Consider the following 72,089-nt stretch of genomic DNA (forward strand, 5'->3'; position numbering starts at 1 on the left):
TCTAGAAAGCGCTGGAGCCATTTAGAGGCACCCACGGAGGGTGACATTTCTGATTTTCCCTCCCATCACCTGTCACTTCTGCCAACAGACTCCTTCATCCTAGACGCTCTGGCAGGACATGCTGGGACACCAGGGAACAACTTTGGTTCAGAAGAGCCGTCCCAGGGGGCAGCTGAAAGCAACTGGGATGTTGAGAATCCATGACTGGAGGACTGTGGGAAAGAGAGAAGAGAACGTTACCAAAAGGAGGATAGGCTGGGAATGGTGTCTGATGAATAAACTGTCCTTCCCCTAAGGCAAGGTCACATCTAATGGTTGACAGAAGATGAACCTCGCTTGGGTTTGGTTTACCTTTTCCCTCTTGTGAGCTTCTTGGTCAGTAGGTGAATCTAGCTTACCTGTCACAGACACATCTGTGGCTTCTTCACTCTGGCACTGTGTGGATATCCCTTCTATCCTGTGGACTTGCCGTGTCTGTCCGCACCACCAGAAGGTCTAGAGATAAAGCATCAACCACCAGCAATGCCTTGTAAGGCCCCTGCACTGGGTGGTGCATCCTGCTGGAAGCCCACACCTCACTTGTGCTGTCCTAATTGGTTCCACACAACCTTCAGCACAATTTGCTATTTTTGAAAACCAAGGAAGGAGACCAGGGGTGTTAAGAATCTGTGTGCAGCGGGCAAACCCAGCTGTATTTTGGGTTTTTTGGCTGCTTAAAAAATATTTTTCATTGTTTTGAGTTTGATGAGAATGTGTTTTCCTATTAATTTTTAAACCAAAATTGGGTCCATATGTTTTCTGATTCACGTCTGCTTAACTCATCATGCTGCTTTAACAGAGCAAGTGATGCCCAAGAAACCTCGTTATGCACTTCCTTTTCCCCAAGTTAGAGCGAAAAGGTGAGGAGTCGAGAAAATGCATGTGATCCTTAAGTCTTGGGGTTCATCTGGAAATGTAACCGTGAGTTTAAACAGAAATCTTTGATTTTTCCCAGAAAGCAACTCTCTTTCCAGGGCAAAAGATGAGATTGTGGGGCACCTTCCCTTTTTTTTTTTTTTTTTTTTTTTTTGAGGCAGGGTGTCCCTTCCATCACTCAAGCTGGAGTTCAGTGGCATGAACACTGCAGACTCAACCTTCCATGCTCAAGCTATACTCCCACCTCAGCCTCTCAAGTAACTGGGACTACAGGTGCATGCCATAATGCTGAATTAATTTTTTGTATTTTTAGTAGACACGAAGTCTCACCATGTTGCCCACGTTGGTCTCAAACTTCTAGGTTCAAGAAATCCTCTCACCTCTGCCTCCCAAAGTGCTGGGATCACAGGTGTGAGTCACGGTGCCCGGCCAGGGTATCTTTGGGATTTAGGGAGGTTGTCATATGTCCTCCCACCCTGACCATCCCTAAATCAGAAGTCAAACCTGGAAGGCTTGAGGTAGCCTCTGTGTTTTCTGGGTGAGCTGGAGTAGAGAAAATGAGAATTCTGCTTTCTTGCAAAGCTTGGTTCTGTGCAAAGACCATGGCCTCGTAGAGCCCTTCGGTATCTGAGACAGCAATTGCTGGAAAGGTCCTGTCTGCCTTTTCCCCAGGCCTCTGTAATATCTTGGTGAGTCTTTCATTCTGCATCCTGAAAGGCAGTCTAGCACTAAACGCATGAGGGGTGGAGCCTTTGCTCCTGACTGAATGCCTCCAGCCTCACGGACATCTTGGGCTGGCAATTCATGGAAACAGGGTGCCACCTCCACATTCAGGCCAGCCAGCAGCCTGCTTGATGACGTCATAGGCTACAGAGCCTCAGCAATTTTCTTCCTTAATTATGGCCTCATTGCAACTTTGTTACAGGTAAACACACTGCTTAAAAATTTACCAACTCCAGAGTGAACTTTAGAAGTGGTTCCAAGTGTCCTTGAATAGCCTTCTTTGTTTCTTTTTGCTTTTAGTTTTAATCTTCTGAGAACCTCAACTTCCTTATCGGTAGAGATTGTATAATAATATTTAGCTCAGTATTGTTGGGAGGAACTGATTTTGTTAAACACTCGCCTTAAGCTGTAAAATGCTGTGGGCAGTTTTAGAATAATTATCTCAGGCCTCCTAACTCTCTCTGGAGGACTTACGCCTGGAAAAACGAACTAGCGCACCCTCCATCCTACCCTCCTCCCCACCCCAAACACGCACAGCAAGAAGCCAGGAGGAGAATATGAGCTTTTCCAGGATCCCGAAGTGACAGCAAGGTTTCCAAGTGGGATGAGTTAGTTCCAGGATTTCCCTCGGCACCCCTCCCTTCCCCCTCCATGGGCGTCAGTCTCTCCATTTGGTTCTTTGAATTTGGTAATTGTCCAAGCAGAGACGTTTAATTCTCAAGACTGTCTGCAACCCTCCCATTGGTGTGATATGCAAGTGCCTTGTTGATACTCGCCATGCAGCCTCTAAGACGGAAGAATTTGGTTCAAAAGGGCAAAGGACCTTATGGTTTTGGCATAACCTGCACAGGTTTCCAACTGTCAGCAGCCACAAAGCCAGATCAAGAATTCAAGGTGTGGAAAAGTCCCCGAGAAGAAGCAAACCAACTTCACATATGGTTGGTCTCTCTTTCCCTCTCTCTCTGTCTTTGCCAGGAAGAAGTGTAGGACCAATTTATGCACAAATTGGTCACATTTTCACACATAGCTCCAATTATCTAAAAGGGGTTTAACATTATATTTATATTGATAAGCTTAACAATGTTGAACTGCGACTCTCAGCTGATCTGTTACAATTCACATCCAAAGAGACCAGAAGGAATAATTGGAAACTCTCCAGCATCTCGAGAAAGAGAGGCAGCCTTGAAAAAGATGAAAACTGCTGCACAAGGTCTCGGTTTCACTGAAATTACCACATAAATTCCAAATGAAGGATGGCCAAGAATATTCCAGCCATGCCAAATTCTCTCCTAAAGACACGGAGAAGGTACCAGGTGAGAGAGAGTGAAGACGTTCCCCATCATCAATGTCGCCAAAGAAAAAAAATTAATATATTGTGACAATGATAGACTTAGCACCCAGGGAGACACTTGATAGAAAAAAATCAAGTTTGCTGCAATTTCTTAGCAAAATGATAGAGTTCTAGGTTGGAAATTGAGCAATAAACAGCACTAATACCTTACACTTCAAAGACACCTGTCATTCCAAGTACCGTAGCCACTGACAACAGGCTTAATTGCATTCAACTATTTTGTCCTCTCCCAAATGATCCTTGGCGATCTATGGTAATTCTTGTTCTCCCACTGTCAGCCACGTGCCTCAGCTGGGTGCTGACTTGAAGAACAGGATGGAGACAGAATTGAAGGCAGTCATTTGTGTCTGGATATACATCTCTAACAGCTGAAAAGAGTTGGCAATTTTGGGGTCATATGAATCGGTAATGTAGACTAACATGATTGATGGGAGGGCGAATTTGGTTAATCGCTTATAATTTGCCGAGGCCAATCCTCCACACACAAGTTGCATTGTTTGCTCTACAGTAGTGACTTGGGGACAATACATGAGTGGGCCTAGCAGGTGCATGCACACCTAACAGTAGCATCTCAGCATCTGACAAAGGTTGGCTGAGGGTCTGTTATGGGTATCACCCTCCAGCCACCGCCTTCATCAGCACACAGACTTGGCCCAGGTGGCTGAGCTGCTGCTCTTCAGGCCACTGGTGGCTTTGAGGGAATAAAGGTGGTGAAACTCTGCAAAGGATTACCAAGGAACTCAGGTACACAGACTCATAAAACAGAAGATGGCCCGAAGAGCTCATCCAGTGTTTTGGAAAAAAACAAATGCACATTGGTTATCTATATGTATCATATAGAAATCTAATAAAAAGAGAAAGCTTAAATCAACCTATGGCCCAGGATGGTTTTGAATGCCGCCCAACACAAATTCATAAACTTTCTTAAAGCATTATGAGATTTTTTTTTTTTTTTGCGACTTGTTTAAACTCATCAGCAATCGTTAGCATTAGTGTATTTTATGTGTGGACCAACGCAATTCTTCTTCTTCCAATGTGGCTGAGGGAAGCCAAAAGATTGAACAACACTGGTTTAGATTTTGCCTATATTTAGGTTTTCAACTTGCATTTCCCAAATGCTTAGAATGCGAAGACCCTATCCAAGTTGGTTTCTAGCAAGTAAGTTTACTCCACATCGACCATACCCTCTCCTGTTCACTCCTACTCCTTTTAATCACCAGAAGCAATCATTTGGCTGGGAAGCAAGAGAAGAAGTGCCTCATTTGGTAACATGGCTGTCAGGACTGGGGGGCTCCGGGGACCCTTAGACTTAGAGATGTGTATGCTGAGGAGCGGTAAAGGGGTGGCAGAAAATCCCTTCCTCCCCATGCCAGCTTTCAGGAAAGAGAGAGGCTGAGAGCCTCAGGAACACCAAAAGACATGATGCACCTGCTTCTAGACACCACAGCACAACCCGACCTCTCATTAGTGGTTGATGAACAGCACCAGAAATGTATGCTAGATGTGGACAGAGCTTTGGAAGCATCTGCTTGTGTCTCGGCAGACACACAGATGCTGCTGCTCTCTCACATAAGCCTTCCAATGACCCCATCTCAACTTTCACTGAACGATTATGTGATTTTCTGTTCAATGTCTGTCTTTCACAAACTACACTCTCCATAAAGACAGAGGCTACATCTGTCTTGTTCTTTGCTAGACCCCTGGACCCAGCCCAGTTTGTGAGGCATAGAAGACATGGGTTGAGCAATTTAATATATCTAGGGTAGCCCTTCGTATTTCATGAGAAAGCTTGCAATTCCAGAGAAGTAGATGATGTATCCAGAGGATGGACAAGCCATGGGTAGACTGGGCAGCCATTCACTCATGCAATCACCATTCACTCCATACCTACCCTGAGCTGTTCTAGATGCAGAGATATGCAGGTGAGTGAACAGACCAGGTGCCTGTGGTCATGGAGAGTCTAGATGGAGAACAGATGAAGAACCAAAACTCAAATGAATGCATGGATGAATGAATGAACTAAGGAATTTCTGAGAAGAGTTAATTTCTAAAAGCCAGGGTAAAGGGTGAAGTGATACAGAGATGGGAGCAATGTTGCAAAAGGCCGCTAGGAGAAGGTAATATTTGTGTGAAATTAACAGAAAGAAGCTTGCAGAAGACAGATCAATGATTTGTGGGTTCTGAGGCTTTTACGATTTGGTGAATCCTTTTAAGAAAGATATTTATGGGCCAGTCATGGTGGCTTACATTTGTAATTTCAGCACTATGAGAGGCTGGGTTGGGAGGCTCATTTGAGGCCAGGAGTTCAAGACCGGCCTGGGCAACATAGTGAAACTCTGACTCTACCAAAAATAAAATAGAAAAATTCACCAGTCATGGTAGCATGCCTGTAGTCCCAGTTACTTGGGAGGCTGAGGCAGGAGGATTGCTTGAGCCTGGGACTTTAAGACTGCAGTGAGCTGTTATCGCACCACTGCACTCCAGCCTGGGCGACAGAATGAGATCTTGTCTATAAAAAAAATAAACAAATTAAATAAACAAATTAAAGGAAAAATATTGATATGAAAGTAAATATTTACTGCGAATAAGAAGAGAGCACAAGAAATTCCTGGGTCTTGGAGATTCAGGAGCTCCTAAGAGTTCTGCATGTGTTCATCTGAAATGTCAGCATAGAAATGCTTTCTGATTGCCAGCCAGTCTCCACTCCCCACCTGAACCCTCTACATGTCCTGGCACTAACAGGGCCCAGCAAGTGAGCTTCCTTGTAGCTTAACTGGCATGAGCTTCTCTGAACCCCCACAGGACAGTCTGCAGGAAGAGCATTGGGGGCAGTGGAATCTGCATGTTCAGAGGCTCTGCCCACGTGGCCAGACCACCTGAGCAAAGTTACAGGCGAGGGAGGTGAGATGGTGAGGTGGTCAGGGGCCAGACCTCAGCTGCCACAGGGAAAGGGCTCATTGTGTACCTCAGTGATGAGGTCATGCAGCATTAAGGCTGCGGAGCCCAGCAGTATCCGTCCCCCACCCCTGCCCCCGCTCCCGGGGAGCTCAGGTAGTTGCAGGAGCACCTGTCGCCACCTGACTCACGCAGAGCCGGGAAGTGAATCAAACAATCCAATCTGTGCTGCCTCACTCAAAACATGATGCCACTCTCACACCGGCCTTTAATTCTATTCCTCCTCCTATTTTCCTTTCAAATGTATGTTTTGTGTGGAGTTATCCGTCACCCGGGCGCTGTCAGTGAGATGTGTCATTCCTCTGTGTGTGCGTTCTGATAAAATGGCCTTAATGCATATGCAAATCTGTCTTCTCAAGAAGGAAGTGTGTGGAAACACTCACATTTGGCTGGGAGTCTTATACTGTGAAAATACTGGAGAAGCATATGCGTTAATTTTACCTTAAATTGCAGACAGAAGCCACCCACCCTGTCCCTGACACACAGAACAAATAATTCAGATTTGAGGCATCGTATCTTCCATGCGATCAGCTTTAAGTTAGAAGGAGGACAGTGAGCTGGCAGTTCTTCCTTGTCCACACAGGGGTCCCAGAGGGCCAAGCAGGAGACCTCAACTTTCCCTTCCTTTCCTTTCCTTTCCTTCCTTTTTCCTTCTTTCCTTTCTTCCTTCCTCCCTTCCTTCCTTCCTTCCTTCCTTTCTTCCTTCTTTCCTTTCTTCTTTTCCTTCCTTCCTTTTTAATCTCTTCTGCTTCCTCCTCTTTCTCCTTGTCCTCCTACTCCTTTTTTCTTCCCCTTTCTCCTCCTTCTTCCCTCCTTCTCTTCTTCTTGTAACTTTTCTTAATTAAGGGTCATATTATAGAGAACCGTACTTCTCTCCACCTTTTTTTTTTTTCTATTAAGAAAAGGAACATAGGAGCATGACCAGAACAGGACCCAAAACAACTCTACAATCACATACCAGGTTATCTGACACAGTCGTGATTTAAAAGGTCAACTATGGTCATTTCAAGTACTACCAGTTTGGCTTTGGGCTTCTCTGCCTCCTTAAAGTGCTAATAGGATGACATCCTATGAGACATGGTCATCTGGGGATGTCAAGGTGGACTCCTGGAACAGGAGGATTTGGCAGCAAGGCCGGGGTTTAGCCCTTCCCCTGGCTGTCTTGTGTCTCCATCTCCCTCCAGCCCCATTACGTAATTATTTGGCCAGGCATCTGGCTGGCTTGGGCACAGGAAACAGAGACGATGTGAACTAGGATAGGAAGTGTGAGGAGGATCCCTGGAGGAGTTGGTCATTGTGTGTGCCATCCCACAGGACAAAGGGCTGGCTTGGTGGGACTTTGGTGTGTCAATCAATCCACGGCCAAGTTCACTGTGTGCCCAGCCCCAGTCACGGGGCAGAGCTGGGATGAGACTCCCTTCTTCCAGCATCTCACTGGCTGGCAGAGATAAGACTGAAATAATTCCAGGTCATGACCAAATACTGACCCATGTGAAGCTGAAGCACGACACAGTGGGAGAGAGGACTTGGGGAAAGCATAAATTGATGTGGGATGGAGAACTAAAGAGTCTTCTTGGGAAAGAGCGGACTTGAACCTAAACCTCTTAGAGTCTACATGTAGAAAAAAAAAAAAGAAAAGAGGCCTCCCCCATCTCAGAAGACCAATCTTCAAAACTTGCCCAGGACTTACCCTTTCTTAATAACAAAGTCACCCAATGCCCCTGGCATTTTTTATGTTTTAACCAATTAATCTTCATTACAACTGTATGAGATGAATATCCCATATTATCGATGGGAAAACCAAGGCTCAGAGAGGTTAAGTAACTTATACAAGGTCACACAGCTTCTCCAAGCTCAGCGCTCCAAGGGGAAATCAACTGGCTCTGGGGCTCCCATGGTGCTCGCTGGAAGACCTCAGCAAGGGTTTGAACCCAGTGAGTCTACCTCTTGAGTCCTTGCCTATAACTATTCAATGCTCTGCAAAGAGTGGAGTGGAGGAATGGATGGAGACCACGGCATATTCAAAGAACTACAGAAGGTTCCATCTGGCTGGAGTATGCGGAGATAGGGGAGTTTTTTGTAGAGATGAGGCAGGAGAGATAGGGGTGGAAGAATGAGGCCAAGGCACTTGAACTTGAGCCTGTGGCAATGGAGAACCAAGTGGGGGTTTCAGTTAAGCTGCCAATAGCCAGTTATATTAGGAGGGTTGTTCCATGTGTGAGATAAGAGGCAAGGAAAGGGTCAAATAAAAACCTTTAGATGAGTCCCAAGGTCTCATCTTAGGCAGAGGCTGGAGATGAGGGAACAGCAGGCATGAAATAATAAATAAATTAGGGCCGTGCTTTCAATGATATGATATTATCGTTATCGGTATCGTTTTTTGCATGCCGTTCACTCTTCAATGCTCCTTTTTATGTGATTTGTTTCATTTAGGTGTCTCGGTAAGACCAGGAGAGCAGCATTCTAATTTCAGCTTCACAGATCACAGGTGTGAAGCTATTTGGGAAAACTTTCCAGGACCAAGTCTTTTGGAACCTTGAAATCATACACAGGAAGGACAATTCAAATGCTTTCAATGTATTGATGCATTTAATCCTCCGAACAACCCTACCGAGTGAGCCTTATTCTCATTCGCATTTTATGGAGAAGGAAACAGCGGAGAGGTTAGGAAACTCACCTGAGATCACACACGTAGTGAGTGTCGAGTGTCCGAGGCAGAACTCTGTGGTTTCTGCCCCCTACACCAGAATAAAGGAGTCTAAGCTGAGCCGTGCCCCTCAGACCCCAGCCCTTGAAACAGCTGCTGAAGAGAAGCCCAGCAGGCCAAGCTTTTAAGGTACTCTTTTCAGAGCAATTATTTCTTCCAAATATTAGAAGATAAAGGTATCAGTGCAGGCTAGGGCATCACACTGATATGCTCACAATAGATATCATAGGTATTAAGTGCAGTTTATCCTGAGTGTAATTAGTGGGTGCTTTTCAAACGTGATGATAATTGCAGCCTATTGTTTCTACGGTAATTTACAGAAATAAGGAACTCTACCGCTGCTCATCTCCTGGAAGAAACAGAAAGAGTTCTTATTCAGGATTTAGCTGATGTCTGTGGCCAAATAATACAACAGTCACCAGTCACTGTTAGCCACGGTCCCTCACACCTGCAAAAGCAACCACTTACAATAACGTTCCCAGGATAATATAAAACTATTTTTTTTTTTTTTGGAGATGGAGTCTGGCTCTGCCGCCCAGGCTGGAGTGCAGTGGCCGGATCTCGGCTCACTGCAAGCTCCGCCTCCCTGGTTCACGTCATTCTTCTGCCTCAGCCTCCTGAGTCGTTGGGACTACAGGCTCCCGCCACCTCGCCCGGCTAATTTTTTTTGTATTTTTAGTAGATACGGGGTTTCACCGTGTTAGCCAGGATGGTCTCTATCTCCCGACCTTGTGATCTGCCCGCCTCAGCCTCCCAAAGTGCTGGGATTACAGGTGTGAGCCACCGCGCCCAGCCAAAACATATTTTCATCCACTGCATCCGGACATATGCCCAACAGAAAGAAGACATGCAAATCAGCTCTCTTTGGCTACAAGGTGTTTATTAATTTAAAAATCTCTGTGGAGAGACGTCTCTGCTCTCTGCTAAAATTTGATGGTACTTTTCTCTGTGGCATGGAATGGGGGATGTTCACGAGACCCCTCTGATCAAGTCTCAGTTGGTCTGAGGAGGGGACAGGCATGCCCACCCACCCCCTCTCTGACGGTGACCCAGGTTCACAAAGAGCAAAGGCCTCTTCCAGTGGAACGCTGTTTTGGGGTACCCGACATGGCCCTGATAACTGAAAATGTCTCCAGATGTTAGAACCATTTCGTTTGTCTTGCTCTACACGTTATCACACTATGTAAATATTTTATTTGCTCAGGAGTCACCTGGCACAGACTTGGGATGCACCTTCCATTTCTCAACCCCAAAACTAAGTGGGGCTGCATAGGGGATTTGTGCCCAAGGTGATATTTGTTTATTTTAAAACATTATGCAACTTACCTCTCATATAGCTTTTTACCGCCCATCATCCTCTTGAGTAATTACGTTTCTTAAGGCAAAACTGTCTTTTGACATCTATCAAAACAAAGAGGGAAGAGAAGGAGGCTGCTAATAGAAATCCTGTTGTCAAGGCCGATCTCCAGGGGACAGGGGAGACTCCCACTCCCAGAGACCCAAATGGTCTTGAAGGCTCAGGAACATCCCATCGATGGCCAAAGCCCAGTTCCGCAACACCCGAGGCAAAGGACGTTTCAAATAGGCAGCTTTTGACATCAGGTTTTAATGAAAAGACTGGGGCTTATGCAGTCCAGGTCCAATTAGGTGAGGCCTTTTGAAAATGTTTTACCCTTTTGGAAAGTCATAGACGTTTTAGCTGTTCTCACCTCTTAACTATCCTCCTCCCAAGGGACACTGGGACCACAACCAAGACTGGCCCTCGCAGGCCTCCGTCAGGACGTGCGTGCTGCGTGGCTGGAGGCAGCTGATGCCCTGGAAGGTCTAGCTGCCTGCTAGAATCCCTTTCCTTCCCCACAGGGCCCTGGAAGTGGAGCTTCCATAAATTTACACAAGTGCATCGACTGCTTCCCCACCCCCACCCTGGCAACACGGGCAAATTTCAAAAGACACTAAATTTGATAACTAACACTTATTACTCATTGCCTCTCCACAACATTCTTGGCAGGGGTTAGAAACTGACATTTGCAGCTGAAAATAATGCATTGTCAAGTAGGAAAACTGCAGGCTATAATTTTTAACACTTGTATCTGTTATTTTAAACATGAAACATTGCATCAGTTTGACATTAATTTATATAATGGGGACCAAAAGGGATAATGCAATCTTAGTGACCACCTCCATTTAATTAACTGCCAGGGAGAACCACTAACCAAAAATCTGGAATTACCATACACAAAAACAAAGGGCTGTTTGTACACCTTCCATCATGCATTATTGAAATGCACCGTATCATTAGGGAGAGTGATCAGGCTGCTAGTGTGAAACCAGCCACTGATAAATGCAGACACAAAACTTTTATGAAAGTTTGTAAATACAGTATTGTATGGAAATTCTGATGCATATTGGCTTTCTTGAGCACTGGAAAATGTTTTATTATGAAAAAAAGTGGATAAGATACTTATCTTTTAAATTGGAGTTTAATATTTTATTAGTGCCAGGCACATAATTCTCATCAAATGGCAGGAAACTCTTTTTTTGTATGGATATAAATGTCTAGAGTTTAATATTTCAAAGATAAGTACCTACCACTGCATCTATCACACAGTGGCTTAATAGAATTTACTTTTTCTTAAATATTTATACTCTATATGTGTTTGCTAGTCAAGTGATTATAGAGCTGTAAGGTGGAGAGCAAGGCTGGTGACGCAGTTAAGAAGACAAGCCACCTATGCAGTTTACCTTTTCAGTCCATCCATCATTAACCTGGATGAGGAGGAAAAGGAGAGAATAATCAAGTAATTCAGACTCACAGGCTTAAGAAAGAGAACCTTCCGCTTTTCAAAAACAAACAGCCAGAAAGTTTCTCTGATTCGACCTGAGCTTCTAGACAACTCCTCAGAAGAAATGAAGTTTAACAAATTAGAACAAAATGAGAGCGGGGGGAGTAGAGAGGTGTTTGACTTTAAAAGGGAAATTGCATTGTGCTGAAAATCTCCCTTCGAACCGCTGGCGCGGGCTGTTGCCCAAGCGTGGGGGGGAGTGGGCAGCAGCTTTGGAGTCCTTCAGCCCTGCAAACTCTTTCATCGGGCCTGAGAAATGCTTTCTGATCCATGCTGATACAATTACCTAGCCTTTATTGGCAATTTAGACCTGCTTTTAGGGACATTTTAGAGCAAATGATGTTTTCTTGATATTTTTAAAAAAGCAGTGCTATTTCCTATACCTTTGGGATAAGGTAGAAACCGAGTTAGAGGCTTATTAGAGGGCTGATTGCTACAATGCGGTTTTTGTTGTTGTTGTTGTTGTTGATGTTGAACTGAGCTACCGAAACTGAAGGTATGGGCCCCCAGTGGGCGACTCACCTCTCTCAATCAAAGGTATTTTTATTTTGGATATTTGGGTGAAATACGCAGCAGGATTTACTACTACTACACTTAGAAAGGTCTTAAAACCCTCCCATTAGTCGAAGCATATTAAAATAGCTTCAATAAATTTTTTAATATGCACACATGCCAAGGAGAGGAGGAAGCCTCCCTTGTTCCTTTGGCAGGGTGGAGGTCTAGTTGATGAGCTTGGGCTTTCTTTCCTGGAGGTGTTTAGGCCAGTATCCACCAAAGGAGCGGTTACATTGACGATAAATAAAACTGGCTGTCCTTAAGGACTTTCTAACAGGGATTGAAATAGAGTGGCATTGAAAGCTGCACAATGGAATTTAGCCAGGGTGCAAAAGCCACAGTGTCTCCTGCCCAGCCCCAGTGAGCTCTCCGGACCAGCAACACCCTGGCAGGCTTCAACTGGCGAGGCTTAATTCAGACACTGCTTGGTCAAATCACATTTCTCTATGTGATCCAGGCTGGAGTGCAGTGGCACAATCACGGTTCACTGCAGCCTCGACCTCCTGGGCTCAAGTGATCCTCCTGCCTCAGCCTCCTGAGTAGCTGGAACTACAGATTTCTCTATGGTCCAGATTTCTCTATGGCCCCGGTGTCAGCAGCCAGGAAAGAGGAGAGGAGAAGGCCGTGTGTGCCTATCTGCAAGGGAAGTCCTGCTTCAGGTTGCGTCTCCCACTGAGACTGGGGCCAGGTCTGCAGGGGACAGGGTTGAGCTCCTGGTCTCCCCATCACCTTGCTCGCTCAGGCCTGCATGGGGAACAACAGGAAAGTGCCTTTCCCGGGGAGGCTTTCTTATGATAAATAAAAGCTGATAATTTAAAATGCTCTTAAACAGGGCCATGTGAGCAAGAGAGAACTGGCGGTGATAAATAAAACCTGTTAATTAAAAACATATTCTTCTGAGACAACAATGTTCTCCTAATCCCTGCTGGCACAGGCTTGTGTCAAATGTGTGTTTTCCAGGCTGTGACGGGTTCACGTCAGCCAGGAGCAGGGCAGGACGACGGAGCCCAGCCCTGACATCTGCTCGCCTTGCTGGCTGTGTCCTGTGATCTGGCCCCTGCCTCCCTCTCAGACTCGGAGGCCTCAGTGGTCAGACTCTTCCCCTGGTCCTCTAAAGCCGTGGCCACCCTAGGCAAGCTCTGTCCCGCTTCCCGGCGTTTGCTGTTGCGGTTTCCTCGGCCCAAAATTCCCTCCCACCAATCCTTGCACGCTGGCTGACCCACTCACTTAGTCACTACTTTTAAAATTTTTATTTTATTTATTCTTTTAGAGAGAGGATTTCTCTATGTCATCCAGGCTGGAGTGCAGTGGCACGATCCCGGTTCACTGCAGCCTTGACCTCCTGGGCTCAAGTGATCCTCCTGCCTCAGCCTCCTGAGTAGCTGGAACTACAGTTGTGTGCCACCATGCCCGGCACATTTTTAAATTTTTTTGTAGATATGAGGTCTTGCTATATTGCCCAGCCTGGTCTCGAACTCCTGGGCTCAAGTGATCCTCCTACCTCAGTCTCCCAAAGCACTGGAATTACGGGCAGGAGCCACTATACCTGGCCTTAGTTGATACTTTGTAAGGTCACCTCCTCAAGTGTCAGAGAGATTCACCCTGACTGTGATGTCTAATGTGGGCACCTGCACCCCAACATCCCATCCAGATCACCCTGTTTTATTTCATTTCTGGCCCTTCTCACTCTTGAAAATGATCTTTATGTGCCTTTTTCTAGGTGATTTGTCACAGCTACTGAGCTCTGCTGTCTAGGACAGCAGGGACTTTGTCTAGTCTCTGGTGTATCCTCAGCTCTTAACCTTGTGAAGGGATACAGTAGGTGCTCAATCCATGCTTGTGGGGAGATTAGAAAGACTTCACAGGAAAGCAGGAGCAGCACCACCTGAGGCTTCTTCCCTCCAGAGGGGCAGCCCTGTGCTTTGGTGAGGACCCTGCAAGCCTGTTAATGGAGGTGGGTGCAGCTCAAAGCCACGGAGAGTTCAATGCATCAGCAGGGGCCACTGAGGAGGCGGCTTGAGGGAGAAACAGTCACGCTGAGGCCCAGGCTGGAGCCCCACACCCACATGGAACAAACAGTCATCCTGCCTCGTATTTCACCGCTATCTGACTGTCTTGACACCAGCAGGGTTCTAGGTTCTAGGCCAGAACTGCAGTAAAGGCTATCGGGTAGCAAACAGGTTCCAACAGTGAGCCTGGGCCACCTGGGGAAGTCGCAGCCTTCAGGGCCAGGCAGGACCAGAGCACAGGTATGACAGAGGTTCTGGAAAGCCAGGCACATTCAGAGCCATCTGTGTCACAACCAGGGCAGCCGAGGGAGCCTTTACCCCAGACCTCAGGGCCGAGACCTGGCACCAACAAGGAAAGAACAGATGTGGAAGCCTGCCACAACTATGGGCCACACAGGACCATGATCAAGGTCTGAAGGGCTGCACCCTGGCTCCAGTGTGAATAGCTAAGATCAGCATGGACCCTCGGGGAGGCCCTGGCTGGTGGAGACAGCTGGGAGTCCCAGGCAGCAAAGGGAACAGTAGAGCATGTGTGTAAGGACAAGACTCCAGGCAGTGAGGTGAACAGGGCCACAGAGGCCTGCACTGCCCAGGAAATGCCTTACCCGAGACCGGACTATGCGGGAAATGTGGCAGCTTTGTTCCCTGGCACACTCTGTCTTGCATATTCAGGAGGCCAGGTTGGACAGTGACATCAATCCCAAGGAGTGTCCTTGCCTAGAGAGAGCAAATCAACCCATGCAAGTCTTGGGACACCTGTGACGCATGCTCCAGGTACAGATGGTGGCGCAGTGGTGTCTTATCGAGTTGTCTCACCTGGAGGGTTCAGCACTGGGCCTGGCAGCAGATACACCGAGCACCGTTTGCTGAGTACGTTGGTTCCTTTCTTTCTGCCCATGCTCTGTACAGAGGTCCACGCAGAAGAGCCACTGGCTGCAAGCTCCTTCCACGGCCGCGCAGTCATCCTGGTTGTAACTGCCTGGGGCTACCCAAAGGGAATGAGCCCCAGCAGTGATTTTCTGTTGTCCTGTCCGTGGTCTTGGACTCCCACAGTGGCTCGTCACTCTCCAGGCAGACTAAGAAGGCACCTTAGAGTCATAAAACCCTTTGGGGAAATGGAATCTCAGGGCCCTTCCCTGTAGCCCCTCCGTCCACCTACACCTGCCCTGGGCCAGGGCACTCAGTCAGCTCATGCCCAGCAGGGAGCCTCCCCTGTCTGGGTGCAAATTCCCTTTCTTTCAGCAAAAGGGAACTGAGAAGAGAGATTCCTTCAGAGGCCTAGCAGCTGTAGGCAGACACAAAGGGGTTGCTTTAAATGTGGTTTATTTCCCAAGCAGCTGTGATGGTGAAGGGAGAGCACAAACTTCCTGTGTTCGGCACCAGGTAGGAGCGAAGGGAAGATGAGGTCCCCCAAGGAGGAAATGTCACTGCTTTTCAAAGAGGTTTTCACACATCCAGCTCCATGAAAGACATCCTTCTTCCTTCTCTTTTCCAGACCACATTTTTGGAAAAAAAAAAAAAAATCTACTTTGTGTATGTGTGGGGTGTGGGGTGTGAGAAATATATTCCTTTTTTGTGTCTAAATCTCACAGTCCACGTATGACTTTCCCCACTTGAGAATTCTCTGTCATCCGTGGAACTTCCTGCATGCTATAAAAATATAAATAAATAAATTTTAAAAAAGTATAAAGCCAGTGCCACGAGACCCTTGGGTTGGGCAACGCCTGTGAAGTTTGAACCGGTTAACGCACAAATACAAGGGAGCGATTATTACAAGGCCATCCCGCTTAGCATCGGGGAATCATTTGGGGAGAGAGATTCAATTTCATAAAAATGATTTTCAAGAGCTGTTTTGTGAGTAGTAGAATGTTGGGTATTTTTTTTTCCCTTTCACCAAAATGAATAAAAACTTTATGTTCAGTGCGGTACTTAGGTATTGGTTTTGTTAATTTCTTAAAACAAATTGGCTCCCCAGTAAATCCCAAACTTGGACAGCCACATTAAGCTAGCAGTAGGGAGGCAATCTGAACATGATTATCCTGCAAGAGAATTCCCAGAATTTCATCCAAACTGATTTGTTCTGTTATAAAAGGCATATAAAACCCAGTCTCGAAATTCCTGCAGGAAACTCAAGTGTTTAAATATCTGCGATTACTCTCTCATGATTAAAGAAAGATATGAAGGACGGGGCATTAGCACACAACAGAAAGTGCGAGGTGTGGAGCAGGCGATAAATCACCCAGGACTGTGACACTGGCGGACCTTGAGGCACGTCCACAAATCAGCTAGTGGCTGGAGACTCTTAACTGGCTGGCAGGGGTGAGGGCTGGGGAGGGACACAACACGCCCTGCTCCAGGCTGCTGGGGACGAAGGGAGGCCCTGGTGGCCCAGGTCCCTACCACCATAGAGCTCAGTATCTGCCATTGTCACCGTGCTTTCTGCAGAAGCAGGGTTTGAAGACTGTCATGCATAAACACGTGCCTACCTCGCCAGTGCGTCGTTCACTCACTCACACCACGTGTCTCAGCTCAGCCAGAGTCCTCGGACTCTGTGTGTGGTGCCGTATCAGGCCCCATGCACAACGCTCCTGAGAGGCCTTGGGTGCTGTCTTTTCTCTAAAGCTCCACCTTCTAAGTGGTGAACTTTAAAACTGTTCCCTTTGATAACATGGATGAGTAACACCTCTGAGCTGACCCTGTCATCCCATGCTACAGGTCAGGGAGCTGAGGCCCCGCCTGGCAAGGAGACCAGCTCATATTTACCAAGTGAGCTCCTAGCAGCCTTGGGAGGGCCATCCTTCTTATTGCTTGCCTTCATTGCATTTAAGAAAGCACCCATCTTCTTGAGAGTCCCAGCTGAACCAATGGGGATTGTCTTTTTAGCTGGAACTTTCCTCCTGCCTCACATGCTCCCTGCCCTGCTGTCTTGAGACTCTCGTTAAAAGGCGCCTTAGGGAATGAACCCAAATAACTGTCTGTCATACCCCCGAGAGTCTGTGGAGGGGTGGCATATCTGCCTGTAGCAGCATCACCTCTGTGGTTTCACAACGCTCATGGGCAGCCCCTGCCTCCATGACCCTAGTTTATGGGAACAGCTCCAGACCCTACTCCTAAAGCACCACCTCTTTCTTCCCCTCTGCCATCACGTCCTGCAATTACCATCTCCAATTTACTCTTCTGATACCTTTAGAACGAGTTCCCTCTATTAAGCCAGTGCTTGGGCTGATGACACGGGTGACACAAAGCTCTTCAGGGTAGGAGCTGTCTGTTCCCTGCCCCTCTCCTCCCGGGCACACCATGAGCACCTATAGAATGTATGTCGGAGTGAATGAGTCAATGGCCTTAAAGGTCATGCTGTTGATTTTCCACTTCACCTTGGAGACCGTATGTTGAATACGTTGGTTAATTCAATCCCCTTTCTCCTCCCTGGCCTTCTGAGAAGTCGAGCAGGGCTACATTTGAGGGCTGTTTTCCGTTGGAGTAGCAGCCTGTTTGCCTGGAAGGCAAGGAAGGGCTCCAGCTACCTGGCTGACCTCAGAGGGACCAGGGTGGTACTGGCAGCTGGCATCTGATACAGTTGGCTGGAGTCGGCATTTTTGGACGTGTTCCCTCTCATTCCGCCAGCTCCTTTGCTCCCTCCCTCTCTCTCCGCCTCTCTCTCCCCATCATCCAGCCTCCTGGAAGTTGAAACAATATTTTGAGGGGTCAAAGTGGAGGATAATGGGAGACCATGGAAACACACACAGCTCAGGATAGCATAAGCCCCAGAATGCCTGCGTAGGTCACAGATGACAAATGGCAGAGCCCTGTAGGTGTGCAATCCATTTATTGATTTCAAGCCCTCCCTCCTCTTGTTCTGTAGGCCTCCAGGGAGAGAAAGTCACAGATTCTTAGGGCTGAAATTGTGCAGGAAGGACATAGCTTTCCTATTGGCCAGACATCTAAGGCTGCTGGGCCAAAATATGGAGCCCATTACAGGGAAATCTGGTTCGTGTTTCCGATGGAGGCACAGAGCCCCGCTTGGACTGAAGGCCTGGGTCTCTGTGTTGCTGGCACGGGCTGACAGCAGCAGGAGTCCCTTCTTCCTGGCCACCCGGTATACCAGGGTGAGGGCCCTGGAACAATGAAAATAAAGGGAATAATCATATTTAGCAAGGATTGCAAATCTGCTCTATGCTGGGAACATTTTTTCAACCCATTTGCATTTACTGATGTATTTAATCCCCACAGTGCCCACGAAGAATGGAGTTCGTGTTTTTATTCCCAGCTGTGTGGCCTGCAACAGGTCGCTGAGCCCTGCTGAACCTCAGTCTTCATATGTGTAAAATAGAATGATTTCACATCCCCCTCATCCAGCCTAAGTGAAGAAACAACAACAACAACAACAACAACAAAAAACCTCTTCATAAGTACAAAACTTCTCAAGCCATTCATTCTTTCTAGAAATGTGCCCCCTAAAGATATGGAAAAATTAGGCCTGGCATCACAAAAGGAAGAAAATGAGCATTTGAGGCTTGAAATTACAAGGAGACAACTTTTTTTCTGTAAAGGGCCGATAAGAACGCTTTGTGAGTCATATTGTGTCTGTTGGGAAAACTCAACTCTACAGACTGAAAACAGCCACAGATAAACCGATACATAAGGGTGTGTGGTTCTGTCCACATAATACTTTATTTACAGAAACAGGCCAGGGAAGAGGCAGACTGAATTTGGCCAACAGGCCATTGCTTGTTACCCTTTCTTAAACCAACAAGGCACGTTTCCCATCCTGTTCACAGCACATCCACCATAAAAATGAGTTATGAGAAGTGGTTCCGAGACATAGAAATCAAATACTGTCATCTTCCCTCTGCCGGCTTTTCATTTTAGGGATGTATAAACAAAATGAGGTGACGCTAATCAGCCTGTTTGAACTACCAACAACTGGAGATGTCTAATTCACATAAGTGGATGAGCCTGGGGTTTTAATCTTAAACATAGAGAGTTCATGAATGCAAGTCCCTGGCATGGTTTACTGAATTATAATTGACAAAAGGAACAGTAAAAATAGATTAATGCTAACCTGAGTGATCAATTTCCCCCTGAAGTACCATGCGGGATTACTGTGCACATTTACTTCATTTCTAAGGCTTTCTTCTGACACTCTCAAATCCTCTACCGTAGGCGTTGGAATTCCTTGTACTACACTGGGGTGACGGTACCATGTTTCAAAGTTATTCAGAACCTGATTGGCCGTGTTCCTGCAATACATTTTCCTAACCTCAAGATAAAGATCCATGCATCTCTTTACCCTTTAAACAAAAAAGCTATTGTAATAGCATGTAGTCTGAGGCATGGTCTGAATACCAAAACCTGTACATGCACTGCTAAACTGTTTAAGTATGGAAGAAGTAGTGTCTAATAGCATCAGGAAATTGAAATTTAAAAATTTTTCTCACTCACTTATTTGATGAGAACTGGGTATGCTGACAGGTGAAGCAGAAAGCCATTTTTCAAGTTAAATGCCAAGTGGTTATATAGCATAATATTCAGTCAAAATTAACCACCTCACTGCTGCACTGACACCCAGCATATTTAATGCCAACTGTTCTTGCAAAGAAAACGGCAGACCTCTGGGAGTGCCTGCAGAAGGGGAAAGAAACTGTTACTAATACTTCAATTATGTAGGGGGTGCCCCAACTCTCTGAGTGGGAAAAATGGACTCACCAGCAGGGACACTGACTCTCACCGACGCCACAGAGGAAAATCGCTCAGTGTCTTCCAGGGCCCTCTGGGTCTGCTAAGCCAAACCCCAGAAATTTCTGAATTTACATGGGCCTCAGGCAGTCTCCCTACAGGCAAACACTTTTGGAAAAAGCAGGTGGATTCCTGCCTGCTGGCACAGGTGCTGGGGAGGCTGTTTTTCTAAGCTAGTTTCCTAGTGACTGCCAAGCAAGGTTCCCCGGCTTCCAGGGAGCAAATGATGCCTGTGCCAGAGGACAGCAGATCCAGGGGCCCAGAGTAGCAGGCAGAAGGCAGGCATCACTTGATAGGATTCAGATTCCGAAGACTGGCTTGAGAACTCCCATCTCGGAAGTACGTGGAAGGGCAAAGACAGCCTTTGTTGGAAATTCTAGCAACCCTTTTCCTGGACTGATTTTATTTGTGAAGATGCACTAATATTTCAGCTAACAGCCCAGGGAGTGTATAACTCGAAAATTCCAACCACAAACAAAAACGCGCTGTGGAGTCTACTCCCAGCTTTAAATCCCAGGCAACCAAGTAACCAGAGGGCCACTGCTTTTCCTCCTGCAAAGGTAGGGAAATTCATCTGTAAAGTGCAGTGCCCCACGGTGGCTCCTGGGTGCCCCAGGACCTGCCAAGAGCAAGGGGAAAACCAGGCTAGATCCAGATCCCTCCCCTCCCCTCCCCTTGCCTCTCCTCTCCTCTGCATAAAGGGAATTTATCAAATTCTTCCTACCAGAAATATAATCTTGAACCATTTCATTTCTTCAGGTTTTCATTTCCCCATGTGCTGTTTTATGGGCTGCTCAGAGCCACTCTGAGAGACAGGAAGATGGAGGTTATTGGGGTCCTCTGGTACCAAGTGCACAAGCAGATCCACTGAGGAAGGTGAGGAAGGGCTATGGGTTGCTGACATCATGGCATCTACTGCGGGATGAGCCAAGCCCAGTATCCCGGTCTCTTGGCTTCTAAACTGATGTGCCATCTTTTGAAAATAACCAACATTTTATCTTTTTTTTTTTTTTTTGAGACACAGTTTCACTCTGCCACCTAGGCTGGAGTGCAGTGGCACTATCTTGGCTCACTGCAACCTCTGCCTCCTGGGTGCAAGTGATTCTCCTGCCTCAGCCTCCAGAGTAGCTGGGATTATAGGCGCCTACCACCACACCTGGCTTTTATAAAAATTTTATATAAATTTATATATATATATATAATTTTATATATTTTATATTTTTATATATTATATATGTTACATATATATTTATATATTTTATACAAATATAAAAATTTTTATATTTTTAGTAGAGACGTGGTTTTGCCATGTTGGCCAGGCTGGTCTCGAACTCCTGACCTCAAGTGATCTACCCACCTCAGCCTCCCAAAGTGCTGGGATTACAGGCATGAGCCACCATGCCCAGTCTAAAATAATCTTTAAAAAATAAAAACAACTAAGAAAATTGTTTGTGTGAATTTTTGAGAACCTGGAGAATACCGAAAAATTAAAGTAAAATTAAAAACAAATAGTATCTCTAATCCCAACATCTACTAACAGGTATTAACTCATAGGTTTATTTCTCTCCATCCTTTTTTCTGTCTGTGAGAGAAAAAGAGAGAAAAAGAGAGATTGGGGAAGGGACATTCCTTTTCACTGAATTTAAAATTATGTGCATTGTATGTCATTAAAATTACTTGCAGACATCTCTAAAATCTATCATGTATCCTAATAGATAGAGCCAACCTATAGTGTTGGCCATTTAGATTGTTTTTAACTTTATTATTTTTGTTCCTATTTCTCTTGTAGCTTGGAGCATCTCTGTGCATAATTTGGTATCAGCCATTCTGACCATTTTTTTGTAGGCAGATTTCCAGATGGTAAATTACCAAGTCAGGGGGAAGGGGCAGTGGTCATTTTAAGACCCTCGAGGTCTTAAAATGTCTCTCCAGGTCAAATCTCAGCTCTCCTCCAAGAAACTCGGGCCAATTTCACTGGCCTCGTTCAGAATGACTCACACCTGGCACAGGACCCTTTTGAGCAAGACAGTGGTTCTCAACCTCAGCCTGGACACTCCTGATATTTGGGGCCAGAGAACTATTTGGTGTGGGAGTTGTCCTGGCCATTGCTGGGTGCTTAGCTGTATTTCTAGACTCTACCCACTAAATGCTGGTAGCACCCTCTCAACACCTAAAATGGTTCCAGAGATTGCCAGATGTCTCTAGAAGGAAAACCTCCCCTGGGTGAGAACCACCAGGCTAGACCCTGGTCTGGGTAACACTGGCAGATGGATGGGTTAGTAACCTAGTGATGGAAGGCAAGTCCCATTCCAAGAAAAAAGTCAGAGAATTCTTCCCAAATTAAGCCTTGCTGTTACACATAGAGCTACACGTTCATCAAAAAACCATCCCTCTATATAATTAGTGCTTCTTTGTTTCCATGGCATTGTACATGTACATCTACACTGCTTTATAATTCCTTATGTATCATTGATAATTTATTACTTATTTTTTGCTCTTGTGTTCGTCCTGTGAATCTCTCGGGGCAGTGTTTCTTATCCATTTCCTTGAGTTTGACACCTAACATAGAGTGGATTAAACTGAATGAATGAACGAATAAATCTGAGCTGAGTAAGAGCTTCTCTTACACATACATGTGTGCACACATATACACACAAAGGCATACACATGCACACGTGTGTGCACATTTATGCACCAACAGAAGCCTTGGAGGAAAGGAAGGGCTACCAACTACAAAGGCATCTGTTGCTTTTGACTAGATGGTGATAGCTAAGGGTAAAATTTCTCTGTGTAAGCACTACAAATTTCCCAAATCTGCATAGAATAACATTTGGGGAGTCAGGAGTAATGTATTTTCCAGTGAGGTAGGGCCCCTACTTTTAAATAAGGGTACTTAGGGTTGTCAAAGGAGAAGAGAACTTTCTCTATTGCTTTAAGAGACAATTTACTGCATCATTAACAGATGTCGCTTAATGGAAAGTCTTGTTATTTTTGGAGGAAGAAATGCATATTCCACACTAAATATAATAACAACATAAACCTTTAATAAATAATTGTAACAGTTTATAAATATTTAAGTAGTAAATCTGAAAGTCCTGAGGGACAGGAGGAGGCCGGGAGGGAAGTTCTGACTTGTAAAGCACTAAAAATAGGTCCCGACACATATATTGTTAATCAATCTTTCTTTCTTTCTTTCTTTCTTTCTTTCTTTCTTTCTTTCTTTCTTTCTTTCTTTCTTTCTTTCTTTCTTTCTTTCTTTCTTTTTCTTTCTTCTTCTTTCTTTCCTTCTTTCTTTCCTTCTTCTTTCTTTCTTTTCTTTCTTTCTTTCTTTCCTTGCCTGCCTGCCTGCTGCCTGCTTTCTTTCTTTCTTTCTTTCTTCTTTTCTTTCTTTCTTTCTTTCTTTCTTTCTTTCTTTCTTTCTTTCTTTCTTTCTTTCTTTCCTTCTTTCTTTCTTTTTTCTTTCTTTCCTTCTTTCTTTCCTTCTTCTTTCTTTCCTTCTTTCTTTCTTTCTTTCCTTCCTGCCTGCCTGCCTGCCTGCCTGCTTGCTTTCTTTCTTTCTTTCTTTCTTTCTTTCTTTCTTTCTTTCTTTCTTTCTTTCTTCTTTCTTTCTTTCTTTCCTTTTCTTTCCTTCTTTCTTTCTTTCTTTTTCTTTCTTTCTTTTTCTTCTTTCTTTCCTTTTCTTTCTTTCTTTTCTTCCTTCTTTCTTCCTTCTTTCTTTCTTTCTTTTCTTTCTTTCTTCTTCTTCTTTCTTTCTTTCTTTCTCTTTTCTTTCTCTTTCTCTTTCTCTCTCTCTCTCTCTCTCTCTCTCTCTCTCTTTCTTTCTTCTTTTCTTTCAGACAGGAGATTGTACATTGGGCCCTTTCAGCAAACATGATGATTACAGCAAAGTGGTCACCCTAGGTTTAATAAGTAAAGGAACTGTGGAGGGTAAGATTGATCAAAGGTCTCAACGAAAGGGAGAGAAGCCCCCAAACCTTTCATTTTCTGACCTTGACTTTGACTGCAGGCACCTGAGAGAGGCATACTGAACACTGGAAACTCGGAGATAATCCATGCCAGAGCACAGAAACCCCTTCAACTAGCAGGACACGCTAGGCAAGTCAAGCTCCTCGTTTCTGCGAACGACAGTGTACCAGGGCTGGTGTTGAGCACTTCAGTGGGATCGCTCCACTGACATTCACGAGGATTCAAGGACTATTATTATCCCTTCGATGCTGTTTGAGGCCACCAGTCACTGAGTGGTGGAGATAAGAGTTCGGCCCAGGTGCTTTGGGGAAAATGTCCTCTCTCCAAGAGAAAATCACAAGAGATGGTTTCTCGTTGTTCTTCTGGATTGTCATATCTAGAGATGCAACAGTCACCTCAAAAATACAAAAGGAAGAAGACTTAAGATGAAGCAGATGGTGAGGACAGGAGAGAAGAGAGACGGGAACAACCTGGGCCATTGGTGACTACTGAGCAGCTCATTGGGCTGTCTTCGGGAGACATCCTTCCTCCAAATGTGAGATTCCACGTTCTCTGGTTATTTAAGACAGCTGGAGTCAGGATTTTGTGTTACTTGCAGCCAGAAGCATCCTAATTGATCTAGGCACATACACAAGGGCCCAGTTAAGGGCTTGTATGTATAAGAAGGGTTTCAGAAACGACGAATGATTGGGCAGTGTTCTTCATAGGGTCAAACTCCTGACCCGGGACAGCTCCTTCCTGATTGACTTTCCAGCAGCCATTTTAAACGTTTACTGAAAATCCTTTCTTTTCCCCTGCAGAGTTTCCTCTCCTTCTTTTGTATTAAATGTATACCGGGAATTGACCAGTTCCCAGCACCTGGTGGTAGGTGTTGATTGGCAAGACACGAAGAGAAGCCCAGCCCCCTAGCTTTAGCCACAGTGATTGGTTCAAGAATGACTTTGGGTTCCATGTCAGGCCAATGAGATATGAAAAGAGGTTTTTCCTAGAGCTTCTGTAAAAGGATCTTTCTCACTCTTCTAAAACAGAAGCCCTCTCTCTCTCAATCTCAATCTTCCTGGGGAAGGAAACGTACTCCAGCTGATTTCCTGGCTGCCATCTTTCTCTCAAAGAGAGGAGGCGGCCATTGAATGAAGCTGACACCCGAGCAGCCAGAACAGAGAGGCAGTAAGAAAAGGACTGCAGTGACCCTAAAGTCCTCTCTACAAGTGGGTTTCCCACTACATGAACCAATACATCCCCTTTGTTGTTCTTACCAGTTAGAGCTACTGTCACTTGGAAACAAAGGCATTGTTGCAGATACACATACACACACACTCGATCCACCTGGCATTCTAACAGAAAGCCCAGGATGGTGTTTGGGGTTTGTGCCCGGAGACTTTGGCCGGAGGTTTCTACTCATCACCAGGTGAGTGGAATAGTGACCATGACCACTGTGAGACACTCCTGAAGGTCTTTAGCAGACAGTGCACAGCGGGGAAGGAGGACACTGGGAATGTACACTGGAGATTTGAGCACAAAACCCAGCACACAGGGAAGAAGGAGAAAGAACCCAAGAGAGGGTGTCTAGGGAAGTCTTTTCTGATTTGGAGAGTCCTTGCTCAATCCAGTGACCTGCAGACGGCCCCTGTGAGCATGGTTGTCTAGACTCCTAAGTGGCAGCACACAGGCGGGAGAAACAAGTAGGTGCCTCCAAAGAGTGGCTCTAGGCCCTCTGATGGTAGAACTCATATGTACCAGCATCTCCACTAAGACTGATGTCAGCAGCCTTGGTCTTTTAAGTATTTACCGTAACAGCTGCTTACTCTCCTTTTTTCTCATTTTATGAGAATGAAAGGAAAGCTCCCCCAGGAGTGCCCAGCAACCCCTTGCCGTCTTTCACAAGGCAGAGGGTCCATCTCCCTTCCTCATCTAAGCCTCTCACTCCTCTTTCTGTGCTCCACCATGTAAAGCATTAGCCCCCGTTACGATTTATTATTACTGATGTTAAACATCGCACATGACAGTGTATTAAATCACCTCTATGAGAACCTGTCTTATTGGTTGGTCCTCTGGAAGAGGCAGAAAGAGCTTACTTTTACTTTATTATTGTATTTACTTGAATTATTCTATTTCTAGTGTTATGTTTAGTATGTTGTAGTGTTCTTTTTTTCTGAAGAACGGCTACTCACTGCCTGTGTGACTCTAGAGCCTGATTGCATCGGCATTCACAGACTGCTGTCTTCTGTCTGAAGACCCGGCCTCACCTGATTTTCCACTCCTTCTGCCTCCTTATGCTCGTGCAGAGAGACTCACCAGCCTCTAGCCACACTTGGTACTGTTCTGTCCTTGCATTACTCAGACCATCCTCATTTCTATCCAGGGCCCTGAACCCCTGAATTCAACAAATCTTTCTGGCTTTGTGAAGTCCTCCATGCCCCATGAGGTCTCTACAATGACCCAGACCTTGAAGAGGAAGCTTCCTCTAAGATCTCCCTAAGCACCTGGCCTGTCGACACCCACTGCTGTGTGTGATCGCTTGCATCTGCATGTGGACCTGGCTTCTTTCCCCTTTGACACTCGCAATCCCAGGGGGCAGAGGGTAGAGGGTCCAGGTCTCCTGCTTCATCCCATAATACTTACCATGAAATTCTGCGCAGAGGGAAGAGTTCCGAGAGAGAGAGAGACTGACTGGCACAGCCACTAGCCTGTGGTTCCTGGCTGTGGTGGGCCAGGAACACACAGTGATCATATCCGAATGTCCTCAGGGATTATAATGCACTCCCCCTGGCCTGCAGCAGATTCCAGGCCACCCTGCAGGCCCTGAAGGTGCCAACATGAGCTGTGATAGGTGAGGACAGAGTAGACAGCCTACCAGCAGGTGGGTCTTCACAAATCAGAAAAATCATTGTGTATTGTCCCTGGAAGGGGCCTTTGGAATGATCTAATTTCAGTTCCTTGTTTTATAGGCAAGGATATCAAGGCCCAGAAGAACATGATTTCCCCAAAGTCACACAGCTAATTAACGAAAGACTCTAGACCAGAATCCGAGTCTCCTGACCCCTGGCAAATTGTTCATTCTATTGCCTAAGGCTTCTTTGATTAATAACCAGTTTTAGTCTAGTTCTGCCCAATTAGGAGTTTTTGAAAATGGGTTCTTCAGGTTTTTCATAGGTATGACATGAAGACAGTGTTCTGCGGTCAGATAAATTGGAAAATGATGAACCAAAAATTAAATTGATTCATCGACTCAGAACATCCCAGAGCTTTTAGTATGTGAATCCAAGAAGGCAATATTGTATGTAGCATTTTCCAAATTTAATTGATCATGGAATGATTTCTCATCCATCCCCCAACAAAATGTGTTGAGGCACTAGTGTACCAGGACACCTAACTAGAGAAATGGGAATCAATTATGTTTTTCAGTGACTAAGGGCTCATCATTTCACTTTCAAAGTGCAACATCCACATGGCTTTAGGCCTTTGCTCATCAGAATAGAAGCAGCCACCACCACTAGTTCTGTGAGCTTGTCTGCCTGGAGAACTGTAGGCTCTCTGTCCTTGAAAGAGTCTCAGAGTAGGATGAGGAAATTGGGGGAGCAGGGATGTTGTCATCTTAGTCATATTAGGCTGCTATTACAAAACACCATAAGTCAGGTGCCTTATAAACAACAGAAATGTATTATTCACAGTCCTGGAGGCTGGGAAGTCCAACATAAACGCACAGGCAGATTTGGCGTCTGCAAGGGCCTGCTTTCTGATTAAAAGATGGCGCCTCCTGGCCTGCTGGCTGTGTCCTCACATGGGGGAAGGGGCAAGACAGCTCTCTTGTGAGGGCACTCATCCCATTCATTAGGGCTGTACATTCATGACCTAATCACCCCCCAAAGGTATCACCTCCTAAAACTAGCACACTGGGGATTAGAATTTTAACATATGAATTTAGGGGACATGCAAGCATTTATACCATAGTAGCTGTCCTTCTGTCTCATGAAATTTTAAGTGAAAATTTAATTTTTAAAAGTTATCATTTAAATCTTAAAAAGCGCCTATTCCTAATTACCTCTAATGTGCAGCAGCCTCAGAGCTGTTGAATACATGGGAGTGCATTTCACCAGTTCAAATATGGGCCCTATCTAAGGTCCCTGATGGGTCCCTCTAGAGCCGTTGGAGATAGGATGGCACCAAGGAGACCTCGATTCTGCAATGGGCCCATCAGATCGACTCCCTGGTTGGCTGTGGCATGAGTTATCCTAAGAAAAGGCATTATATTTCTGCGTCTTACCACATATTTCCAATTGAGTTATCACAAGGGTATTACAAAAAAAAATCACAGGAATTGGCAGTAACTCAGTAAATAAAATCACCACTTTAATTGTGCCAGTGTAACAGGTCGATCATTATCAAGAAAGGTTTTGATATATTTTTTAATTAAATGTTGACTCTGTTGATCAATTTCACTGATAGTCAAGTAATCTCCTCCTCTTTCCGCATCCTCCAAAACAGTTTGCTTCCCGAATAGGACCGTGACTAAGAGGCAGAAATCCAGGAACCTAATCTTAGCTCTGCAATTAGCTGCCGTCTGGCTTTAGGCAAGTGACTTCTCCTCTCTGTGCCTCAGTTTCTCACTCTGCAAGGATAGAGAAAGAATCAGTATTTTCTAAGGTCTCCTCCCACTTTGGAATTCTATGATGTGAATACATAATATACTATTACTGAACAATATTTTACAGCAACAGAAACTTGCATTTTTATCATTCATTCAAAGATGTCCAGGAGGCCTATGAATGTTAGTGCCCAGCATGGGGCAGCATGATTTTCTATAAAAAGCCCCTGGCATCTGGCCTCTGTACCAGCAGTAATTGTGAGACACTCCCTAAGCTTGTTTCCTCGTTTACAAAACAGAACAGTGGTTCCTGTCCCTAGTCTTGGATGTTGAAAATTTGAATCCCAGGGTCATAGTCAAAAGACATCCTTCTGCCTGTTCTCAGCATGGGAGGGAGGGCCGCCCAGTGGCCCAGTCTGCAGAAGCCAACAGCAGGCAGCTTCTGCCAAAGCCCAGCTCCACTGCTAACTGGTTAAATCGCTCCAACAAGTTGCTTGGGCTAGTTTTATAGGTGGAAAGTTAAGGTACCAAGACATTAACAGTCATGTCTACCTTATAGGATTCAGAGAGAATAAATGATTTTCACACACAGAAACTGCTCACAGCAGGGCCCGGCATTTGATAAGCACACACTGCATCTTAACCATAGTTGTTAACTATCTTTATTCCACTTCACAATGGCTTGCATTAAAATGCCTATTTGGGCCAAGTGCAGTGGCTCACACCTGTCATCCCAGCGGGGCAGAAGGAGCACTTGAACCCAAAAGTTTGAGACCAGGCTGGGAAGCACAGTGAGACCCCCATCTCTAAAAAAAAAAAAAAAAAAAAAAATTAAAAATTAGCTGAGTGTGGTGGTGTAGTCCCACCTACGCCTGTAGTCCCAGCTACTTGGGAGGCTGAGGTAGGAGGATTGCTTGAGCCTGGGAGATCACCACTGTAGCGAGCCGTGATCGCACTGCACTCCAGCCTGGGTGACGGAGCAAGACCTTGTTTCAAAATACAAAAACGAAAACAGAAAACACTTATTTGAACCACAGAATTCACAAAAGAGTGACTTGACTCAAGTCTGGGGAGGTTTGTGGCCATTCCATTCTTGCCCACCCTGCCCCACGGTGGTCTCCCACTCTCCAAGCCAGCACTCCAGGCCTGCATCCTCCCATCCCTGTGAGGCCTGGGAAAGGCCTGCCCAAATCAGCCCTGCCTGGCCCCTTCCCAGCGCGACTTTTGCTTCTCAAGGATGTGATTATAAAATGAATTTCTCAGTGAAAGTCAAACCATAAACGGGCATTTTCTCTCTGATGCTTACTTGTTATCTGGGAAGATGGACAGAGGAGGGCCAGTGGATAGCAGCTGTCTGAGTTTAAAACTCTCCATTGTGTTGGTCAAAGAGGCTGGTATCAACAGTGAGGTGCTTTGCCTAGATGCCCCCTGCGGATGCCCTAACTCACAGCAGGCACATGGCTCACCTCTCTCTGGGATGGACTCATGGGGTACCAAAGCCCAGCCCCTCCGCCTCCTTTTGGAACAGCTCTGAAGGCTCCACCCAGCCCCAGAGTGCCCCGGGGACCAGCTGAGGCCTCACTCAAGAGGCACTGTGGTCAGCTTCTCCCTCTGCCCCTGTTGCCGTCCTCCATTCCTCACAGGAGTTCTCCCCCAAAACCTGCCTGCAACTCAACACTTGAGCCCATCCCAGGGAACCCAGCCTGAGACAGAGGCCCTCTTTCTCTCTGCTAGTCAGAAGACAAATGACTTCTCTTCCCTCATCAGGACCAGAAGGGAGGCCCCAGGGAATCTGCTGAGTGGGGAAGTGGGGTGAAGGGGCCCCAAGGTAGGAGGCTTGAGCCAAGGGCCCCAACCAGTGATCCTGACATGTGGGCTGAATAGTGCCCTATCTGCTGGAAGGAGGCCTTCACCCCCTAACACCTCCAGAGACCCATAACACAGAGGAGCAAGATCTCCTCTTCACCTCCCTGGGCCTTCTGGTCTTCAGCGAAATCCCTGGGGTGGGCGAGCCCCTGGAGATCCCTGTGTGCCTCCCCCGTCTCTCCTCCTACCATTTCCTGCCCCATTTTCTCTCAGGACTTTTTCTGCTCCCTCCTCCAGATTGCAGGAATGTAAAGAGAGCTTTGATCTTTCCCTGGGTCACTGGGGAGAAGGCTAAATTTAGATGTAACAGGGGATGAAATGGAAGGGGGGAGGGGAAATGAGGCAGGCCTAATGTTTGTGTGGTTGGACGCAGGGAGCGGAATTATTTCCCCGGCTGTCCAAGGCCTTCGTGGAGGTAGCCCCTGGTCACAGGCGTCCATTTCGTTATTAGCTTTTTGGACACTACGAGGAGCTTTCTAGAAAACTGAAGAGTAAAGCAATCATAATTCTGGCGGAGGGAAAAGTGGAACATTCTCTAACTTCAGAGAAATGATCTTGGAGAAGCATTAAGGCAGCCTGGGCATGGCGGTGGCTTGCAGGTCACACAAGAGCTCCGCCAGCAGGCTCTGCAGCTCCTGGGAACAGTCACCTGGAAGAGGCTTTGCTCTCTTTTTCTTTTCAGACGCCATTCTCTTCTGCCTTCAAGAAGCAGGTTATTCCATGAAAGTGAGGGCATTGATTTAAAAAGAAGAAGAAGAAGAAATTTAAAAGGAAAGTAAAAGGGGCAGATCCTTCTAGATCGGGGTTTTTCAGCATTGGCGCTATTGACATCTGCGATGGGGTAATTTTTTGCAGGGAGCAGTCCTGTGCATGGAGCTTTGTTTAGCACCAGCATTTCTGGCCTCAACCCACTAGATGCCAGTAGCAACCCTTCCACCTGTGACAACCCAAAATGCCAAAAGTGTCCCCAAATGTTGCCAAGTGTCCCCCAAAAAACTTCCCCCCACCCCACCACCACCACAACGCACACCATTGAGAACCATTGTTCAAAATGCACCCTTTATGTGGGCGCTGGGTGGGAATGTGGGGACGTTCTTTTGTATTTACCTAATAGTTTATAATTGACAGAGCAGCTTTCCATACCTCTGCTTACGTTTTTCATGTTACTATTTGTGATGGGCTGATATGTGCCCTCCACTCAAAATTCGTATGCGGATGTCTTAACCCCCAGTATCTCAGAATATCACTGTATTTGCATCTTTAAAGAGGTAATTCAGTTAAGATGAGGTCATTAGGGTGGGCTCTATTCTATAAGGATTTGTCAATGTCCTTATAAGAAGAGAAGATTAGGATACCAACAGGTACAGAGGGTGAAGGCAGAGCAAGAAGGCGGCCGTCTGCAAGCCCAGCTGAGAGGCCTCAGAAGAAACCAACTCTGTACACATCTGACACCTGGATCTTGGACTTCAGGCCTCCAGAACTGTGAGAAAATAAATGTCGATTATTTAAACCAGCCAGTCCATAGTGCACTATTATGGCAGCTCAGCAGAGTAATTCACAATGTGTGGGTCTGGCCAGACTGAGTTCCCATTTCGGAGTGAACAGCCCTGTTCCCAGAGGCATGGAGCTCCTCGCTCACTGGGGACCCAGACAGAAAACCTGCACCTTCTGGGCACCTTTCTGACAGCCTGTGAATATTTGTCAGCATGTCTTTACTGGGGGCTAGACAAAGAGAGATTTTCTATTAAGAGAAATTACAGGCTTCCTCCTTGATGATCAGTATGAGGGAAGCAGCACCTGCTTTGAACATAGTGTTTTCCTTTATCCAGAATTAGCTCCTATTTTGCTGCTTTTTTTGTCAGAAACCTAGATACTATTAACCGGTCGCTCACACTTAACTGAAGACAGAGGAAATGTACATGGATGAAATTTAAGCATTTTGCTAAAAATATGCAATGGCTTCTTTTTCTGGCTTTTAGTGCAGCAAAACATGTTTCTCCCTTTTCCCGACTGTCCATTTTTTCTTCAGTTTTTGTTTCAATTTTCAGAGCTTCTTGGGACCTAATACGGATTTGTACATTTAGATAAAATAAATCCACTTACTATCTTCAGTAAATAGCACACTGTAGTGCATTATTTGGTTGATTATTTCAGTGACTACATCATCAACTTCAGGTGACTGGCAACCAACTGGTTTTAGGATTAAGGACATGTAGTAGTATTCTGTGATATGTATGCATGCATTAAAAAATGTGAACAAAAATATATTGTCAATGATGAGGGCTTGTGAGAAATTCTGTTGTAAAGAGTTCCCTACTTTGGGAAGATGATCTAAAATTACTGGTTACCTTCCCCAGCTTCCCCTACGGGGCTAGCAGTATTAGGAAAGGTGGCCTAGAAGTGGCCTGTCTTCTCCCTAATCTTGCTTTGTTTCTATAACCAAATGAAGTCAGTTACCATAGATGACATTTGCAAGCTCCTATAAACAGGTACACAACTCTTTTTCACTGGAAAAGTGCTGAGTTCAGAGGCACAGAAAGATGTCCACAGACCACAGTCTTTGTAAAAGAAATTCTCCACAAAAAACCTGACAGAATCAAAAACCACTAAAATCTCACCTAACTCAGATATTCTGGCAACCTGATTTTTTTTTGTATATGTGGTATATTTCAGGTTTTGTTGCTCGGACTTAAAAAAAATGCTAACGGTAATAGGCACATGAACTATCTTTAGGATTTATGGTATATGGGAAAAAAACAGAAAGTACCATAGATTTGTATAATTTTTTTCCTAGAAAAGATATATTGTGCTGGTACTAGCAGTAAGATGAAGAAAAATCATGAAATTCTTCATGGTATTATATGAAAATTGTCAAGCTGCTAGGATATCCTCATTGCCCATGAGCCAGCCTTAAACACACTAGTATATTTATACTCAAATTTTTCAGTTTTCTTGGACAGTAGCTTTAGCCTTGTGCAGTTGTAAAGTCCCACAAAAGAGTATTTACTTTATCTTGTCAGAAAATGTAGTCATAAAAGAATCATAAATGCCCTGTGTTTATCAGGTTGTCTGTGCATACTGGTTGTCATTGGAGACACAGCTTTCTATTTTTTTTCTCTCTCCCTCTAAAGAAAATGAAATGTCTCATTGCTCTCTTCAACAAAAATACCAAGAATCCTAAGTTATCAGAGCAAGCTCCTCTCCCCATTAGTACTATGTGAGTGATAAACAATGTTTTATGTCCCATAATTAAGATACAGGTAACGAGCAATTATGCAGATCGTGAATTAATTATATTTAAAACAGAGGCCATTACAATCAATATTCACCACATTTCAACTACATTCTGGAATTAATAAATCTAATTGAAAGTTTCTATTGGCAGAGATCTGTTTATACCACCTTGGTGAAGAATCGTAATTAACAGCTGTCTATGAAAAAGTACATTCTGTATATCTACACACACACACACACACACACACACAATGGATGTGGGGACTTTGTGCTGTCACCTTTGCTTGGGTAGATTTGTTAAGATAAACCTTTGTTGGAGTGATTCCTTTCTCTTGCCAGTTGACCACCCTAGGGGATGATTCAGAGGCGCCTTTTTTTTTTTTTATTTAGTGAGTGTGCTAGAACTGAGTCCTGGTTGTAAGTCATAGAACAATTGTTTCAAAGCTGGCTTGGAGTGCAGTCAGCGCTGGGTTGGTGGTTGACTGATGGACCCCCTGCCCAGCATCTGTGTTTTGGAGGACAGCCTTTCGCCCATTCTCCATCTGTGTTTTCAGATTGGGACTGGCAATCCTTTTCCCACCACGGCAGACTCATGTCTCAGTCCTGACCAATGGGACATCACCACACTTTGAAGTCCCCAGCAATAGGTTCAGGGATGGGTCTATGACCCTATCAGAGCTCAGAGTCACAATGATAACTTTGCTGTGGCTTTTGAGGACAAAGTTCTCTTGTTTTCCAATGTACTCAAAACCAAGAAGATGGAGATCTGGAGCTCTTGGCAGCCACCTTGCCACCAGACGGAGCAGAGCTGAGTGGGAGAGAGACCAGGTCCCAGCGATATCACATGTGTCTCTGAACCCAGCTGTGCCTGAGCCTCTAACTCTGGAGTTTCCATTTATATAACTTATGTAATCCAATAAGAATATTTTCTTTTTTATTTAAGCTTCTCTGTGAAGAGTCTTTGGTCACTTGCACAGTATCTGATAAAGCAATTCTCCCATTCGGCTGATGCATTACTTCAATATAGTTACTGTGCTAAGTCACCTTAAACAAATAAAAATCCTGGCTAGAATAAGGGACTTAGAGTAGCAGAGGATTGGTGATGGGGAAGGGAAGAAGATTCATCTCACTTTAAAGTGAAACATTTGTGGGTTAATATCTGCTTTTTATTAAGTTTTCAAAATACACTTCAGTTCATAGCAGGCACACGTCTAAAAATACTGGTGTTATATAAAACCTGGACTATGGTTTAAGAATCTTTCCCACCCATTCCTCACAATCTCCTGATGACAGAAGACAACGGAAGATGGCAAGAGACTTTAGTCTTTCTTAAAAGTGGTGTACCTCTTTCAAATTGATTTGTTGGGTGGGAAGATGTCTTCCAAAAATACTAACGATTATTCTCCATCAATGGTCTAGGGAGCATCTCAACCAAACTGAACTCTTTTGCTAGACATATTTTGCTACAGAAATTTTCTATTTGTAAAACAATCCCATATCCATTACCTTGTTTGATCCTCACAGCAAGAGCTGCAGCCCTCTTCCATTTCCCATCTATCAGATCTCTGTGCAGATATCTATCTGCTGCATCCTACTAGATGGTAGACATGGAGTTATGTGGGGACCCAAGAGACATGGATCCCCTCTTCCATTATTTGGAACACTGTGCTTCAAGAGATTGGGCTAAGACCACTAGATTTTGAATCCCAGCTCTTAATGTCATTTAAGAAGAAAATGAAAAGATGTACCCCATTGGAATCCATCCAGCAAATGCACCCATCTCCCCCTTCTCTAATATCCAACAACATTTACACTCTAAACAGAAGTCATTTTACCTTGACACTGATACAGCTTGATCTTCAGGGCCCTTTGCCTGCATGGGTGCCTTTCTAAGCCCTAAACCTTAGGAATGTGGTCCTGTGCTTTGGAAGATCCCAAAGGTTTTAGCTACAGTTGGCTGAGAACACTGTCTCTTCCCATTCAAACTTCCTCTCCACCATAAGTCTTCTAGTGTCAGTTGGAGTTGGAGAGGCCATGGACAGTTTTGGGATCTGGGTAAAGACAGGTTGAATGTGGGCACATTCATTTTGAGGCTGGAGGGATGCATTAATGTATTTATAGCCAATTCTGTGTGTAGTTGTATGCTTGCCATATTGATGGCTTGCAGAAATGATTTGAGGGATATTCCTTTTTGCCTCTATATCAATCTAACCCCATGCAAACCATGAAACCACAAGGCCAGAGTCTCTATAGAGATATGCATGTGTCCAATGGCACCTTAAAAGAGTGTAGAGAATTAAAATGGTTTGCAGTGTATGAAACTAGAAGCTAGTCTACAGAAATTCTTGCAGTCATTAGACATGTAAAATTATTAATGTAGAATAGGTTATTATTGATGCGTAGTCAAAATGGAAATCATCTCCCATAAGGAATATATTTAACATAAAACATACAATTATAAACATACCATACTTCCTTTTCCTTTTTGATGAGGAATAAGAGAAACAGAATGTATGAGAATTCATATGTTTGTAAGGCACAAATCTGTAGCAGTACGTCACTCAGCAAATTCATCTGAGTGTGAATTTGCATGTTTTATGCATGCTAGAGGAAGGATCTTTTCAGTCCCACTATAGAAAATGACATTATAAAATTGTTGATCAAAGAGAATGCAGGCCAAAGAAACAGTAGGAAAAAATGTACCATCGAGATGTGTCAGAATGTTAATTAATTTTAAAAATTGATTAATAAAATATGCTTTTTTTCCTGAGATATTTGTGATACTTGTCAGCTGTTTCAAATGTATATTTTTGGTGATTTCTTTTCTCATCCTAAGTAAATATTTACTTCCAATTCTAATTTTGTATATGTAATATATTCTTAAAGACAGCCTCCAAAGTTGTATAAGCTTGTATACAATCTGGAACCATCTCCAACCGGAACCTCACTCCCTATGCTGAACTCTAGTGTAAGGCTCCAGGGATGCATCTAATGCTACAGAGATAGAGACAAAAGAAAGACAATGGCCCTTGCATAGGGTAAAATTTAATATATTTGAAATGATCTATAGCAAAAAAAAAAAACAAAAAAAAAAGTTGCAGAAAGATAAGGTCAAGAAGTAGCAAGTAGGCAAGTGTGCTAAAGGGTAGCAGAAGAGTTAAGAGAATTATCCATGTGTTCATGGCTATCTATGTCTATATAACAGGTTTTAATACCTTAGTTGTAATTGGAAGATCAATATCAGTGGTGGACAGTCTAAATACAGTGGATAGCCTATCCTTCCTCTACCCCTTTTCTGGAAGCACCTCTTCCCCTTACTTCCTATGATTATATTGAGAACAGATTGCCTAATTGCGGTAGAATGGTCCAGGAGTAGAAACTTGACCCAATTTGGACGAATTAGCTCTTCTCCTGGAAACCTGGAATCAGGACTAAGAGATTCCTGACTCATTCTGTTTAGTTTCTTGTGCAAAGGCATGGAAGTTCGGGAGTTATGGGAGGCCATTTTCTTTACTTTGGATTGGGGAGCAAAGCAAGCCAACAAGCTGCTCAGAAGAGAGAAGGAAACAGATGAGAAAAAAAGAGGAAATGCTCTTGGGAACATCTTGTCCCTGGTTCCCGTTCCCATCATTTTTTAGCTATAATTCACATGTTATAAAATGTGCCTTTTAAAACTCTACAATGCAGTGATTTTTAGTATATTCACAGAGTTTTGCAACAATCATGACTAATTTCAGAACATTTCCATCACCCCAAAAAGAAAATTCAGACTAATTAGCAGTCAATCCCCATTCTCCTCTCCCCTCAACCCCTGGCAACTACTAATCTACTTTTTGTCTCTATGAATTTGCCTACTCTGGACATTTTGTGTAAATAGGGTAATACAATGTATGGACCTAGCTTGTTCTTTTGCAACTGGCTTTTTTTTTTTTTTTTTTTTTTTTTTCACTTAACTTGCTTGTTTTCACGGTCCATCCATGTCATAACGTGTGTCAGTCCTTCATTTCTTGTGTGGATATAACATGCCTTCTTATCTATTCACTTCATCCAGCTTTGAAGCCTGGGAATATCTTTTTTTCTTTGTTTCCTAGAGAAAACTGTGCATCCTTCACATCCTGATATAAGTACTCCCTTTTGCTGAGGTCCACAGCAATTCACTTTGGTTTCTCCATTCTTCCTAAGTAATTAAGGAGGAACTGCCTGATAAGATTCCTGAAGGAGGTGAGGTCTTGAGCAGAGCCAGGAAAAAGAGAGCAAGAATTTAATAGTTGGAAAGGAAAAAGTAGAGGCAGGGGGGAAGGCCATTTAAGACTGTAAAGACAGAATTAGCAAAGATGTGAGCGGTGTCCTCAAGCCCTGGAGGAGAGTGGCTCACCCAACACATGGGAAGTTGAGAACCGGGGTGACATGCGTGGAGAGATAGGATGGTGTTGGGATAAAGAACTACTAGGCATTCTGACGTCCAAAAGTCAACTTCTCTCTATCTCTGTCAGTCTAGAGGGGGCATTTTCGTGGCACTACAAAATATGTTAGAATTGGAAATCACTGCCTTTTGAGTTCTCCTCCCCATTGGTAAGCTAAACCATAAAACCTTGACCTAAAACAAGCTAGTTGTTTCCCAAGTCCCCAGTGCTGGGAAAGCCAGGAACAAGAGTATGTGCCATTCCTAGGACCAGTTAGCCTATGCAGACCCACTGCCCTTTGAAGCAGGAGCAGAAGGGGCACCCTTACAAATCATCCACAACAGCTGGGACATAGAAATCTATATGTGGGGTGGAGCCCTCTCTGCTAATTGATAGCTGAGTGGCCTTTGATATTTGATTCGTTTCTCTGAACAATGTCCTATCTATATCTGTGTTTATCCTATTTTTGCTTGTTTGTTTTGGCTAAAACATCTCTCCCTGGGTGGTGGTGGTGATCAAATGAGATATTGAGCTGTCTGTGAAAGGATGTTGTAGAACCTTCTACAGCTTTATTCCAATGTATAATTCCATTTGTCTATTGACCACAGATATTTACAGAAGGATCTTTATGAGGAAGACATAGGGTTGGAATTCACTGACAGAAAAAAAAAAAATGGCCAGGCACAATGGCTCATGCCTGCAATCTCAGCAGTTTAGGAGGCTAAGGCGGGAAGATCGCTTGAGGCCAGGAGTTTGAGACCAGCCTGGGCATCATAGTGAGATTCCATCTTTTTTAAAAAAATTATTATTATTTTGAGAGAGTCTCTCTCTCTCTCTCTGTTGCCTAGCCTGGAGTGCACTGGTGTGATCTCAGCTCACTGCAACCTCTGCCTCCTGGGTTCAAGTGATTCTACTGCCTCAGCCTTCTGAGTAGCTGGGATTACAGGTGTGTGCCACCATGCCCAACTAATTTTTGTATTTTTAGTAGAGACAAGGTCACCATGTTGGCCAGGCTGGTCTCGAACTCCTAACCTCAGGTGATCCACCTGCCTCGGCCTCCCAAAGTGCTGGGATTACAGGTGTGAGCCACTATACCAGGCCTTTTTTAAAAAATAAAATTAATTTTAAAAAATCAACATTTCATTTATTGACCAAATGGCAAATTGTTCCTGAAGATCTTTCCATACAATGGCTACATTCTAAAAGAAAACAAAAAATTACAGAAAATACATAATAGGCCTTCATTGTCCCATCTATCCAACTTTACCAGCCAAGGGGTGCCCCACGGCACCCTTGTAGATTCACATGCATATTGGTCTCTCTGTCCAGGCTCGGTTGGTGTGTGCTCTCTTGGTCTCTAGAAGGCATCTTGCAAAGTAGACAGACCTGACGTTTTACCCTCAGCCCAGTCCTGTGCTTTCACTCTTGCCTTATGTTTAAATGAAAAAGTGCAGGCCAAGAATAACCCAAAGTAATTGAGCGGATTTGCACCACGACATGCGGCACTGCCCACAGCTATACCTTACAATCACCCAATTCATATTTTAGGTTCTGACACCAGAGTTTGCAGTATTTTACAATTTTCTGTTCCATGTCAGCAGCTCACTGTACAGCTGAATATCAGTCCTATTTAAATCTGCAGGAAAATAGCTGCAGGTGACATAACCTTTCGTGTCGTACCACTGTGTACATACACAAATAATTGGGGCTCTTGACCCTGTCTGGGCCCATACAACTGTAAGTACAAACTTGACATTTTGATACTGCTGCTAGCCTTTCTCGTTGTTATTTTCTGTTTCAATAATCCATTGCAGGTAGAAAAATGAAAGAAGGAAGCATGAATGATTAATGCTGTCAAGCTAAAATAATGTATTTAGAAAAATCTATAAATCTGTTATTTGTGGCATTTTAAAACTGAACACGACACTCCTCGGTGCCACACCGCCTGTTTCCCAGTAGATGAATGTGAGTGTTTTGTAGCATAGGGTGGCCAGGAGGCCTTTGGCTTCTGGCCTGAACCAGACCATGGACATCTTGGTATAGGTGCAGTGGGAACCTTGGGTTCTTCCTGTCCTCAAGGTCAGGAGCAGAAACCCACAGGATTCCTCCACAGTGCGCAGTGGTCTGTTTTGTGTTCCACACTAGGGTGAGGCTGGGCTTGGCCTGTCGCCGTTTCTGATTTGCCACTCTCAGGGGGCCGCTGTCCAGAGGGCCCAGGCAGCCAGCTGTCTCTTGCTCCAAGCCAATCTCTATTGGATTTAGTTCCAGCTCAGGCTGAAAGTTGATCAGGTTAAGCTCCTAGGAGGCTCCGCGCTGCTCCAGGCAGTCTGCTGAATGCTGATCCTAGAGCATGGCTCTGCTGTCCACACTGGCCACACACTGGAGTCTCCCAGCCTCTGGGACAGACAACAATTCCAGTCCTCTCACCTGGAAGTCCCCAGTTCTCTGAGGCTAAAAAGTGCCTCTACATGTGGAACAAGCTTCCAAGCTCTGACCATTCCACTCTGGCCAGTGGAGCTCTGGTTAAGAGAGTATAGGGCCTACAGAAGACATTTTAGACCTGAAATCAACTTGCCAATGACACCTTGGCAGCCCCAACTGATATAATCCACATATCTGTTAGGTTTACTTGGACAGTGGGTCAAATTTTTGCAGAGAGTAGAAATAGCAATTAATGTCAACAGTGGGATTATTTGCAAATTTCAAACTGTTTAGCATCTGGTTAAAATGGTCGCACATCACACCTTTATGACCCTGGAGACAACACAGGCAGACAATTGGGAGTGCTGCTGTTCTGGAAGTGTGATGTGAGGAAGTGGGAGGGGCCAACGAGAGTAGGAATTCTCTGGAGAAAACTTGGGCTGCTGGGAGAGGAGAGGGGATCTCCTGGAACACAGATGCCCCAGCAGAGTTTGGGTCCTCCGGGAATGAGGACTACACTGAGAGACAGGCATCCCTGGGATCTGCTGGCTGGAGGCTCAAGCTCCTCATTTCCCAGAGGCAATCTTAGCAGCCTTAGCTGGCCAATACTGTTGCCGATTTCTATCCAATAAATGCAAGGCTCATCTTAAAGCAATCTAGCAAGGGGGACTGGGGGCACCCCAGGCGGTGGGGAAGGTCACAGACATTTTAGAGAGCAGCAGGCATCCTGCAGTGACCACGCTGCAAAGAACACTGGCCACATACAATGCAGAGGAGGCCTCGGGAGATCCTAGAAGCCACTCTCTGAAGTCCATGGACAGCTGTCTGCTGCCCTGCTGGGAGGCAGGTGCCAGGGAGGAGCCTACACACTGAGAACAGGATCAACAGGCTCTGGCTGCTTTCTCCTGTCCAACAATAATGTGACTCTCATTTGCCCCAAGTATCTCTGCCACGAAGGACTCCTTGCAAACACAGTCTCAGTGCCCAGCACTGTGACTGGCAGAGACTGGGGCTGGGGAAGGCAAGGCCCTTCCACTCCTTAACTGGGTTGGGCAAGCACATTGCACCTGTAAGTCAGCCTTCTGCTTCCTCAGAGGCAGACCCAAGTCTGGTTCCACCCAAAATCCATTCAGGCAAAATTAATGGCAATGCCAGACCTCTCTCTGGGTCCATTGTATATATGCATCCGGCCAGCGGAGGAGAAATGGATTTTAATCCAGTTGTGTTTCTGTATTAGCAGGGCCTACAGATGCCCAATCTCTGTGAAGATGCTCGCTTCACTCAGGTGCTGGGCCTCAATAATTTAAAATTAACTCAACTCTCTCAGCATAAAAAGTAATGGCTCTGTCAGAACCCGAGTGCAGAATGCCTAATTTAGGATTTTACATGCTAATTCTGAATAAATGGAGGTGTCATGAGAAGGAAAGGGTTCTCTTTTTAAGTGCATAAAGGCAGACCGTGAATTAGTGGAGACTATTAAAGTTACATCTTCAGTGCCTCAGGTTTCATGAATGCCAGACCCGGAGGGGTTCTTTGAAAGCCTGTCACCTAGGGTCTCCCAGGGCAGAGACTTGGGTCTCTATTGAAAAGACAGATAATGTTTTCTTCCTGGAAACCTCCGATTTTGGGACTCAGAGTCCCCTCTCTGATATGGGCTAGAAGCCCCAGGTAGCATATGTTATTACAGCCCAAAGACCTCAGGCTGCTTCAGAGACCTTGACTGGTCCCAAAGACCTCAGGCTATGGGTACTCATGACAGTGGAAGAACCTGGGTCTTCCTGCCCTGTTGGGCTTTCCCATTGAGGGTCTACCTCTCAAAGAAGAATGCAGGGGGAGATTTGGGGCCCCAGTAGAGTTACGGAGCCTGGTGTGAGACTTCTGTGAATATCCCAGGTGACCCAAGGTAACTTGATGAAGATCTCTTTGTGTGTCCACAACTCATAAAATGCTCCCGCCATGGGTCCCATTCCAGGTCTGTCCCTGGCCCAGCAAGTACCTAAAGAAGCTCAGGGCAGAGGAGTGACTTCCTGGATCCTCAACTCGCCAGTGACATTTTGCCTGGGCTGTCTGGGACAGAGAGACTTGTAAATAAAGTCCATCTCTCGGCTGTTTGGCTCCTCTGTGGGAATCCAGGGGCCCATAGCCTTGCCCCATAGCTTGGCTTATCTGGGGCCCACATCCTTGCCCTGTAGCTTGGCTCGCCTGGGCTCTGACAGCCCAGGTTCTTTCTCCTTCTGAATGAAGCCCCAGGGCACTAGGCAGAGATTGGGTGGTGACAGTGGCTAGCATGGGCCTGACACCTTGTGGTTCCCAGAAACACATGCCCCCATGTGTGAAGCCTGTGTTCCAACCCAGCGTGGCCTACCCCACTTTCTTTTCACTGACATGGACAGCATGGTGTCCTGCCGCAGGGCTGAGGGCTGCACATGCAGAGGGGTGCCTGTGAAGAGACCTTTCCATACCACCTGCCCCTCCTGCCAGTGCTGGCTTCTGAGAGAGACCCTGTGAGGCAGAAAGAACAGAGTGTGGAGTGTCCCCAGAGGCAGCCTCTTTCCCTTCCCCCAGAGCATGGAACACTGAGTGGATCACACAGCCAGGCAGAGAATTAAGGAAGTTCTGGTCATTTCCACATGTTCACTTAAAGAGAAGAAGTGGGGGCCGGGCGCAGTGACTCGTGCCTATAATCCCTAATCCCAGCAATTTGAGAGGCCGAGGCAAGTGGATCACCTGAGGTCAGGAATTCGAGACCAGACTGCCCAACATAGTGAAAACCCATCTTTTCTAAGAATACAAAAAATTAACTGGGCATGGTGGCAGGTGCCTGTAATCCCAGCTATTCAGGACACTGAGGCAGGAGAATCACTTGAACTTGGGAGGTGGAGGCCGCCATGAGCTGAGATCGCACCACTGTACTCCAGCCTGAGTGACAAGAGCAAAACTCTGTCTCAAAAAAAAGAAAAAAATAAGAAGAAGAAGAAGAAGAAGAAGTGGGATCAGTGTTTGGGTTCCTTTCACTCCTAACTGGACACAGAGGTACTTGCTGGCTCTTTAACTTCTTCGATATACACAGACAGCTTGTTCTGTACCTCTTTCTCCTAAAGTAGACAGCAATAAATAAGATTCATGACAAACAGCTTCCTCCCCAGCCAGGGTCTATCTCTGCCTCCCCCTTTCCTTTCACTCTCTGGGATCCCAGTTCTGGCATTTGTCATGGGCCACTCATTGTGGGGTTTCTGTGAGGATATGCCTGTGATGCAGGCAAGCCCCCACATTGGGCTTAGCCCAGTAGGGTTCTTGGCTTCACCCAGGAAAGAATTCAAGAGCTAGCAGGTGGTCTTAGCAACTTTCATTGAAGCTCCAGTGTACAGAAGCAGCAGAGATACTTGTCCATGTGACGCAGGGCTACCCAGCAGGCAGTGTGCCCAGAGCGTCAACTCAGAGGCAGTTCTGCACTCATATTTATACCCACTTTTAATTGCGTGAAAATTAAGGGGCGATCTATGCAGAAATTTCTAGGAAAAGAATGGTAACTTCTGGGTCATTGGGTCATTGCCATGGAAAAGGGTGGAAACTTCCAGGTGTTGCCATGGCAATGGCAAACTGACAAGGCACATTAGTGGGTGTGTCTTATAGAAAGCTGCTTCTGCCCTAGCCCTTAGTCATCAATTTGGTCCAGTGTCTGATCCCTGCCTCCAAAGTCGAATCCCACCTGCTACCTCACCCATGCTCTCCTTGGCACTGTGAGTGCCCTGTGGGCTGGGACCCTGACAGTTTATCTCTGTAGCCTCAAAGGCCAGGCTGTGGCTGCTCTATACCATCTGAAAATTAAATTCCTGCCGAAATCAATTGACACATCACATGGTTCCTAGGATAAGATTTACAAGCTTTGTTTCAGTTTTCCCTGGGAACAACAACAAAAAAGAAAACATTGGAATAACTGTTCCCTCAGTAGTTCCAGAATTTTTCTGTCTCAGAAGAGGAGGACATTTGAAAATGCCTGTGAAGAAGATTCCATCTGCTTTCCTTTGCGGCGAATCCACCTGAATGGCCCTGAAGGGTGTGAATGGAAAGCACACACTCTCCCAGTGTTTTGGGGAAAGCAGAACTCACCATTGTTGGGAAAGCAGAGCTCGAGGTTTGCTCAGGGGAAGTAAATTGGCATTTGGGATCAATCCAGCACCGAATCTCAGAAGGTTTTGTTGCTCTAGGGGGAGTACAGCTTTTGTATTTTAGGATTTAGACAGGACAGTACCGATAAATGACTGAGTGGCAGGGATAAGCGATTGCTGGTGGATCATAGCTGGGTATGCTCCAACTGCAGAGAGCAGATGGTCAAAGAGGCTTCCCTCCTTGACCAGGCAGGACGAGGACTGGAGTATTATGTGTTATTATTGTGGGGGGCAGATCATACAGTCTCTCAAGTAGTCTCTGTCACTCTCATGTCGTTTATCTCCTATGGCCATAATGCAAGGAAACTGGAGGTGGGAAGTGGAAGAGTTTCCTCTGAAGGAGCTGGACTCACCCACTGTCAACCATCATAAGAGAGGGCATCAAGAAGCAGAAACTGGCCTTAGCCCAAGGACAGTTTTCTTCTCTGGGCCTCTTTGCAAGCTGAACCTGGACTCCAAAAAAACGGAGTCATGCATGTGGATTTGCCATTGTTGGGACAAAAGAGTCCAGTTCCTGGCACAGGGAGACACGCTGGCAGGGAGTTGGCAGGCGGCACCAACCAGCCTCTTATGGCAGAATGGGCCTGAGCCTGTGGGCTACGGAGACAGCCACATCTACTTGCCATGCTGTGACTTCATTTCCTGATGCTGACCTCATGCCCTCAGTCAAGTCTTGCCAGAAGTTGCAGCCTGGTTTCAGCTGCATTGGAAGTCATTAGTGAAAGGACAAATTCCCTTCCCAGTGGCCAGCCCAGTGTTAGCTGTTGAAGGTGAGTGATCTCTGAGCTGCCAGTGGAGTCGATGTTCAGGGAAGACATCATCCACATGGATCCAAGCAACGACAGCAGTAAGGACTGGTGGCTGCAGAAACCCATGAGAAATGCTAGCACCCTAGGAACTTGCTGAGATAACCAAAGGAGTTCTAAGGTGGGGACTGGAATCCCAAAGCATGGAACAGGAGGAATTAAAATATGAATGGAGATGTGGCCCCCATGAGACTTCCAGGCTGACAATCCTGGGGCATAAGGGTTGCCCAAATTATGACCACTCCTTTAAGGCCAGAACACTTGTTCGACATTGATGTAAACTATAACAAATTCAGGGTGCTTGGATGCACCCAAACACAAAGACTCCCCAGGCTGCATATTCTCATGTCTACTAGAAAAGTTAACATCACTTTGCTGCCCACTAGACCCACAGACATGGAATTCTAGACCCCATCACACTGCACAGTTGAACACACACAATACCCTCACCGAATCACATGCTTGCACCTCACTAACCTTGACATTCCCACGAAGTCCCCACACACGTGCTAAACTCACAGCTCTCCCCTCCCAAAGGGGGTCACACTCTTACGTCTGGCCCCACCCCACTCTATCCACTGGATGTGTTTTGCTGGTTTATGTCAGGAGAACAAAAGTAATGTACGTTACTTTTTGGGATCAATGCGGCAAGTTCCAAATGATGTATGCGGTTAAAAAAAAAAAAAATTCTCTGCCCTGTGCACAGAGAATACAAACCATTATGGCTGAGAGAACTGCGCTCGGCTGCCTATTTGCTGTTTGTTGACTGCTGTCAAATATAATAAAATGAAATAAATCTCTAGGAACAGAAAAATTAAGGCACCTAAATGTGCTATTGTTTTTTATTTTGTCCTGCGCTCATAAAATGGTACTTTTCTTCCCTTCCCGAGTGGTCAGATAAATAAATTAACTATAAAGTCTGAAAGAAAAACACATCCGTGGAAAGGTGCTCTGCAGGGGCACAGCCTCTGTTCTCACTCTGCCGTCTGCCCTCCCTCTCGGCTGCCCCTCCGTTGCTCTGCAGATCCTTGGGATTAGGGGCTTGGCAAAGGAGGCAGGTGGACTCCCATGAAGAGGCAGCCCACCTCTCCCTGTGCCGCCTGCCCCAGGGCCCTCCTCTGCCTGGTTTCAGGCGCCTTCTCCACAGAGGCATGATGTCATTCTCTGCCCGGTTTCCTTGGGGACTCAATTTCATCATTTTCTGTGTGCCCCATGACTTGAGTGGGTCTTCTTTTCCAGGAGCCAGCATCAGCAGCGTATCTTGGGCAGACTGCTCTTGGAAGCCTGCAAGCCTTGCTCGGTCCCCTTTGAGTATGAAATGCTGAAGGATATTACCTCCGCCATGGGGTTTCAGTGACATTCCTAATCCAGGAGTAAAAGCCGCAGTCCCTTGCCTAGAAGTGAATGACACTGAGTTGTAACTAACATTGCAAAGTCCCCAGCAGGATCAGGCTGTGGCAACCCTTTGAGGGACTTCCGAAACTCTCACCCTTGCATGGCTTCCTTCTCTTCCATGTTTTTCCCCCTCCCTTACCAGTTCCCTGGATGCCCTTCCTTTGGATGTCCCTGCACACACATCCTGGTGCAGAACCTGCTTCCGAGAACCTTCCCAAGCAACTCTCCAGTGGGCGGTTGGCAGAGAGGCCGAGGAGGCCTCCCCTGCCCATGCCTGCCCTACTTGACCCAGAGAATCCAGTTTCCATCATGGAACTGCCTGGAAATGCTTTGTAAAGGTTTCCAGTGATTAATTTAATTTTTTGAAACCACTAACCATGTGCCATTTCCTCATTTTACAGAGGGAGAAACAGATCCCATTATCTTTGGAACCACACCAGGCCAATCTGGCTCAGCTTTCATGTAACGAAGCTGTGAGTTGTTGTTCAGTTGCCACGGACCCCAAGTGGAAGGTCACCCCCAGATGAGCCAAGTGTGCAACCACCGTGGGTAACCTAAGCGCTGGGACTCAGGAGTGGGGACTGAATTAAGAAGCGGACATGAATAGTAGGATCCAGTATCCAATCAGATCAAGCCCTGGCATCACCCCATGGTAGGATCCAATCAGATCATGCCTCCTGTCATCACCTCATTACAAGATCTAATCAGATCACACCTCATTATTCTATGTTTATAAAACCCAACCCAGCCCTCCGCTCCAGAGACATAGTGAGTGTTTCCTCCTGTCTCCTTGCCAGTGGACTCACAGTAAAACTTTTCCTTTCTCAAAAACCTCTCTGTGCATTGGGCAGAGAGCCCATTGATTGCCCCTGTAACATCTTCGTGCTAAGAACTGATGTCGAGGCAGCCTGTCAGGGTGGACCAAGGTAAGCCTACGGGACAGAAAGGACACAGAAGTCTCCCAAGAGGAATGCCCATTGGGCATTCAACCCATTGGACAATTAGAAGAACCAAATTAAAAGAAAATAAACCAACAAATGGCCTCATCTCCCAGTGCTGGAGAGATCTTTGCATGGATGGGTTTATCTCATCCCATGGTTCCTTTCCATCTCCATCCCTCTACTTATCACAAATGTGGGGAAGAGCCTGGGACTCTGAGAAACAGGCAGGGCATGGGTGATTGAGGGCTGGGGGCCTGACACTGGCTCAGAAGAAAGACCTGGCTCTGGGCCAGTGGGAGTCTGAGGCAGGAGGCCTTTCCGGACCAGCCCTTCTGTTGGGTTGAGCAGAACCAGTCAGCTCTCAGAGCAAGGGGAGCAGTAAAGTAGAGACCTAGCATGGAGCACCAGCAGGGCTCTGCCCAGAGAACTGGGCAAGGAAGGCTTCCTTGCCTTCTGTCTTCCCTCCCTGCAGTGGAAGCAAGCCTAGGCCAGCCATGAAGTGCCCTCGTCAGAAGCAAAAAAAGAGAGACAGGTGGAAGTGACACTGTTGGAAACCTAGGGGACTTGCTTTCCAAGCCATCCCTGTCCTGTAAGTAATCCTCAGTAACTTACAGAATGGGAGAGCCTGAAGAGGGCCATAGTGGGCTTCCTAGTCATGTAAAATGCTATTGTTATTCCCATTTTATAGATGACAAAATGTAGGCACAGAGAGGTTCAATAATTCACCCAAGGTCACACAGCTAAGAAGTGGCAAGGCTAGGAACCACTCCTCTCATCACGACAAAAGGATATCTGTCTCTTGCAGCTGGGCCACAGTCAAGACTCTCACAGACTTGGCATGCAGGAGACAGACCTATCTGTGCAGCCAACCCGTGGCAGAGTCATTGCAAGGGAAGTCCCAGTCCCAGGCTGCTATGACTCTGCTGAGTGGGTGGCTCCAGGAGGCCCAGGCCCTGAGGTCTGTGCTTAGGGACAGGGAAGGTCCAGCAGGGTGTTGAGAGAGGAACTATCTTCGCATGGGGCAGCGGGGAGCAGAAGGGAGCTCTGGACACGGGAAGGGGCATGAATAAAAACAGGGAGATGTGAAGACACAGGGTGAGGGCAATGTGGAGATGAAGATTGTTTCTGTTGGCAGACAGTGCTGAGGCTGGAAGTTGAAGAGTCCAGATCTTGGAGGGTTTTTAGTGCTAGGTAAAGGTGTTTAGACTTTATCCTGGTGGGGAAGGTTGCATCAGACTTTCTAATGCTGGGTCTTTGCCTTTTATGTGATCAGAAAATCAGTCTTAATCTTGCACAAGGCTCAGCTTTCTGTAACATATCCTGTGAAAGAATGCCCTCCGCCCCGCTCCAGCAAATCACCCGTGCCCCACCTGTTTCTCCGTGTCCCAGGATTTTCCCTACATTTGCAGCAAGTAGACGGGTGGAGATGGAAAGGAACCATAGGGTTAGATACACCAAAGCCATCCATGTACAGATGTCTCTAGCACCAGGGGTTGAGGCTGTTTGTCAGTTTGTTTTGTTTTGATTCTTCAGATTGCCCAATGGGTTGACTCATACACACACACACACACACACACACACACACACACACACACATACACCCCTAACCAAAGCCAACAACTATCCTCAAGACAGTGCCATCTAAAATACAGAGGGGAAAGAAATATTTGCCCAACTCCTCCAAAATTTGAACAGAAACTCTCTTACGATGAAATTAATGATTCATAAGACCTTGAATGGCACAGTGGGTCCCCTCCTCCATCTTTCTGTTCTCACTTTGTGCCCCTTTGGTCCTCCTGCCTGTTATGAAAGAAAGACGTATGACTGAGCCACGCCTCCTGTGATAGGCACGATTGATTGACAAATCCACTGCCTTCCTCACAACCCACTCCCTTTCCATGCCTCACTGTAGTCTTCCAGCCTCCCTTGCACATAGCAACATCCAGGAGGCCCAGTTCTGACCAGCACGATATAAGGGAGGTTTATTGGTGGACTTCTAAGGAAGTTATATTGCTTCCTGATAAAAATAACGGGAACAAACAGAAAGTGTGCTGGCAGAGCACTGACTGCTTTGAATACAGATTTGATGCCTGGAGCTGCAATGGCCATTTTGCCACCATGAGGGAAAAAATTTAAAAAAATAAAAATAAAAATAAAAAACACAGATGAAAATCTAGCAAGCCAGAGGTGAGAGGAGGGAAAGACAGAAAAATTCTGAAATCTTGATTGCACTGCTGAGCTGAGTAACAACCTGGAGACTTTGTGACAGTAAATGTCCTCGGTGTTTTAGACACAGTTAATCTGGTTCTCTATTACTTAGAGTGAAAAGCTTTCTCAACTGACAGACACATCTTAATGGCCACTCTCTTACCTATGCAAAGGCCCGGCAGAAGCTCTGAAATTACTCCCCATAAATACTCCTTTAAGCTCGCCAAGAGCCATCTGTACCTCTGTCTGGAGTAAGGGAAAGACAGAGAAAGTCCCTGATATGCATATCCGGACTCCTTAACTAAGCTCTTTAACAGGAAGAATGCATTTTTATGTTCTTTTGTCTCCTCTATAACACCTAAGCTATATCTGTGCACATAGAAGACGTTTAGAAAATCCCTGATGAATTGTGCTGAGCCCAGCGTCTGTTAGCTGTTCTTCTTAAGAATTGCAGTAGGTTTCCATTTAGTGGTTTGTTTCTATGTCTCATTTCCCTATTATCGAAAACTTTCTTAGGGCAGAGTCTGTGTCTATTTATTTTATCTACCCTGGAGTGCTTTACGCTGTACCCAGCATGAAGAATGTACCCAGCTGAGAATGACTGCTGAGTAAGGGGTGATTGATTGACATGAGGGAGCATATTGGATACAGTGGTTGACTCCACCATGCCAAGGCTATCTCGAGATGACAAATTTAAGCCAATCCTGGTCATTTCATTCCATTTGCTAATGACTGGTTCAGGAGGAAGTGTCCAACCCAGAACTAGCCCAAAAGACATAGATGAAAATCTGCTGTGGCCTCTGGGAAAGATTTTCTTGTTCCTACAAGGAAGGCACAGAGAAAGAAAGCTCCACCTTTTTCCTCTGGATATTGTGTCAGGACATGCTAGCTGAACAGCTACAGCCGTTGTGTGACCCAAGGAGGCCAAGGCTTGTGATGAAGGTCTATCTTGAGGGTGATAGACTGGGGAGATGGAAATAATCGGTGTCCTTGATGAGATTATTGTGCTGTGAATGGAGGCATTCTACCTCACTCCTCCCCACTGCTCTGGATACCTAGTTTTGTGAAATAGTAAATTTCCACATTTTTCAAGTCAATATAAGTCGAGATTTTGTGCTGCTTGCTACTACTAAAGGCATCTTAACTGATCTGGGTGCTTTTGAAATTGATGGTGAAGAATTGAGACACCTCCCCATGCTACAGATCTAGTGGCCCTGTCCCTCTCTTAGGTCCCCAAGAGGTCAGGCAGTTTTGCTGACAAAGAAAAGAGTTTTGTGTGTTCAGGATGCAGACTAGAGTGGGTTGAGTTCTGGGTCCTCAGTAAGCCAGGCCTTATTCTGCTGGGGCTGAGATTTACTCTTGGTCTGCTTGTCATTTCCAAAGAGCCCCATAATTGCTTGATTTGCATCTTGAAAATCTCTGGTGACTTACAGCAGTAACTAATTAACCAACAGAACACGTTGGGGCATCACCCAAATCTCAACCACATGTACTTCTTGATGCTTCCAGCCTAGGTGAACCCTAGAACAGTGAAAATAGAGCCCAGATGAATGGGATCCCAGTAAGGGGTCTAGAAAGTTAAGAAATGGCAAGGTCTTGGCCCAGAACCCTGCCTTGTGTGGAACTGGCCAGTTGTGTTGATAGATTTTGCCTAGGGCAGGAACCCTGATGAATCCTCAAAGATAGCCCAACGGGTTAAAGGAAAGTCCTCTAGGTGTGCAGGACAAAGATCTGGACATGTCATCTGAGTATCTAGGTTCTTGCCTACCTGGGTCACTCTGTGTGAGCTTTGGCCAAAGACCTGCTAGCCTCAGTTCCCCTGTCAGTAAATGAAGTGGTTGTTTCTCATAAACTCCCAGACTTTCACAGTGCTAATGTTCTCAAAAGCAGTGGGTCTTTCTCAGTCAGTAGTAGTCTTCCAGTCATGCATGAGAACCTGAACAAAGCTTAAACAATTGGACATATATCTGCATCCTTATTAAGGTACATTTTAATCAAAGTGTCACCCCAATGTTGGTCTTCTGCACGAGTTTGCACAAACAGGTCTGGAGAAAGGAAATGGAGGGAAAGTGTGGGCATCGCTTTTCTATTGATTTCCAATCAACACCACTTCCTGAAACAGAGATTCAAATTCCTATTTGCCTGGCTGGTTAAAGAAACCTTTCTCTTCCACACAAAGAGTGGTACCAGACTTCTCTAGTGGTGGTGGGTTGGCGAGGGAAATGACATTTTGGGTAGAAATGGTAGAAAAATCTTAGCTACAGAAGACTTTTAAATTGACTCATATCTTGAAAGCAATGCTATTTTATATCCACTCTGAAAGGGTAATATCAAACTTATGAAATATTTACTAACTTGGCTGCATAAACAACAAATCACCTCTTTTCCATTAAATATTTTTGTGAAAGATATTTTAGTAAAATACTGCAGCTTGCAATTTAATTACAATGACTAATTAAAACTTAGAGCATAATCATTTTTGGCAAAAAGTCAGTTTTTGTTAAAATTTTAAGATAGAAAAAAGATGCATATTACGACCATAATACTGTTAGTAATTAAGATAAATGCATCAATTATTAAAGATGCAAACATGTCAAGCAAGCATAACTAATTATTTGAGCATGTTAACAGTTGTTTAATGTTAACAAGCAGTGAATTATTAAAGACCCCATGTGTCACATTCTGGACTGCATAAAATATAATGTTCTGGAACATTCTATGATTTTCAGGTCTTTCTTAGATCTTCTCCATTGGATTAGCCATAAAGTTAAGATCACTTGCCTTTAAAATATATTTCTAAAATAATTAGCTGTAATCAGGCTAGGAGAGACCACATCACTGAGTTTGTGTAACAGAGAAAAATGCAGCAGATCCAGAGAGAAACTGCAAACCAAGCTCCACGTCTGCAGGAAAGATTTATGCAATTTGGGGGACTGTTTCCCAGTAAAGGTCCAGTCTAGGGGCAGAAACTGGAAAATGTGGTGTCAGTGCATAAAAGCAAAGGGAAGGCATAGATTCTGGGGGGCTTCACACACTTCACAGCTGTATATTTCTTCTTTTTTCTATTTAGAGATACACCTTCTTGAAAACAGCCCTTCACGCAATCATATAATCAAGATGCCAATTAAGACACTTGTATAAATCACATGCAAAGCAATGCTTGGATTATTTTTGACTGTCAAACCACAAATCAATGCCGGCATCGTTCTCACTGGAATTCAACCAATCCTGGGTGTTTCCTTCCCCCAGACACAGAGCAGGGCCCTCAGGGAACCCATCTGTTTATGGGCCTAGAGAATCAGTTGGGAAACATCCCGTTGGGGTCCTAGAGCCCCAATATTCTGAGCCTACTTGGCCTCTTGTCCTCCACTGTTGGTCCTTCTGCATGGGAAAAAAAGAAGCTTCCCTAGAATCTAACTGAGCCTCATGGGGCCTGGATAAGGCTCTCAAGGGAGCTGGGTGTGAACAGGAGGATAAGAGGAGCAGAAACAGATGGGAGGCTGACCCCTAGCTACCCCTGCCTGGTGCCTGCAGAGATGGCTGCCACACTCCCACAGTCTTCTAGGAATACACCTTCTAATGGCAATCAGAGCAGCTTCCTGTATGCCTGAGACAGCCCATCTTTCCCTTGCACACCAAGGGTCCACTGTCTTCCCATGCTAGAGAAGTGTCAACAGCAGCCACTGATAGAGTCAGCAGCACCACCAGCCCGGCTCAGATCCCTCCGAGCACTCAGCCCTCTACCAGGCTCTGGGAGGTTAACGATAATGCACTGGACACACAGCCTGCTCACAGGGGGCTTGCAGTCTATTCAAAGCAAGACTCACCAAGAAGAAAGATAAATACAGAAGCAGCTGTGAGGCAGTGGATGCTCCTTCCACTCAATAGGAACCTGCTAAAGATTTCCATGTTTTCATCCTTGCATGCATCTAATCAGGCTTCTTCCAAACATGTACCGTGCATAGGCTGTTCCCCACAGAATACCAGGTACAGGAAGTGGGGTGGGGAGTAAGGGTGAGGAGAGCCTCCTGGAAAGACAGTGTTGGGCTTACTCTTGAGAATGCATGCTCTGATGGAAGCCACATGGCCAATGGGAAACCAGCTATAAATCCCGCAGGAGAGAGGTCTGTGGCCACAGGTGAAGGGGTGACCAGGGTAGGGAATGGTGAGTCAGAGAAAGCAGGCTGAAGAAGCAGAAGTGGCACCAGCATTCTTCTATTTCTTCACGTGATGCACAAGTGCTGAATTAGCTCTGAAGGGGTCAGGAATCTGTACAATCAGCCTTTCAGTCCCATCCCTGAGCAGCAAAGACTTCTCTTCTGCAAGGGACTCCCTTTCCTCCATCAGCTGCTCTCAGAAAGACCCTCAGCCCCAGATGTCCTCAACTGCCTCCTGCTACCAGCACAAACTGGCTGGTGCACACAGCCCAGACACACTGACTGTTCTCCTGCTACCTCCCACTTCCACACACAGCAGGGTCGTCATGAAGTTCGAGTCTCTGGGGAACCCCTTGCCCCACCCACCAGGCACAGGCCGGGGAGAAACCCTAGCAGTTTTGCGCTCATAATTGTATACTCTTATTCTTAGAGGGCCTCTCAAATTGTTTAAGTTTTAGCCCCCCCTCAAAACCTAGTCCTGCTCCCAAACCAGCCTCTGGCCAGCCTAAGGTAGGAAATTGGCTCCTGTGTCCCTACAGCCCCACCCCAGGTATGCCGAGTCGCCTGGTCACAGCACAGTCAGTCACGGCACAGGAGGCATCTCAGGGTAACATCAGAGTGGTCAGCTTGCCCCTTCCTCTCCCACATCCTACACGATCACCTTAGGACCAGGCCCTGCAGAGACTAAAGTTGCCTGGTTGTCTCCTGTCTGGATCAAGGAGAGCTAATGGCATGAGGGAAGTCATACCTATTGGAAGATCCGGCCCTAAGTAGAAATATCATTCTGCTCCTCGCATGTTCCTTGCATTTAAGAAACAAATATCATTTGCCAGCACTGAGAAGGAGAGTTTTTGCAGGGATACAAGGAATAGATCAGGCTCAGCCTCAGCTGAGATTGGCTTATAGAGCTTGAGTCTCCTAACCTCTTACAACGGAAGTCTCTCAATGTCTGAGTGAGTTCCATAGAAGTAAAGAGCCTGGGAAGAGAACGTTTGGGACCTGAGTGCCTGGGATCAGAGATGAGAGATGATAAACAATGAGGGTTCCACTGGGTCTGGTCCCCAGCTCCACCCCAGCCCCTGAGCTGAGCCCTGTGGAGGGAGAAACATTCTTCTAAGTTTTGATCAGAATTCAGCTGACTCCGGTGGAAGGAAATGCAGGGCCACTGAGCGCCTCTAGACTTGGCAGATCTGCAAGGAACCCAGTTCTCAGGAGGGATGGAAGATCAGAGGACACCACATTTCCTGGGAGGAAAAAGAGAACATCAATTTCAGACAGTCTTGAATAGGTGCGGAGAACGTGCAAGACCCTCCTGGGATGACAGAGCATTTAGTTAATACATACACACGCCACACTGCAGCTGCCCATCAAAACTTCTCTCTCTACGTGCAAGGCAGTGGCACCCAAGTCCTTGTGACCAGTGGATTATGAGTTGAAGGGGAATGTAGAACTCTGGGAATCAGCTCTGAAGACAGCAGTGGGCCTCCACTGTGCTCTCCCCATCCCACCTGCTGGGTGCTGGAGGTGACAAGACCCCACTGGATGGGGAGCCTCAAGGTGGACAGAGATCTCCCCACCACTTTGCACACCCTAGACTGCTGTATACAGGACACATAAACTTCCACTGTGTTTGCATCGCTACATTTTGGGGTCTGTGTAACAGAATTTAACACACTCTAACTAATACAGCACGTAGAAAAAAAAAATGCATGTATTAACGCCATTGGGATACAACACGGAAATGTGTTAAATTTTCTTGGGAAAACACAATATCCAAGAGAGGCTCCCTTGCCTGCACGTGCCATCCAATCAACCAGGGTCACAGGTGGGGCTGGCACTGGGGTCCCTCCCTTCCCGTCTAATATCATTTTCACTGAAGTCTCTTTGTCCTGCACATTTTCTCTTCTTTCAGCATCCACTGGCGGCAGCTCTAGGTAAAAAGCAAATCCTAACTTAGTTAAAGGAAGCTCCAGCAAACCTGGCATTTCTCCACTATTGTTTTTATGAACCATCTATAAAAGCCAGGACGAGCTCTCTGTTGGAACTCACGGTCACCTGAACCACTGAGAACACCGTCCTCCATGGCAGGATGGAAAGAGCCCAAGAACCTTCCACGGCATTCTAAATCCTGGAGCTGCCGGCATTCCAGATCCTGAAATTGTGGGTCTCCCATCTCAAGCTTGAACACTCACGGCTGAATTAGAGTGTACTGCTGGCACCGCGCCAAATGCATTCCTTCATGTGTCAGCCCTGAATCTCTTCATATGTTAGGGTGAGCTGCGTGTACACTAGTTTCTTCACTTCCAAGGCAGTTTCACCATCTGTTTCTATTATGGGAGTTTATGGCACAGAATACCTCAGACACCAGAGCCTCCATTTTTTTCCTGGCGTGCAGTTAAAGCACTTTATGAACAGAATGATTAAAAGGTAGGGGCCTCCTTAATTTTTCCCCATTTTTCTTGGCACATTATGGAATTCAGAAGGATTTTTACAGTTCATTTTATGAAGATGAAAGGTGATTTGAAAGAAAATTAAGAAATTATCGGGGAATGTAAATGTGGCTGCAACTCAGCTTTTAAAAATCCTTTAATCTCATCATGATTAAGTGGATTTCTCATATTGTTTCCTAACTACATATACTTAAGAAGGCAAAATTCAAGCATATTCTGAAATTTGCAAATAATTCTGGAATTTGATATCACAGAGGCTCCCATATCTCTGTATTTTAAAACCAAATTAAGACAGCTACACTCTGAAGCTTTTAGTCAAAGGGTTTTGGGTGCATTTTGTATCACATCCACACAGATGATCAAACCATATAGCTTTTAAGGCAGGAGATGAAAGTGTTGAAATCCCACATAAAAACGGTACTTCTCACGATCTTCCATGAACATGAAATAGGTCTACTTTGCACACAATCATTTACACACACATTTTTCTGTATAGCCAATATACAGAATAATCAATGTGGTCTACACAATAGTTAGAGAGACTGTTCACTGTAGCACTTTTTTTGGCCTATTCATGCCATTAGTTGTGTGTCCATAGAAGATATTAAAATCGTTAATGATTAAAGATGACCTGTGACACCCTGACAATGAACGTGGTGGTAAAAAGTAAGGAGAAGCTGGAAGACTTACTACAACTTGCACGGAGGAGGAACAATTGTATCATATGAAATCCCCAAGAAATCTCCTTTGTCTGGGGAAAGGCCTGTGTATGGAGAGCAAATGGAACTTGAATCATCGAGGACTCTTCATGTGTGTTCAAGAAAGTGCCCACACTTTCATGCTATCTCACAGTCATGGGTAGCTTTCATGTTAAAGAGGGGAAGATGGGAAGGGGAATTTGGAAGAGGATGTGCAGGAGAAGGGAGGAGTAACTTCAGGCTGGAGGTATGTGTCAAAGTCTCCACGTTGTCATGGCTGTACCACAGTGAGAGATCAGACACTTGTCCGTGCTCTTGGAGGACTCATACATGCACATGAATACCCTGGATGAGCCCATTCTCCCCTCAACAGTTCTGGCTGGTTCCTGGAAAACAGCCCACCTCTACCTTCTGTCCTCTGTTCTTTTCCTTCAAAAGTGTGCACTTTCTTGACCTGCTCCACAATTCCAAGCTGTGCTTTGTGGAGAACAGCTCAGTGTTCTGCATCCTCAAGGGCAGGACCGTGCCCAGAGGCAGAGCTGGGTCTCCCACTATTGCAATTGCCACTTCCTTGATTTACGCCCCAAGTCCTTAGAGAACACGAGGTAAGCCCCACAGATGGAGAGCCCACCTGAGGCCCTTTCATTGCACGTGTGCAGGCTCCATCAAAGAAAACTATGTAGAGATGCCAGAGCTGTGGCTGTCCTCAGTGAGCAAGGAGACACCAGGGACCTCTGCAGAAGCTCTTCTACTTTAAGATAATTTTGTTTTTTCCCTCCCAGCAGGGACTCCTCTAAAAGCAGGTGAGGTTTAAAGGGAAAAAAAAAAAGTGTCCTTGAGATCCAAGGAGCAAACGTAAGCATGCGGCTCTTTAGTGATCACTGATGAACTCTTTAGCTGCGTCTCACAGCAAGCAGAGATGGAGACAATGGCCACCTTAGACTCCCTGTGCCACGAAGAGACATCTCTGGCAAAGCTGATGGGTTGGCACACAACAGATACTGCACAGGGTAGTGCTAGACAGGCTGTGTTGTCACTTGCTTCTTCGAGCTGCTGCCATTTCACCGTATACGGATTTGTCTTCTTGGTTGAGGTGAGTTGTGGGTTTCTCCTGGGTGTGGAGACTTATGCAGGAGCAGAGCAACCTCTAAGAGCAGCCATTCAGCTCATCCTAAACCACAGAGCGTGAGGCTATAGGCACACACTAGGGCTAAGAACTAAAAATGCCTTAATCAGATTACAGCATCCCCTGGGATACATAATAGCCCTCCTAGTTACCCAATGCAGTGATTCTTCCCCCTTCTATTACAAGGCACGCTTCCCCAAACTAGAATTATCATGAGCATCCATGAAGGGATTGCATTACATCAGCAGGTGTTGGTCTACCCACCTGGCTCCCTGTAGTATCAGGCAGTTGTGATGCTCAGTTAGTTGTGAGATAATTAAAGGACTTTACTCAAAGTTGTCATGTGTGCTAGTGAGCACATGGTCTCTACACTGATGCATTATACCTGATTCTACAAGATGTATTTTTACCTGGCCAGGAGTACCCTCAGTGAGGTGGTCAGTAATACTAGTGCGTGTTCCTATCTCAATAGAGATAATTCCACCTCCTTCATTCTGTGGCTCTGCTGAGTCCTCAGGAGGCAGTGGGCTCTAGAAAATTGGCCGCTGCTGGTGTCAGATCTCACCAGAAAGCTGGTTTCCAGCACAGCAGCAGTGCCTTCCTCCAGAGTCCCAGCACACCCCATGCTCTCTGGACCCCAGACTTGTCTCTCCAACTTTCACAAGTCCCTAGAGGACAAGACTGCATCATAGCAAACTTTCTATCTGCTATCTTAGCACAGTGCCAGGCAAAATATATATATGCAATAGATGTGTGAGAAAAAATGGCTTATATCACACATCACACTCTTTCGTTTACTTAACGTTTATTATGGAAAATTCCAACACACACCCAATAAAGAGAATAACATAATGAATTCTCATTTACATACTTCCCAGCTCTAACAATTATCTATTATCAAGGCCTGTCTTGTTTCATCAATTGCACGAGCTCTCCACCACCACCAAAGCAAAGTATTGTGACAAAAAACCCCAACTATTACACTCTTTCATCAATAAATATTTCAGTTTGTACTTCCAAAAAAACAACATCACATCGTATCTAATGCTAGCAGAATATCATCAAATGTACAGTCAGTTTTAAAACAACTTAATAGACAACAGGAAAAATTTTATTACTTCTTGGTTTACAGTTGGTTTATTCAATTTTTAATCTTAGATTTTTTTCTCCCTGTCTTTCTTCTCTATTTTTATTTTTTGAAAAAAACATGTCATTTGTCCTAGAGAAATTTCTTCATTCTGGATTTTGCTGCTTGCATCTCTATTGTGTCCTTTAACATGTTTCTCTATCCCCTGTATTTATTTTCTGTAAATAGATACTTAGATCTAGAAGCTGGGTGTGATTCAGGCTTGGAAGTACATGACACCCAGCTATCTCTTTTCTTGTGCTGTCAGTAGCCATTAATAATTATTACCTAAATCTCTTTTTTTCAGGAATTAAAAAACCTATCATCCTTTCTTCCTTCACTAGTTGCCATACTTCTATAAAGAGTAATTTCTCTTCTCAACTATTTGGCTAGTCTGAGGTATAGCTCTCACAGCAAATGCAAGTTAAGTGCTGGATTCTTTTTCACTTGCCTTTGCCAGCTTTCACAATAATGAATGGATGATGTGGCCTCCAAAGGTGACTAATAAGGTGTTTGTCTGATTTTTTAAGTATTACTGTGAACAAGTGGATTTTAACAAGTTTAGTGTGATTCCAGCTATTGTGGTTAATATTCACATTGAGGCCGGGCGCGGTGGCTCAAGCCTGTAATCCCAGCACTTTGGGAGGCCGAGACGGGCGGATCACGAGGTCAGGAGATCGAGACCATCCTGGTTAACACGATGAAACCCCGTCTCTACTAAAAAATACAAAAAATTAGCCAGGCGCGGTGGTGGGCACCTGTAGTCCCAGCTACTCGGGAGGCTGAGGCAGGAGAATGGCGTGAACCCGGGAGGCGGAGCTTGCAGTGAGCCGAGATCCGGCCACTGCACTCCAGCCCGGGTGACAGAGCGAGACTCTGTCTCAAAAAAAAAAAAAAAAAAAAATCACATTGAAACTCTCTGACCATGTAACTTTCCATGTCTCTGACCAACAGAAGCCTCATGTTGGCTCTTAATTTTTTTTGACACAATGCCAGGTATCCTGGAGAGCCTTCTTGCTTTCTTACATGACAAGTTGTTCTGCAGGACTTGCCCTGAATCTGGGATCAGCCATTTCTCTAAGGAGCCCTGATTCATTTTGGTGAAAGTGGTATTTAGAGACCACAGTCTGGCTGTAGAGATTCTCAGCATGCCTGGGTTGGTCATCATTTTCAGGTCTTTTCACTGAACAGACAGGAAATAATTCTCCTTTCCCAGGAGAAAATACATCACAAATTCTAACTGACATTTTTAATTCAAACTTAGGTTTTAATTTTGATTTTCTATTTGTATTTCTTTTCTTATGCAAATACTTTTCTAGTAGCATTAGCATAATTACTTCATTGCTTCTTCCTACTACATACATGTGTGAAAGAAAGAGAATTTCAAAATGACAATACCAATATGATTACTAATAATATGATACTGAAAACCATGTTGGCAGTTCCTTTTTGCCCTTAGGATATAACCCATTAGGGAAGCTATTTTGAATTCACCTAAAGCAAATTATCTCTGTAGGTTACATAATCAAATCAACACATATTTAATTTCATTTTGTTTTTTGGGGGTTTTTTTTGCCCTTGGTTTGTAGGAACTGATTTTTTTTAATTTTGAATTAATTGTGTTTGAATTAATTGTGTTTGAATTAATTGTGTTATATAATAATTATATAACATATCTATTGGGTTCCTAAATTAATTTCTCAAACCAAGTCTATTCATCCAAGTCTAGCTTCTCTCTCTGTCCCTTGTACTCATTCTCTTTCTTCTGCTTATAACCACAGCTATGACTTTTAACTTTATTTATTTAATGTACAACGTATATTGGCATCCCCCTTGTCTTAAATAAACAAGAGCATGCCCTACCTCCTGTTCTCTATCTTACTTTGTTTCACAGAACTCTTTTTCTTGGAGATCACTGTGGAATATAGAGACACCACTCTTTTTTACAGCTGCAGAGTCCTCCCTCTTGGAATGCCCCTCATTCTTAAAACCAAGAGAGCCACCTAGAGTGAAATGCTACAAATCATCAAGTGTAGCATTTAAGCACAGCCTTTTTGGTTGTGGAAGGTCTCAGTGAATTTAGATAAGAATCGCTGAAGCAAACCTGGACTTCAGTTGAAGTAGTAATTATAGGAGAAGTACTAGTGAGAATAGTGGCAGTAGTTAGAGAAATAATGAAGCAATTATTATTGCTATTGCATGTCAATCACTTATTCTGTGCCAGGACCTGGGGTAAGCACTTTGCATATATTACTTTATTTTGTTTGCTATCTGCAGCATTGCTATCTGCACAATGCATACTTGAGACATGAGGAACATACCTTCTTCCATGTGGATATAGGAGCCTATGGACACTGCTCTGGGAGCCCTTGGTTCAAATATTCTTTTCCTCAGTGATACCCAACACATCCAAACTTTCCCCAACATTTATGTATATTGTAACTGAAGACACTTAGCTCAAAATGGCCCTTGGTGAGTGATGAGTGCAAGAGAGTATCATTGACAGACAGATGTTGATAAGCTTGGGCAAGGTCAAGTTTCCCAAAGACCCCTCCCTCAGCATGCTCAGCCAGGAGTTGATGCGTTGCAGCCGCTGATTCTGAGCTGTGCTAGTGTGTGGTGTCGACCTCCCATACCTATTAAAAGTTTCTGCCTGTTAGTGTGGCCTCCTGTGCATGTCAGGAGATTTGAGCTGAAATTATTTCATTCGCTGCTTACTGTGTTGTCTGTTTTTTTCTATTTGAAATAGTTATGGGTCCAGCTAGCAAGTCAAGATATCAATGTAAATGGGAATTCTACAGCCAATTCTCAGCAGTGGACATCACCCTTGGTGCCAGTCATTGGATGCCATACCTTAGCAATAGGGGCTCCCTATTGCTTTCCCTGAGGGCTCCCCACAGCCAGGTCCCTGAGGATGGATGGAAGTCATTTCTACAGGGACTCTATTGAATACTGCTAGCCAGGCAATTGCTGCCATCTTGAAAAATGTGGCCAAGACTCTAAAGTTAGGAAAAAGGCTTTTATAAGCAACATTATCAAAGGTACCACTCGTCTTGATTTCCAGAGTCTGCTCCAACTCACATTTTCAAACTCTGATGGGCCAACCCCTGAGATATAAACCCCACAGGGGAAATCTTCCCAGTATGTGAATCCTGGGAAGCACGTCACGGAGGTTGATTTCTGCAGAACCCACTTGGGCAAACACTGTAAACTGAGGGATTGCTTGTGCCGCAGAGGTGGGCAGCCGTTCAGTTGTTGAGATGTACTCAGAAGTGGCTTGGCAGAGCCTATGGCAATTCGGCTCTGTTTTTGGACTCCTTTCCTTGTCATTCAAGTGTGTATTTGGGGCCAGTGTACAAGCAGTGGCCTGAAGGCTCTCAGCAACAATCCTTGGGACGGCTCCACTGCAGATAGTGAACTAGATGAGCAGGGACACTCAATGGCAGTTCAGTTGTGCAGCACCACATGGGCTGCTGGCTCACACAGCAATGGGACACTAACTCAGGACAACAGTGCATCCCATTAAAGGGGCTCAAGACAACTAGGACATTGTCACAGCCAAAATCACCTGGCCTGGACCTCATGGCAGTTTCACAAGTAGGAGCGGGAGGGCAATGGGCCAAGAGGGTGAACTGGGGCTCAAATCCTGCTCTGCCACTTCCTGTCTGTGCTGGGGCAGGTCAATTGACTTTCTTAGGTCCTAGTTCCTTTCTGTACAGTGGAGATAGCAGTAATAGAACCTATCTCACAGGGTTGTAAATGAGGAAGTTCATGGAAGAGTTCAGTAGGGTTCCTGCCACTGAATGAGTGTTCCCCGAATGTTCACGACCACTGTGTGTGGGATGTAAGGGCTTTGCTCCTATGGGGCATACGGCCATATGTGTCCCAGGGGTTAGGATAGGGTAAGACAGGTCACAAGGAACTCCACACTCAGAAGATTAAACAGGTTCCCAACCTTGGGGACCGTTCTCAAGGGGGAAATGTAGCCCAGCGTGGGTCACTTCTAGCAGTGAGCGGAGGAAACCTGAGCTGCTGAAAAATTCGATTCTAGGAGCTCCACACATCCCACAACCCTTTCTCACAGTGTGACCCAGAGCACATTTTATTCCCATAAAGAGCGGATGTGGAAGACTTTTCTTGCCTTGCCTATCATATTTCCAGGGCAATGTCAGCTTAATGCCCCCCACACATCTTTAAATCCTTGGATCCCAGGCAGACCAGTTTTGATTTAAAAAAATTCAAGTAAAACAGTGCATTACCAGCTTCTGTCAAAATACACCCCATTTTCTTTTGGGACCGAGAGGCTAACCCTCACTTTTTAAAAGGAATTCTACTGAAATTAGTGCCTGAGATTTAGGCCAATAGGGCCAGCTACACCTCCTTTCCCATGATTTCCAAAATGCAGGTGGGCATTTTGCATAATGCCCTGACATGCCGCTGGGTCCCTATGCATAACTCTTCAATGAATAAAGTGAGCAGAGGCCCGAATTTAATTTATGGAGCACTACATATAAGAGTCAAATCTTATGTGATTCTCCTCCATTCCTTGCTAAAGGACAAATGCATATTCTTTGAATGTCTTGCCAGCAAAACATGGCCAGAACAGTGAAACCAAACACAGGATGGAATGAGATCAGTAAAGCAATGGCAGGCCCTGAGGTTTAATCCCATCTCAGATTTGGGAAGAAATGCGAGGACTTCATTCGAATAGGGAATGAATGCCGCTAGTCATGGCACTACACAGCATTTTCAGATCAGCATGTTCAGGCTGAAAATCTTCACCAAACCCTCACCTAGAACAGACCTTCCAAATCGCTGATTTATGTTCGTGTCAGACAAGACACAGGCTGTCATTTCCAGTTTTCTGATGGGAGTGGAAGGTGAGCTGGTCTTGAGTTTAGCTGAATCTAGTGGATGACAACATTTTACAGGCTAGCTCTTTCTTCTCTGTTTTGCAGGAACTCGCCACGAGGCACCACTTCCCCCAACCCTTGGATTTTACTCATTCAGTTCTTTCTTCCCATCATGGGAAGCATCACTTAGATGTCAGGGTCCAAAGAGTTAAATTGCCACCCCCATTTGTGTACCTCCACCCCAGCCTGCTCTTCTCCTCTCCCTGTGATTTATGGAGGGCTCCATCCCTGAAGGGAACTGACAGTCACTCTCATTTTCTCATGCTCCCCCCGTCATGGCCAAGGTCATGAGCGAGGGGGCCCCTCCAAGTTTTCCGCGCTCGTCCTCCTTCACCCTTACTCCGGTGCGGCCTCATGAATCATTCCGTCTTCACATTGAACTCCTGACGCTTCCCTAGCACCAAACTGCCCGACTTCCGCAATTTTTCTTCATTCTCACTAACAATTTGGTAATGAAATATTGATTTTTAGTTAGATTCAAATAGATGTTATTAAGTTTGCATTGATAAATCGTTCCCTTTCTCAGGCTGGAAGTGCCTCAGTCAAATTCTAACTGCGCTTTCATACCTGGTGATGTATTAATCTGCTGTGTCTGTCGGCCAGGTTTCGGGGCCCAGCTGGGGGTGCTGGCCTAATTGCTGGTACCTCACACGGAGGGGATCATTCCGGCTGGTGTGCTGTAAGAATGTTAGCCCTAGGACCCAAACGGGTGAGCTTTTCCTCCAGGGCCCCTACTGTTTAAAACAGCACCATTTCTCCACGGAGACTGGCCTCATAGGCGACAATGAGGTGGCCCATTAAATGTGATTTTTCCTTTATGCCCTTTGTTAATTGAATATGTAACATCCAAGTCATATTACAAAATATTAAAGAGACTAACAAGAGTATTCCATTCTCCTCCTCAAATTGTAGGTTCAGGGCTAGGTGCTCAAAGGCAAATAGCAGAAGCTGTAGCCCCCTCCACTGTGAACAAGGTACCTGTAGACTCTGCAGCAGACATAGATGCCCCAGCTTCATCACAGGCTTTGAATGGCTCATGTGGAAGGTGCAATAGATACCAGGTCCCAAGGGCTCATCACTCACCCACACTGCCACCTTCCCTGCCCCTCCCTAACTCTCCACTTCTCTCTCTCCCTCCTCCCATAAATCTCATTCAGAACCTGCTTAGTCCCTCCTAGAATAAGCCCAGGTCTAGGAGGAAACAGACACAAATCACCAGGGATTCTTGACTCACATGAACCTCCCCAGCAGCCAGGCCTGGGAGACTTCTCACTTTAGAGAGAGAAGAGTCTTTGCTCCAGTAAGGACTCCCCGCCATCCCTGGTTGCTGTGTCCTGGCTAAAGGTGGTCACTTGACCCAAGCTGGGCTAATCACTAATGCTCCATCCTGGCCTCTCCTTGCTCAGCAGGTAGACACGAGATCTAAGAAAAACCGGTCAGTGTTCTTCTCTAGAATGATAGAAAACTGGGACAGTAGGGAGAATCCCTTTCTCTCTTGTGCTGAAACGAGGATACAGGAGCAGAACTACCGAGAGGTGCATTTCCAACCCACTGAGCAGAGAAATCTGGGCTGCCGTTGGTGAAGGAAAGGCTGCAGTGCTGAGCCAGCTCCCAGGCCAGGAATATCCAGCAATGTCACTTCCTTCCCTCATACTGAATGTCCAGTCCGGCTTGGGTTTCTCCTACTTGCATTCAAGAGTTCAGCCTTCCTTCACTCTGTGCCTCCTTCTCCCCTGCACAGACAAATCTTCCCAGAGCAGACTCTGGCATCATGCTCAGGCTCACTGTCTCCAGTGACTTCCCATCACCCATCACACAACATCGCAATCCTTAGCCCAACATTCAGGTCTCTGTGAGATCCTTAACCCACTACTCCCCTTCTCACAGTCAGGTCCCAGCTCAAGATAGCCACCCATTTCCTGTTTCTCTCATCTCTCCAATTCTGAGTATTTTCCAGGACTGGTCTCTAGTCTTCGGATGACCCACTTCATCGCTGATTGAGTGGCGCCTCTTCATTCCCCTCCTGGATGCCTGTCCTAGACTGCTAGCTGGAAACTGTTCTTCCACATGATCCCCTTTACGTTATAAATTATCAGCAAAGGCCAGGTGCAATGGCTCATGCCTGTAATCCCAGCACTTAGGGAAGCCAAGGTGGATGGATCACGTGAGGTCAGGAGTTCGAGATCAGCCTGGCCAACATAGTGAAACCCTATCTCTACTAGTAACACAAAAATTAGCCAGATGTGGTGGCAGGTGCCTGTAATCTCGTCTACTCTGGAGGCGGAGGCAGGAGAATTGCTTGAACCCAGGAGGCAGAGTTTGCAGTGAGCCGAGATAGGGCCACTGCACTCCAGCTTGGGTGACAAGAGAGAAACTCCATCTCAAAAAAAAAAAAAAAAAAAAGAGTAAGTAAATAAATAAATAAATTATCAGCAGGAATTACCTTCTATGCTAGATTGGAAGCCTGGAGCAGGCATAACCTATACACAAAGCCCCTTCATTACTAGTGCTTCACAAGGCACCCATGCAAGTGACAGATAATTTAAACCTACATTGCATTAAGTTATTAATTCACTTACTCATGCATTCTTCTCTTCTCAAAGTCCTACCCATTCTTCAAAGCCAAGATTAAATCCTGCCTCCTCCTTTGAGCCTTCTTAGGTTTCTTTAGTCAGAATTAATCTCCTACCCCTCTCTGTTCCTGCACCATACTGTGTTCATCTTCTAATTAGCCCATATTAATTAATATGTACATTTGTATGCACTCCTTTAAAAGCACATTTGGAGTATCTGCTTCCTTAGATTGGAGGCAATTTCTAATGTGTCTGCTTCCTGCTCTTGACTATAAGCTCCTTAAGGATAAAAATCTGATTTGTTTTCTCAGCATCTAGAACAGGGCTTGAAAAGAGCTGAATAAATGTTAGTTGAATTGAATTGAATGGAATAAATTTCATTGAAATGGATGGATGGGAATATGATGGGCTACCTTTGAGCCTTGGGTATTTGCCCATAGACCAGTTACAAATGACGAGAATACTTAACATCAAACTAGTGTAAGCAAAAAAGAATTTGTGAACTCACATAATATGAGTCCAAGATTAGATCTGGAGCCCTGATCTCAAACAATGTTATTCAAGTCCATCTCTCTCCATCGTTCACTCTGTTTCCCTCTGCCTCAGTTCCATTCTCAGGCAGACCTTTGCCTCATGGTGCCAAGATGGCTGCCAGAGCACTGGGCTTGCATGTAATATTTCTAGCAACTGGAAAAGAGATGACTTCTTCCTTTCAATTGTTGCCTTTAAAGACCCATATGTTCTGATTGGCTTAAGTCATCTGACCATGATTGGGGTGGTCCAGATGAAATACATGAAGTGGAAGGGGAAGCAGTGGTTCTGCAGAATAAACCAGGGTACTGGTATGAGAAGAAAGGGCATGGACGCTGGACAGGCAGCTGCAGCTCACTCCCTGCATACTCACTGGCCTGGAGCCTTCAAGGTCACTAACCCAGGCCCCTCACATGCAAGTTACAAAGCACAGTTTTTCCCTAGATGAGAACAGGAGACACTGGTAGGAGATACTGGCCTTTCCAACCTAGCCATCTGGGTCTATAAAGAAACTATAGAGAAAACCATTCATACAGAAGCAGTGGTCTCCCTCCCACCTGCAAGGAGCTTGGAAAATGGAATGAGACCAAGGCCGTCATCCTCCAACTGGAGGAGGAAAAGGGGTGCCTGTTCCCTCAGCCCCCTGAGCTGCTTGATTGGAGTTACTGCACTGTTCCGGGACACTGAACTACAGGAGAGAAAAGACATGTTCCAGATGTTTAAGTTCCAGGGGTGGATAACGCTGAGAGATCAGGCAGGGAGATGCAAGTCTTAACAGGGGTCCAAGTTCATGCCATTCCTGAGCTGCAGGACTGACCTCAAGCCATCTAGAAAGGAGCTGGATGGCCCAACATTTTTCCTCAATGAGGACAATTGGAAAACACAAAGAAATCCCCACCATTCCACAGCCGAAGGCCTCAGACAGCCCAGCAGGGCAGCTTCTAGGCACTGCCATGCAGCCCTCCAACTTCTGCTGCTCCTTTCTTCTATTTAGTATCACAGAGGAAAGCAAAAGGAATTAGTACATTTATGCTCGTGTGGTTGTACCCTTACCTTCTCCTCGTTCCCGACTAACTTACCATCCAGAAAACGAAGAAAGAATCCATGTTGGAGGGACTGGTGGAAGGTTTCCACTGGCCTGGCTTCTTCCCCATGCCCTAGCTGCAGCCCTGTCTTTTGTCCACATTGCCCAAGTCAGGGCCACGCCAGTTACTCTGGAGCAGAGACCAGCGTCTCTGCAGCAGCACTGCTGGAAGGTAACAGTGCCTCCCACAGCCCAGAGGCCTGGGGCTCCTGCTGCCCCCAGGCTGAGGCAGAGCCAGATGGGAAGGGAGGAAAGGGTCTCCCGTTTGGCCCCTGCTGTGTGGACTTCCCTCTCATGGCCACAGTGAATGTGGTTTAGATCTGATTGATTTTATCTGTGAAATGAGCTGAAAATCCCTCCCAGTGAGAAGTGCTCACCTCCCTTCCTCAGTCCAGACACTCCAGATAAATCAGGCTGCCCACTACCCAGAGCACGTGTGGGCTGTGCGTGGGCTGGGGGAGAGCAGATAGGCGGAGTCCATGGGATCAGGGGAAGGTGGGCTCACAGGGCCTCTGCCCCATCCAAGGGAAGGCCGTTCCCAAGGCTGAAAAAAACTCAGCAATCCAGTCAATACCACCCCAACCTGGAACACTTTGCACTTGACATGCAAAGCAGCCTTCATTTAAGTTTTTCCAGAAACAAATCCTAAGAGAAAGATATGGGGGCAATGTGTTGATTTGGGAGAGGATCCCAGGAAGCACTGTTGAGAAAGTAGGGAGCCGAGTTAGGGAAGAGAAGAAATCCAACAAAGGGTGAGTTCAGGAGCAGGTGGTCAGGATGGGCCACTGGGGCCCGATCCGGCTGGGCAACCTCTGAGTGGCTGGGAGGAGAAGACCCTGGGGCTGCCCCCATGGAGAGGGGAGAACTCAGGGTATTTATTCACTAACTCCCATCCTTAATCCCAGCTGTTTAACCCCCATGCTATTTCTGGCCTGCCCTGGTCATGGGTCACCCATGCTTCCTCGGCCAGAGAACCCTCCAACATAGACACAGGAAGCCATGAGCTTGCAGGACTCTCTGCTAGTGCCCTACGAGGCGTGCCTGGGGTTAATAAGCCCAGGGCTGTGAGATTGACTCCCTCTACATCTTCAGCTCTCCCACTCTTTTCTTCCATTGCTTTGCTTTTTTTTTTTTTTTTTTTTTTTTTTTTTTTTTTTTGCCAGAGTCTCACTGTCACCCAGGCTAGAGTGTAGTGGCATGATCCGCCTCCCGGGTTCAAGCGATTCTCTGGCCTCAGCTTCCTGAGTAGCTGGAATTACAGGCACCTGCTACCATGCCCAGCTATTTTTTATATTTTAAGTAGAAACAAAATTTTGTATTTTTAGTAGAGATGAGGTTTCACCATATTACCCAGGCTGGCCTCAAACTCCTGAGCTCAAATGATCCACCCGCCTTGGCCTCCCAAAGTGCTGGGATTCCAGGCGTGAGACACCGCGCCCTGCCTTCCATTGCATCCTCTTCTACAACAGATGAGAATATCTTCCCGTAAAGCTGCAGGTCCACATTCTTTGTCTCCAAGGCCCAGTTTTATGTAGTGACTTCAGGAAGCCTTCCCCAAGTCCTCCAGCCAGAGGCAGCAGCACCCTCTCTCATTAGGAAGGAGGGAAGGACAAATAAGTGAGTGCTCTGGTAGGGGCGGAGAGGGCCACAGCTTTGTGGTTAGGGTGTAGGCACGGAGGCGGGGGTGACACCCCTGCACCAAAGGCCAGGCCTCCAGCCTCCAGCCTCCTCCTCCCCTACTCGGCAGGCCAAGCCCCTCGGCTTTCCATGTCTCACAGAACATTAATGCAAATTATTATAATTCTTCTCTTCATCGAAAGAAACTCTGGTGCAGTTGTCTAAGAGTCACTGATGAAGTTGATGTGAAAAATTCAGTAATTGGTTGCCAATATCCAATTACTCCAGGGTAATCTGAAAGTGATGAGAAAGCAAGCCAAGAGGGTGCAGCCCAGGGACGGTCAGGCACAAAGAGGAAGCAGGAAGCTTGACTCTGGCCCTGAGACACGGCCAAGCACACAGGAGGACGGTGTGATGGGGGGCATGGGGAGTCCACAGCCTCAAACTCTGTCACCAACCAATGCTCCTGTTAAGCTATTCCTTCACCATGAGAACTTATCCTTGGAGTCAGAAGTCTGCAAAGTGTCTGCTGGAGGCCCCCTGGGGGATGACCCTGCTGAGAGTTGGGGAGACAGCACAGTGTGCCCTGCCAGGACCTGGGAGACCTGTATCCCATCGACCGTGGCCAAAGACCTCACCCCCCAAAAAGGTGGGGCATCTTGCTGTGCCCCTGTTCCCTCATTTGTGAAATGAGGGCTAAATCCTGCATGCATTGTTCAAAGGCTCTTATGTGGGTGCGAAAACATAATCCATGGGAAGATATGTTTGCAAACTGAAATGCAATGAAGGAGTGAGCCATTATGGGTGCCACTCGTTGGCCAACCCTTCAAGGGGAATTCACAGGGGTATAGGCCTGGGAGAATGGTCCCTGGGATAGGAGGAAGGAGAGAGTGTACAGAAGCTACTCAATAAAATCTTATTCAGGTCAGTCATGACAGATGGACACCCCTGCCTGCCCGGGGGTACTTGCCTGGCTCCCGAACCAGCCCCTGAAGGTGGTGACTCTGGCCCCAGGGAGGCCGTGCAGAGCCGCGATGCCCATCTCCAGGTCAGGGGTGAGGTCAGGGGCAGGGCAAGATGAGGATGAGCCCTTCTGCTGCCCTGCACTGTATCATGTCTGCAAATAAATGGAATAATTCAGTTTCCAGGACTCTTAACCTTTTCACTTGGCATAAATTGTGATCACCCAAATAAATACAGGCAAATCACATTAAAAGCATATATATACGAAACTCATTTATTCAAGACATTTTCCAACTCTGAAAAATACCTGTATCTTACCAAGAAGAAGAAAAGAAAAGAAAAGAAAAAAGCTCAGCTGATCGCTGCACACGTCCATTTCTGTCTCTGCTGGCTACGGACCGGGGTGTTTTGATTCCTAATGGCCCTAACGACCTAACAGTCCCACCTCAGACAGGTCAAAGGTCAGAGAAACCATTTTTCCTTCATTCTAAATGGGCAGAGAGAGGGTGAGATGTATGAGCAGATCGTAATGTGGTACCAGGAATGTTTGAGCAATAATCAATTGCAAATTATGTCTTATCAAGTTAAGAGTCAAATGGAGGGGGTTGTGGCTGAATATTTTACCCAAGCAATTTAATAAGAATGCAAATGACCATGAACCTTTACGGAGAGGTTTTTCAGCATCCTAAAGAGCTGCACCACCCAGGCAGCCATTGAAAGCTCTTCCTCCATTTAGAAGGAGCCAGGATCTGGGGGAGGCAGAGGTCCGGGGCTACAGCCTCTAGAAGAGTCCACACCTCTGGCCCCGGCCCCAGCCAGGACTCCATCTCTTCTAGAATCCAGCTCACGGGGTTATGCGATCCTTGTGTTCCCAGTGAATGAGGGTCACTGCTGTCCTTTGTGTCCAGCGCCTCTGCTGAAACCATGACCTCCCATTCATCACAGCTTGCTTGCCAGGGTTATGAGGAGGTCAGGCCTTACATGAGTGCCACGCGGGAAGGCAGGCCAGGGCCCAGCTTGGGGAAAGGGACTGCTTGGCTCTCAGCCCTTCAGAGCCAATGCT

At 45.7% G+C, this 72,089-nt stretch overlaps 1 protein-coding gene across 1 annotated transcript; it reads right to left on the reverse strand.

The window, feature by feature from the left end:
* Positions 1–17,867: 17,867 nt before the first annotated feature.
* LOC126941726 (uncharacterized) lies at positions 17,868–44,732 on the reverse strand. The gene is made up of 3 exons (XM_050768382.1): positions 44,681–44,732; positions 19,765–19,807; positions 17,868–18,173 (listed from the first exon to the last, which is right to left on the reverse strand). Exons 1-3 carry the CDS (start codon positions 44,730–44,732, stop codon positions 17,939–17,941), a joined length of 330 nt encoding a protein of 109 aa, XP_050624339.1. The 3' UTR covers positions 17,868–17,938.
* Positions 44,733–72,089: the final 27,357 nt, after the last annotated feature.

This window comes from Macaca thibetana, chromosome 19, assembly GCF_024542745.1.
Source record: "Macaca thibetana thibetana isolate TM-01 chromosome 19, ASM2454274v1, whole genome shotgun sequence".
Taxonomy (NCBI): domain Eukaryota; kingdom Metazoa; phylum Chordata; class Mammalia; order Primates; family Cercopithecidae; genus Macaca; species Macaca thibetana.

Excerpts from the sequence above, each read along its gene's own strand:
- LOC126941726 (XM_050768382.1), bottom strand. The coding sequence starts at position 44,732 with ATGGCCATAGGAGATAAACGACATGAGAGTGACAGAGACTACTTGAGA. Across the intron at positions 19,808-44,680 it reads CAGAGACTACTTGAGAGACT|CGATTTTCCTCTGTGGCGTC; the intron begins GTATGATCTGCC and ends GAAGACACTGAG. Across the intron at positions 18,174-19,764 it reads GAGAGTCAGTGTCCCTGCTG|GGCCCTCACCCTGGTATACC; the intron begins GTGAGTCCATTT and ends TCATTGTTCCAG.